This window comes from Hylobates moloch, unplaced genomic scaffold, assembly GCF_009828535.3.
Source record: "Hylobates moloch isolate HMO894 unplaced genomic scaffold, HMol_V3 SCAFFOLD_20, whole genome shotgun sequence".
In the NCBI taxonomy this organism is placed as follows: Eukaryota; Metazoa; Chordata; class Mammalia; order Primates; family Hylobatidae; genus Hylobates; species Hylobates moloch.
Window position 1 is genome coordinate 33,999,581 of NW_026652295.1, and position 60,958 is coordinate 34,060,538.

A 60,958-nucleotide genomic window follows, 5' to 3' on the forward strand; every position below is an offset into this window, starting at 1 on the left:
ATCTTTTAAACTTAGGTTTTTTTGTTTTGTTTGACAGTATCTTGCTCTGTTGCCCAGGCTGGAGTGCAGTGGTGCGATCTTGGCTCACTGCAACCTCTGCCTCCAGAAGAAGCAGTTCTTCTGCCCCAGCCTCCCGAGTAGCTGGGACTACAGGCGCGTGCCAGCACGCCCAGCTAATTTTTGTATTTTTAGCAGAGATAGAGTTTCACCATATTGGCCGGGCTGGTCTGGAACTCCTGATCCACCCACCTCGTGATCCACCCACCTTGGCCTCCCAAAGTGCTGGGATTACAGGCATGAGCCACTGCACCCAGCCTGTCTTTTAAACTTTGACTCTAGTTTTTCTCTCTCACGTAGTGTCTATATTCCACAAAGAAATAGTTGTCTTTTTTTTTCTGCCTCACATCCCAAGTGTCTCTGTGTTGACAAACGGCCCTGCAAAATTATGCATAGGGAGGAGTAGAGACGTGATGGGTGGTGGGCTAGATGCTGCCATGACTTGCCACACCAAGCCTCAGGTCATGTAGGATCTGGGTTTGTGCCTCAGCAGAATTACAGATGGTTACATTGCATCATGGGCCTTTGGAGCTCTGGGGAATAGTGTTAAATCTATTTTAAGAAAAGCTGGGTGCTTGCAGGAGAGCATTGGTTCTGCTTAAACTCCTGGGGCTCGAAAACAAAAGATCCTCATCCCCCGTCTTTCCCCTTTGGCTCTGTGAATACTGTTTGGAGTCTGTAAAGTGATTCCTTCTGTTTCAGGTTTCATCTCTGGGAAGCCTTCTGTGTCCACAGCAGCTCTTGCTGATGTCAGCACACTTAGAGAGTTAATTCATTCAATAAATGCGCAACAAGCGCCTGCTCTGGGCTGGCGCTGTGCTGAGTCCTAGGACACAGAGGAAGGAAACACTACCTTCACCTTTTAGGAACTCACAGTTTGGTGAAAGGAACACAAGAGTTGGACAGATGACTGACCCCGAGAGTTCCAGGGGATTGCCGAGGGCAGCCATAGGGCTGCAAGACTAAGCACTGTACAGCATCCTGGAGTATTATTTTTACCTAAAAATTGGGAAAGAACTTTTTTCTTCTTTTGTGTGAAACAAGCATGAATCTATTCTAGAGTAGGTTCCAATATGAATTTTGAGTTGAAACAGATGACAGAGGCCAAAGAATAGTGCCTGTCATTTGATAGATACTCAATGAACACTTGAACAGTTCTCATCTCTCATGTTGTCCCTGTCTCCATCCACTGACTTTTTTTTTTTTTTTCCTTTTTTTTGAGATAGTGTCTCATACTGTTGCCCAGGCTGGAGTGCAGTGGCATGATCTCGGCTCACTGCAACCTCTGACTCCCGGGTTCAAGCGATTCTCCTGCCTCAGCCTCCCCAGTAGCTGGAACTACAAGCGCATGCCACCTACAAGCACATGCCACCATGCCCGTCTAAGTTTTGTAATTTTTTTAGTAGAGATGGAGTTTCACCATGTTGGCCATGCAGGTCTCGAACTCTTAACCTCAAGTGATCCACCCACTTCAGCCTCCCAAAATGCTATAATTACAGGTGTGAGTCACCACACCTGGCCAACATCCACTGACTCTTGCAGATACTGCGTGCCAGCCCCCATCTGTCCACTGCCATCTAGCCCCCAGCTCTGCCCAGTCTGCCTTGTGCTCCCTTCAGCCACTCTTAACTGCTTGCTCTCTCTCTGCTACCCAGGAAACCACTGTTGCTGCGATTGCCCCGGATATGCCAGAGGAACCTGATGTCCCTGCTGATGGCCGTTCAGCCATCGCTGCCGGAAAGTGGGCTCCTCTCTGTGCTGCAGATTGCCCAGCAGGACCTAGCCCCTGACCCCGATGCCTGGCTCCGTGCCCTGGGGGAATTGCTGCGAAGGGATCTGGGGGTGGGGACCTCCATGGAGGGAGCTTCTCCACTGTCTGAAAAATGCCAGAGACAGCTCCAAAGTCTGTGTAGGGGGCTGGGCCTGGGGGGCAGGAGGTTGAAATCCCCCCAGGCTCCAGACCCTGAAGAAGAGGAGAACAGGGACTCCCAGCAGCCTGGGAAACGCAGAAAGGACTCAGAGGAAGAGGCTGCCAGTCCTGAGGGGAAGAGGGTTCCCAAAAGATTCCGGTGTTGGGAAGAGGAAGAAGATCATGAGAAGGAGAGACCCGAACGTAAGTCACTGGAATCCCTGGCAGATGGAGGAAGTGCAACTCCTATTAAGGACCAGCCTGTCACGGGAGCTAAGACTGGCGAGGATGGTTCGAGTCTGGAGGATGCTAAAGGTCGAGCTGAGAGTTTGGAGTTGCCCAAAGCTATCCAGGTACTTTGGTAGGGAGACTGGGTTTAGAGTGATCTTTCACCAGTGGTGGCTTTATCCGTGGGGAAGGCTGCTTGGGACACTTTTTCCCAATGGACTTGACTGTAGTTCCTGGGGGAAGAAGGAGGAAGGTAGGGTTGAGGGAATGTGGCCTCCACTCCACAGACTCTTTTTTTTTTTTTGAGATGGAGTTTTGCTCTTGTTGCCCAGGCTGGAGTGCAATGGCACGATCTCAGCTCACCGCAACCTCTGCCTCCCGGGTTCAAGCGATTCTCCTGCCTCAGCTTCCCGAGTAGCTGGGATTATAGGCATGCGCCACCACGCCCAGCTAATTTTGTATTTTTAGTAGAGACAGAGTTTCTCCATGTTGGTCAGGCTGGTCTTGAACTCCCGACCTCAGGTCATCCGCCCGCCTTGGCCTCCCAAACTGTTGGGATAACAGGTGTGAGCCACCATGCCCAGCCACTCCACAGACTCAAGGAGGGGTAGGGAAGGGAGTTATTGGAGGTGGAAAATGTGTCCTAATGATCTATAATGTCTGGTTAAAGGGTGCCAGGCAAGGGAGAGACTCTGGAGCCACCCCTGCTACCCCATCATATGTGAGTGGGAAGAATCATGACAGCATCCAGTCTGCCCCTGCCTCCTAGTCTGAGGCCTGGGTCTATCCTCATTTGGGTTGGATGCAGAAGACAATTCTAGACAGCTGGGTTTCACATGGACCTTGTCTAGTTTGGGTTCTTAGGCACTTTTCATGATAGAGACTTCATGTTCTTGACTTTTTTCTTTTTTCCTCGAGACAGGGTCCCTCTCTTCTCCCCCAGGCTGGAGTGAAGGGGCATTAATATAACTCACTGCAGCCTTGACCTCCTGGGCTCAAGTGATCCTCCTGCCTCAGCCTCCCAAGTAGCTGGGATTACAGGCATGCACCATCATGCCTGGCTAATTTTTTTTATATTTATTTTTGTAGAGATGGGGTCTCAACTAGTTGTGCAGGCTAGTTTTGAACTCCTGGGCTCAAGTGATTCTCCTGCCTCAGCCTCCCAAAGTGCTGGTGTGAGCCACTGTGCCTGGCCTCTTGACTTTCTTGAATCATCTTTGCCTGCTAGCTCCCACTGACCTGGGGCCTTTTCAGTAGGGGGAGCTGGAACCGGGCTTGGGGTCATGCTGCCAGGGGAGGGACTTAGCAGTGACTGGGCTCTCCTCCACAGGACCAGCTTCCCAGGCTGCAGCAGCTGCTGAAGACCTTGGAGGAGGTGACTGGCCCCACAGTGCTCACCATAGCCTTTCTTCCACCTTCTACCCAGACCCCAACTATGCCCAGGGAAGGCCCAGTGCAGTGATATACATGCTGGTTGGGGGAGGGGGACTGGAGTAAAGGTCTGAGGACAGTCTCTGAAGGAGCTTTTCTTGAACCAAGTGTAGACTTACCATCTCACCCCAGGTAATTCCTCTTCTCTGGTAGCGCCTTCCAGGATCTCAGGCCACTCCTTCTGCCACCTGAAGGGGTGGCTTCAGTAACTTGTCACTGAGGGCTCTGCCAGCCCTAACATGAGATTTGTCTCCCCAGGGGTTAGAGGGGTTGGAGGATGCCCCACCAGTTGAGCTACAGCTTCTTCACGAATGTAGTCCCAGCCAGGTGAGTCCAGATAGACTGCCTGGCTCTGAGGTTACATTCTCTCTCCTTTATCTTTTTCTATTTGAGTTTATGGTTTTCTTACCTCATGTGGGAAATGTGGGAGGGGATTTTGTTGTTTTCTCTCTCAGTGATAGGGGTCACCCTGTGTAGTATCTTTTAGCCCTTGGTTCCTTCCCCTAGGGCAGCTCTCCCAGACTTTCTTTGCCCTGAAGTATCTTTGCCCTGCTCTGTCTGCTGTCCAGTTGCTTGAGACAGCCTAGCAGAGGCAGAGTGCATGTCCCGGTGTCCTCTCTCCCTCCCGTGCCCCACTCTGTAAGCAGATGGACTTGCTGTGTGCCCAGCTGCAGCTCCCCCAGCTCTCAGACCTTGGTCTCCTGCAGCTCTGCACCTGGCTGCTGGCCCTTTCACCTGATCTCAGCCTCAGCAATGCTACTGTGCTGACCAGAAGCCTCTTTCTTGGACGGGTAGGTGTATTGGAAGGTACTCAGAGTGACAAGGACAATGGGGAAGAGCAACTGGGCCCTCAGAAGGGTGGTACTTGAGAAAGGGGATTCTCAGCCTTGTAGACATCTGGGCTGTTTGGGCAGCCTGGGGCAAAGAAAGGATGCCGACCTAACTGGCAGGGCATGGACCCCCAGGCCATCTACCCACATGGCATCTAACTTTTTTTTTTTTTTTTTTTGAGACAGAGTCTCACTCTTGCTTAGGCTGGAGTGCAGCAGTGGTGCGATCTCCTGCCTTAGCCTTCTGAGTAGCCGGGATCACAGGTGCCTTCCACCATGCCTGGCTAATTTTTGTATTTTTATTTATTTATTTATTTATTTATTTAGAGACGGAGTCTCGCTCTGTCACTCAAGCTGGAGTGCAGTGGCGCAATCTTGGCTCACTGCAACCTCTGCCTCTGGGGTTCAAGCGATTCTCCTGCCTCAGCTTCCTGAGTAGCTGGGACTACAGGCACCCACCACCACACCTGGCTAATTTTTGTATTTTTAGTAGAGACTGGGTTTCGCCATGTTGCCCAGGCTGGTCTCAAACTCCTGCCCTCAAGTGATCCAGCTGCCTCAGTCTCCCAAAGTGCTGGGGTGGCGTAAGCCACCATGCCCAGCCGGCATCTAACTTCTCTTTGGGCACCAGAACCCTTCTAGAAGCTGATCAAGGGACTTTCAGGGATTTGGGAACTGAGCAAGAGAGGTATGTATCTTTTCCAGTGGGTGGGTCCATGTGAGTTCTAAATAAAAGAACTTGGTTTTTTTTCCTTTGTAACATGTGTCACCATCTGAAATGTGTGTTTGATAAATGCTGTTGAAATGAAGAAGAAAATAATTAATTTTTTCCTCCCTGTTGGCTGTAGGTCCTCTCCTTGACTTCCTCAGCCTCCCGCCTGCTTACAACTGCCCTGAACTCCTTCTGTGCCAAATATACCTACCCTGTCTGCAGCGCCCTCCTTGACCCTGTGCTCCAGGCCCCAGGCACAGGTGATTCTGGAACCAGCCCCAGGCCCAGTAGCTCTGCACTCAGTGTTCTCACCTGGCTGCTGGCCCTTTCACCTGATCTCAGCCTCAGCAATGCTACCGTGCTGACCAGAAGCCTCTTTCTTGGACCCTTCACCCCAGAGTGGCCCTGGCAGGAGTTGGGTATTCAGTGATTAAAGATGCCTGCTGCTTCCCTGACAATGCCCCTATAACAGGCTGGGCATTCTGTTACTGCCTCCCTGCTTTCTGCCGTCTTCTGCCATTTCCCCTCAGACTTCCCCTTCTGCTTTCCTCTACCCAGGTCCTGCTCAAACAGAGTTACTGTGTTGCCTTGTGAAGGCGGAGTCCCTGGAGCCAGATGCACAGGTTCTAATGCTGGGGTGAGTGTGCAGGCCTCCATGCTGTCCCCACTGCCACCTGTTCCCCCAGGCCAGAGTGACATCACATGTGTTGGACCCTGTAGGGAAGGCTCACCTTCTCTAGGAAGCCTTATGTGTATCATCTCACTCCATCCTCTTCCTCCTTTATGAGTCCTCCTTGCCTTTTATTCTCAGGATGCACTTTCTACTCCTAGTTATTTTTTAGGGGACCTTTGTGTCTCACTACCAAATACTTTGTTGTCAGCTCCTGGGGCTCTTGAGGTTGTGACCTTCCTGGCAGTTGTATGAGCTCTGCAACAGTGGCTGCTGGGGCTGGTGCCAGCATCAAGAGGGCTCTGACTACCCCTTTTTTTGAGGGGGGCGGGGACGGAGTCTCGCCCCATCACCCAGGCTGGAGTGCATTGGTGCAGTCTCGGCTCACTGCAACCTCTGCCTCCCGGGTTCACGCAATTCTCCTGTCTCAGCCTCCTGAGTAGTTGGGATTACAGGACCCGCCACCACGCCTGGCTAATTATGTATTTTTAGTAGAGACGGGATTTCACCATGTTGGCCAGGCTGGTCTCGAACTCCTGACCTCAGGTGATCCACCTGCCTCGGCCTCCCAAAGTGCTGTGATTACAGGTATGAGCCACTGTGCCCCACCCCTGACTACCCCTTTGTTGGCTGGGGATCTTGGTTGTCCCCAGGGCCTTGTCCTGCTGTGGGAATTGGAGCAGCAGATAGATACTCAGGCTTGGGTGGGATGCCAGACATTTTTCACTAGGGCCTCTGCTTTGCAGACAGATCTTGGAGCTGCCCTGGAAGGAGGAAACTTTCTTGGTGTTGCAGTCACTCCTAGAGCAGCAGGTGAGCAGGCTGCCCTGGGGAAGAGTGGACAAAGAAGTTCTGCAGTCCTTGGAAGCACATGGGGTTCTTGGGTTTCTGAGTCCTTCAGTGCATGGAGGGTCAAGCAGGACAGCTGCCCTACAGCAGCTGCCTGAGACAGTGGGAGAGCCCTGGGGCATGCAAAGCTGGTAGCAGAGAGCTGAGCACATGGTCACTTCAGCTCTACCTCTTAGCAGCTGGGGGGGCCTTGGGGGTGGGATTTTTCATGTGTGTGTTTAAATTTAATTTTATTTTTGAGTAGGTAATAGATTCATATGTTCGCAAATTTTTTTTTTTTTTTTTTTGAGATAAGAGTCTGGCTTTGTTGCCCAGGCCGAAGTGCAGTGGCACAATCTTGGCTCACTGCAACCTCTGCCTACTGGGTTCAAGCAATTCTTGTGCCTCAGCCACCCAAATAACTGGGATTACAGGCGTGCGCCACCACGCCAGCTAATTTTTGTATTTTTAGTAGAGACAGGGTTTCGCCATGACTTGAGGCCAGAGCTCCTGGGGCCTCAGCCACCCAAGTAACTGGGATTACAGGTGTGCGCCACCACATCAGCTAATTTTTGTATTTTTAGTAGAGACAGGGTTTCACCATGACTTGAGGCCAGAACTCCTGGGCTGAAGTAATCTGCCCTCCTTGACCTCCCAAAGGGCTGGGATTATAAGCGTGAGCCACCACGCCCAGCCCATATGTTCACAATTTTAAAAGCCCAAAAGGATACAGTGAAAAATATTACCCTTACTTCGCTAACCATCCAGATTTCCCTCCTTAGGGCTAACCAGTATTCCCAGTTTCAGGGGGACCCCCCCCCCCCCCGCAGAGATACCATCTATATGTGGAAACATGTCTACATTTACTTTCCCTCCTACTTTTTTGGAAATTGCAGCACACCAAACTCAGTGCCCTGTAGGTTGCTTTTTTTACTTCACAGTATATTTTGGTGATTTTTTTCATATCAGTACCTAAAATTCTGCCTCATTTGTTTATATCTTAGATAACTGACCTAACTTCTTTTTTTTTTTTTTTTTTTTTTTTTTTGAGACGAAGTCTCACTCTGTCGCCCAGGCTGGAGTGCAGTGGCACGATCTCGGCTCACTGCAAGCTCTGCCTCCCAGGTTCACGCCATTCTCCTGCCTCAGCCTCCCGAGTAGCTGGGACTACAGGCGCCTGCCACCACCTCCGGCTAATTTTTTGTATTTTTAGTAGAGATGGGGTTTCACCATGTTAGCCAGGATGGTCTCGATCTCCTGACCTTGTGATCCACCGGCCTCGGCCTTCCAAAGTGCTGGGATTACAGGCATGAGCCACCGTGCCCAGCCCTGACCTAACTTCTTTATGCCTGTAGTTTCCTCATCTACAAAAGGGGAGATATAATATTAATAGCAACTACCATATAAGACTGGAGTGAGGTTTAAATGAGATAATTGGTGTAAAGTAGAATGGTACCTGATTCACAGTGTTTATTAAATTATTATTATTATTATTATTATTATTATTTTTTTTTTTTTTTTTGAGATGGCGTCTCTATCACCCAGGCTGGAGTGCAGTGGCATAATGTCAGCTCACTGCAACCTCCACCTCCTGGGTTCAAGTGATTCTTCAGCCTCAGTCCCCTGAGTAGCTGGGATTACAGGCACGCACCACCGCGCCCAGCTAATTTTTGTATTTTTAGTAGAGATGGGATTTCACCATGTTGGCCAGGCTGGTCTCGAACTCCTGACCTCAGGCGATCTGCCCACCTCGGCCTCCCAAAGTGCTGGGATTACAGGCATGAGCCACCGCGCCTAGCCTAAATTATTATTATGAAGAGCCAGGTGATTAAGATGGCAGTGTCTCTTGGGCCCTGGCTCCTTTATATCTTTAACCACTGAACCAGATGAGGGATCCTTGGCTTCCCCTTGGTCCTAATCTGAGCCTTTGCAATGGTAGCCACCATTTTCTGAGACCTGTGTGTCTTATGTGCATTATCTCATTTAATCCTTTTCACAGTCTTCCGTTAGATATTCTGAGCCTCATTTTATAGATATGGAAATGGAGGGTTAGGTTGGTTAAGTGACCTGCCCAGGGTCACCTAGCTAGGAAGTGGTGGAGTTGGGAATTGAATCCAGGACTGGCTGAATGAAGAGCCCAAGCCTTTCTTGTGATTACTGCTCCATCTCCCAATGTGTGCAGGTGGAGATGACCCCTGAGAAGTTCAGTGTCTTAATGGAGAAGCTCTGTAAAAAGGGGCTGGCAGCCACCACCTCCATGGCCTATGCCAAGCTCATGCTGACAGTGATGACCAAGTATCAGGCTAACGTGAGTACTGATAGGGCCTTGGGGCTGGTCCTGCTGGCAGGGCTGCCCTGGGCCTGCCACAAGAGTGTATGAATATGTATGTCAGGGATAAAACCCTGAGTGCTGGCCAGGCACGGTGGCTCACGCCTGTAATCTCAGCACTTTGGGAGGCCGAGGCAGGCGGATTATGAGGTCAGGAGTTCAAGACCAGCCTGGCCAACATGGTAAAACCTCATCTCTACTAAAAATACAAAAATGAAGTGGTAGTGCACACATATAATCCTAGCTACAAGGGAGGCTGAGGCAGGAGAATTGCTTGAAGCTGGGAGGAGGAGGTTGCAGTGAGCCGAGATCGCGCTACTGCATTCTAGCCTGGGCAGCATAGTGAGACTCCCTCTCAAAAAAAAAATCAAAAACAAAAAACAAACCCTGAGTGCTAGCCAGAGAAACCACAAGTTCAAGTCCAGGACTGGGGAATGAGACTGCTTAGGAGTTCATTCATCCACCAACACTTCTTTAGGCCAGATGCTGTGTGGGGCACTGGGAAATCAACAGTGACCATAATGCAATCCCTGCCCTTGAGTTGACCCCGTCACCTAACCCCAGGCTAGTGAGAGGGGAGAAATAAACAGATAACAGATATTAGAAGTAAGATCTAGTAGGAGCCACGTGAGAGGTGTGCAAAGGGCATTTGGTGGCAAAAGAAGAGGAGGAGCAAGTGAGCTTTGTTTGTGGTTGGGAATTGGGATGGGCTTCCTGACTCTTTTTTTTTTTTTTTTTGAGTCGGAGTCTCGAACTGTCGCCCAGGCTGGAGTGCAATGGCATGATCTCGGCTCACTGCAACCTCTGCCTCCTAGGTTCAAGTGATTCTCCTGCCTCAGCCTCCCGAGTAGCTGGGATTGCCTACCACCACACCTGGCTAATTTTTTGTATTTTTAGTAGAGACAGGGTTTCACTATGTTGGCCAGGCTGGTCTTGAACTCCTGACCTCATGATCCGCCTGCCTCGGCCTCCAAAAGTGCTGGGATTACAGGCATGAGCTGTCGTGCCCAGACTTCCTGACTCTTAAAGGTGAATGGTAGTCAAGACCCAGAGATGAGAGGAAGGGCATTTCAGCAAAAAGATACAGTGTGAGCAGTGAGTGTCCGAGGGGATCTGCAAGTAGTTCATTGTGGCTGGAGCCTAAAAATGGATGGTGGTGGGGGATAAGATTAGAGAGCTAAAGTACTAAGAGCTAATATTTCTATAGTCCCTGCCATGTCTCAGTCATGATTCTTTTATGAAATTTAATTTTTCAAAAATAGAGACAGGGTCTTTTTTTTTTTTTTTTTTTTTTTGAGACGGAGTCTCACTCTGTTGCCCAGGCTAGAGTGCAGTGGCGCATCTCAGCTCACTGCAAGCTCTGCCTCCCAGGTTCATGCCATTGTCCTGCCTCAGCTTCCTGAGTAGCTGGGACTATAGGCGCCCGCCACCATGCCCAGCTAATTTTTTGTGTTTTTAGTAGAGATGGGGTTTCACTGTGTTAGCCAGGATGGTCTCGATCTCCTGACCTTGTGATCCGTCCACCTTGGCCTCCCAAAGTGCTGGGATTATAGGTGTGAGCCACTGTCCCCAGCTGAGACAGGGTCTTCTTATGTTGCCCAGGCTGGCCTCAAACTCCTAGGCTCAAGCGATCCTCCCATCTTGGCCTCCCAAAGTGCTGGGATTACAGGCTTGAGCCACCACACCCAGCCTCAGGCATGGCTCTAAGCCCTTTACATATATGAACTTGCTAGTTTATTCCATGTGTCATGTGTCAGCCCTATGAGAGATACTCTTTGTTTTTTTTTTTTGAGACGGAATGTCGCTCTGTCGCCCAGGCTGGAGTGCAGTGGCGTGATCTCGGTTCACTGCAAGCTCTGCCTCCTGGGTTCACACCGTTCTCTTGCCTCAGCCTCCCAAATAGCTGGGATTACAGGCGCCTGTCAGCAAGCCCGGCTAATTTTTTTTGTATTTTTAGTAGAGACGGGGTTTCACTGTGTTAGCCAGGATGGTCTCGATCTCCTGACCTCGTGATCCGCCCTCCTTGGCTTCCCAAAGTGCTGGGGTTACAGGCGTGAGCCACCGCGCCCGGCCTGAGAGATACTCTTATTATTCCGTTTCATAGATCAGAAAATTGAGACTCACACAGGTTAAAGTAACTTGCCCAACGTCACAACTGCCAGGACTAGTAGCATTTTTTTCTGTAGGTCATGGTGAGGAGCTGTATGTATGTATGTATGTATGTATGTATGTATGTATGTTTTGAGAGACAGAGTCTTGGTCTGTTGCCCAGGCTGGAGTGCAGTGGCGCGATCTTGGCTCATTGCAACCTCCGCCTCCTGGGTTCAAGTGATCCTCCTGCCTCAGCTTCCCAAGTAGCTGGGACTACAGGTGTGCGCCACCACGCCCAGCTAGTTTTTGTATTTTTTAGTAGAGATGGGGTTTCACAATATGTTGGCCAGGCTGGTCTCCAGCGCCTGACCTCACATGATCCACCTGCCTCGGCCTCCCAAAGTGCTGGGATTACAGGCATGAACCATGGTGCCCAGCCAGGAGCTTTATTTTTAACTTTATCTTGAAAGTCAGGTATTCTGGGCTATTGCCTTTGTACCCTTATGTGGGGGGTGTTACAGGCCCATTTGATGATTTGATGTAGACCCTCCCAGAAAGATGGAAGTGTGAACATGCTTCTGTTGCACAATTTCAGGGAGCTCCTGAATCCTCTGGAGATCTGGGCAGAAGGACCTCCAATGTGAGGCATCAGGAGTCTCAAGGGCCTTCAACCTGGGAGTAACTTGGTCAGATCTGTACTATTAAGAAGCATCTGGCTTCTGTGAGGAGTGGGATTGGAGGGTGAAGATACAGGGCCTGAGACCTGTCAGGAGGTTGTAGCAACAGGGCAGAAAGAGAAAGTGTGGCCCAAAAGGAAGGTAGCTGTCACAGTAGAGTATCTGCGAACCTCAGTTTTCTCCTCTGTAAAATGGGAGGGTCTTGAAGATTATATGCAGCCATGCATATATATGATGTATATGTATGTTTGTATATGGATTGATGCATATAAAGTGCTGCCACATAGTAAACACACAATGATTGTCAACTATTACTAGTGTGGCCGGCTTAGTAAGTTGTGCAGCTAGTATTTGGCTCCAGGTCTACCTCATTAACCATGGTGAAATAATGAGATTAGATTGCTCAGGAGTCTCCTCCTCTTTCCATCCTCCTGGCCTCCTCTCTCCTTCCTCAATAGAGCCCCTGGGGTAGTGGGGAGACGGGAGGGATCAGCTGCTGAAGTCCTGACATGATTTTTCCTTCTCCCCAGATCACTGAGACCCAGAGGCTGGGCCTAGCTATGGCCCTAGAACCTAACACCACCTTCCTGAGGAAGTCCCTGAAGGCCGCCTTGAAACACTTGGGCCCCTGACCATCCACCAAGGGACCACCCTCTTGGTGCTCCATCACCAGCTTCCTGAAGGGCATTTCTTTCTTCACCATCTTGTCTTGAGCACTAGCCTGAGGATAAAGGCTGAGCCTGGCCATCCCAGATTGCAACTGCCTCCCTGTTACAGGCTGCATAGGGCATATTGGCTTCCCAGCCAGCAGGGAGGCTCCTGGGCTAAGGGAGCTCAGCTATATTTTCTTTTTCATTTCTTTTGTTTTTGAGAGAAGGTTTTGCTCTGTCATCCAGGCTGGAGTGCAGTGGTGCGATCGATCATGGCTCACTGCAATCTCTGCCTCCCGGGCTTGATCCTCCGATGTCAGCCTCCCGAGTAGCTGGGACTACATGCACATGACACTATGCCCAGCTAATTTTTTTATTTTGTAGATAATAAGCTGGTCAGGGCTGGTCTTGAACTCCCGAGCTCAAGTGATCTTCCCGCCTTGGCACCCAAAGTGTTGAGATTTACTGGTGTGAGCCACCACACCAGGCCAGAGCTGTATTTAAAGGCTGCTGGCCCCAGGCACACTCCTCATCAATTCTCAGGCTGCAGGGACAGAAACTTTCTGATAGGGCTCAGTAGGATCAAGCCGACCCAGAGTGGACATGGGATGCTCCAGGAGGTCTGGGGTGCCAGTGGGCTCAGATGAAGCTCTTGTGCTCATGTATGTTATGACCTTATGTGTTTTTATTTCTGACTTGAATAATTTATCAATGGTGTTGAATAAAAGCAAGTTCAATAATGTCTTTTTTTTTTTTTTTTTTTTTGAGACAGAGTTTCACTCTGTCACCAGGCTGGAGTGCAGTGGCGCCACGGCTCAGCGCGACCTCGGCTCGCTGCAACCTCTGCCTCCCCAGTTCAAGCGATTCTCCTGCCTCGGCCTCCTGAGTAGCTGGGATTACAGGCACATGCCACTATGACCCGCTCATTTTTGTATTTTTAGTAGAGACAGGGCTGGTCTCAAACTCCTGACCTCAGGTGATCCGCCTGCCCCCCAAAGTGCTGGGATTACAGGCGTGAGCCACCACGCCTGGCCAATGTCTTATTAGAAGCAGTACCCTCCTTCCCATGAATTCTGGGTATTGAACCCATCCCCACCCCCTCCACCTCCCTGCTCAATGACAAGGAACATCTTTTTCATGGTGAGGGGAAGGGTGTAGGGTATCTTACTCACCTTCTGAGGGCCAAATAGTGGGTAATACCACCCACCCCGTCCTATAGGAGCTGCCCCCACCAAGCAGGGCGAATGGGCATCTTACAGGTGGGAGTGACTCAGTCTGGAGTTGGGGAAGGGTTTTGGGCAGATGAATCCGAGGAGAGATCTGAAGGCTCTTGGGGTTACTGTGGGCTAAGAGGATGAGACCCATTGGACAGAGGAAACAGCAGAGAAGACACCTTATGGGTGTGCAGTGCTGTGTGCCTGTTTTACATCTTTGTACTCCTGTAGCACCTGGCTAGACGCCTTATTCATTGTAGTCACACTTAAAACGTAGATGTTATCAAATTAACTATCAAGTGAAAGTTCACTTTAGGACCTTCCCAGCTTGTCCCCTCTGCAGGCGTTGAAAGGCCAGGAACAGAACTTTCCGGACACTTCCCTTACCACGAGTCCACCTTACAGCAAGGTCGCTGAGGGAGGGAGGTCGGGCCAGGCTTCCTTTTGAGAACATAAGCTGGTGCAGAGGGCGCGAGGGGAGAGGGGTTTGAGGGACAAGCATGCCGGAATCCACGCTGTCAGTGAACATCACTGGGCTGTACCAGTACGTGTGACTACCGAAGCTCGAGCCCCGAACCCAGCCGCTTCCCTAGGGGTCCAGCAGCAGCGGGCGCGAATCGGCACATTACCGGGGGACCGCGGGGCGCTCAGGACTGCGACAACTCCGTGGGTTCCCGCGCCGGCCTAGCGGTCCAGCGACGCCCCCCAGCGGCCAGAGAAGGCCGCGCTTCTCAGGGTTGGCCCACCCAACCTCTCTGGGGGTAGGACCGAGGAGCAAGGCATTATCGCGAGATCAGGGCCACTATTTGAGCGCATGCGCAAGACATACTAGTCTCTTTTCCGGTTAGCGCGGCGGCAGAAGCCATGAGGTGAGTGGGTCCTGAAAGCCCTATCCGCGTTCATCCGCGCCTCCGGGTGCCCCGCGAAGGGTTCGGATCCTGTAGGCCGAACTGCGGACCTTTGCGCTACCTTCGCCGCGGGGCATTTCTCAAGGCGGGTCGGCCTGCGGGTCGCCCTTCCTACCGGGTCCGATCACCGACAGCCTCCCTCTTCCACCGGGGCTTGGGTCTGGGTCTGGGCTCCCGTCGCTCTACTTGGTGTCCGGGTGTCCGGAATCTACGGGGGAGTCCGCCGTGGGCCGTCCGCCCTTCTCGAAGCCTAGAGCCTCGGAGGCTTCCAAGCAGTCCGAGCGTGTGCACTCCGCGGCCCTGAGCGCGCTGTCGCTTCTCTCCCGCAGCAGCAAAGTCTCTCGCGACACCCTGTACGAGGCGGTGCGGGAAGTCCTGCACGGGAACCAGCGCAAGCGCCGCAAGTGAGTGCCGACCCTGGGGCACGGAGCGGGTGGCGAGGGCCGGCGGGTGCTTAACCCCCGTCCTCTCTCGAAGGTTCCTGGAGACGGTGGAGTTGCAGATCAGCTTGAAGAACTATGACCCCCAGAAGGACAAGCGCTTCTCGGGTACCGTCAGGTTGGCACCGTTCTGATCCCACCCAGCCCTCAGTGCCCCCGTGCCTGCCCCTCCCCTGCAGGTTCCCTCTGAGCCGGAGGCGGGCACGTCGGTACTGATGTGCTAGGGTAGTTCAGACCCCCTGCTCCGGGCAGGCGCGGCTGGACGGACCCCCACCCTGGGTCTTAAAACATGAGGGGAGGCGTGGGGAGGCCTCGGCCGAGCCCGCCGGCCAGCCTGAGAAGCCAGGCTGGCTGCTGGTGAATGTGAACGCTCCGGGTAAGGCTCGGTGGCTGCTGCGGTCCCAGACCCTTCACCGGCCTTTGGGATCCAGGGCTAGGCATAACCTGTTGGTGCTGTCCTCCAAAACGCAGGCTTAAGTCCACTCCCCGCCCCAAGTTCTCTGTGTGTGTCCTGGGGGACCAGCAGCACTGTGACGAGGCTAAGGCCGTGGATATCCCCCACATGGACATCGAGGCGCTGAAAAAACTCAACAAGAATAAAAAACTGGTCAAGAAGCTGGGTGAGTCCGGCCGCTGTGGTTTTGCATGTGAGATGTGTGGCGGGGGCGGTAGAAAGGCTTTTCTGCCATTTGGATTTTTAAATGATGAGGGGGCTTGAATAGCAAAGAATCGGCGGTGGTTGCCTAGCTTGCCTGAGTGCTGTTTCAGCTTTGGGGTGGTTTGATGTTTGTATTGCTATGATGATGAGGGAGGCCAGCCATTGTAAGTTGACCAGCCAGGTGCTGGTGAACTATGATTTGGAAATCTTTACGCTGCGTTGTTTAGGCAGTGGCATTAGACTGCTTTTACAGGTAGGAAGCAGACATTCCCAGTTGTCACGTGTCGAGGGTCCACAGCTAAGAAATAGAAAGGCAGAATTCGAGCCCAGGCAGTCTTGACCGGAGCATCCGTTGTACAGCGGTTATGCCATGGATCATGGGTCAGCTTGGAGGTCACTTACATGATTGATTCAAGTGCGTTTCTGGCCTGCCACATTGAGGTGTGCCTTGGTGACCAGGTCCTAAGCAATGCCAATGGCTTCCTCTCTTTATCAGCCAAGAAGTATGATGCGTTTTTGGCCTCAGAGTCTCTGATCAAGCAGATTCCACGAATCCTCGGCCCAGGTCTAAATAAGGCAGGAAAGTTCCCTTCCCTGCTCACACACAACGAAAACATGGTGGCCAAAGTGGATGAGGTGAAGTCCACAATCAAGTTCCAAATGAAGAAGGTGAATGGGTCTGGCGGGTTGCTATGGGTGAAGGTGTTGGCAGGGTCTAAATCTTACCCAAGTCTCTATGCCAATAAGAGCACCCACCAGGATTGAAACTTTTGGAGTAACCCTGATCTTGGCCCAGGTCCAAGTACCTGCTCACCAGGCCACTAGGGGAGGAAGGACAGACCATCTGCCATTCCTCCACCAACCTGACTTGATCCTCTCTTCTCTCCCAGGTGTTATGTCTGGCTGTAGCTGTTGGTCACGTGAAGATGACAGACGATGAGCTTGTGTATAACATTCACCTGGCTGTCAACTTCTTGGTGTCATTGCTCAAGAAAAACTGGCAGAATGTCCGGGCCTTATATATCAAGAGCACCATGGGCAAGCCCCAGCGCCTATATTAAGGCACATTTGAATAAATTATATTACCAGTTCCCTCTGTTTGCCTGTGATTGAGGGTGGGGGGTGGTTTGTCAGCTGACAAGTGAGGGCCTTGGCACTGCTGATGGCTAGTTGTGTAGTTTGTCACCTTGATGATGGTTGGGTACTATAGGGAAGAGGATGTTTTTCTGCCATCAAAATTAGGCAGTCTTGGGTATGTGATAGGGTTGCTAATAGCATTGGTTTGGTTCATGTAAATTTAAAATAAGGATTTTAGTCAGTATTTCTGTGTTAACAAGACCACATGTGGAGTATCCTATGCTTTGGGTCAGTAATGAATAAATGTTAAGGAAAACAAGGCATAGCAAACCAGTACAAAAGTATAATTAATGGACCTTGTTTTTTTGTTGTTGTTTTTTTAATGGAGTCTGTAGCCCAGGCTGGAGTGCAATGGTGAGATCTCAATCTCTGGGTCCCAGTTCAAGCAATTCTGCCTCAGCCTCCCGAGTAGCTGGGATTACAGGCACGTGCCACCATGCCCAGCTAATTTTTGTATTTTCAGTAGAGATTGAGGTTTCACCATGTTGGCCAGGCTGGACTCCTAGCCTCGATCTGCCTGCCTTGGCCTCCCAAAGTGCTGGGATTACAGGTGTGAGTCACCGTCCCCAGCCAGATCCTGTTAATTTTTCTAGGGGAACCAACAGTATTCCAGGTCCTTGCCCCAGGCAGGCTAAGCCCCCTCCTTTTCTGAGGCATTTCCCTGTTGGCAGTTCTTGCCTCTAGCACCCAGTACTGCTTTAACCTTTGACTAAAATCAGCTTAGTTTGACTTTGGTAAATAGGGGACCCAGTTCATCCCTGCCTTTTTTTTTTTTTTTAATTGAGACAAGAATCTCGCTTTGTTGCCCAGGCTGGAGTGCAGTGGCCCCATCTAAGCTCACTGCAAGCTCCACTTCACGGGTTCACGTCATTCTCTTGCCTCCCAAGTAGCTGGGACTACAGGCGCCCACCACCACACCTGGCTAATTTTTTGTATTTTTTTTAGTAGAGATGGGGTTTCACTGTGTTAGTCAGGACGGTCTCAAGCTCCTGACCTTGTGATCTGCCCGCCTCAGCCTCCCAAAGTGTTGGGATTACAGTTGGGATTACAGGCATGAGCCGCCGTGCCCAGCCTCATCCCCGTTTCTTAATAGAAAAGGGTTATTTTAGATTTTTGTTTCCCTCTTGTCACCCAGGCTAGAGTGCAGTGGCGTGATCGCTGCTCACTGCAACTTCTGCCTCCTGAATTCTGCCTCATCCTCCCAAGTAGCTGGATTACAGGCACACGCCACCATGGCCAACTAATTTTTTTTTGTATTTTTAGTAGAGATGGTTTCACCATGTTGGCCAGGCTGGTCTTGAACTCCTGACCTCAAGTGATCCACACACCTCAGCCTCCCAAAGTGCTGGGCGTACAAGCACGAGCCACCATGACTGGCCGAGAAGGGTTATTTTGAGTCTTTGCTCCGTTGCCCAGGCTGGAGTATAGTGGCGTGATCTTGGCTCACTGCAAGCTCCGCTTCCTGGGTTCACGCCATTCTCCTGCCTCAGCCTCCCGACTACAAGCACCCGCCACTACGCCCAGCTAAATTTTTTGTATGTTTAGTAGAGACGGGGTTTCACTGTGTTAGCCAGGATGGTCTCCATTTCCTGACCTTGTGATCCGCCCGTCTCGGCCTCCCAAAGTGCTGGGATTACAGGCGTGAGCCACCACGCCCAGCTGAGAAGGGTTATTTTAAAGCATAAAAGCAGTGCTTAAAAATGCTGTATTTTGGCCGGGTGCAGTGGCTCATGCCTGTGATCCCAGCTACTTGGGAGGCTGAGGCAGAACTGTTTGAACCCGGGAGGTGGAGGTTGCAGTGACCCGAGATTGCGCCACTGCAGTCTAGACTGGGCGACAGCAAGAGTCCATCGGTGGTGTGGGGGGGGGGGGGGGGGGGGGGGGGCAGGGGAGATGCTGCATTTCTCAAAACAAGCTTTCCCTGTCCCTGAACTGAAGAATACAGGGTTTTCACTCTGAGCAGTTTTTGCATTTTTAGCTTTAAGTTACAGCACTTCCTTGGTAAGAAAGGTGTAAAACCTAATGAGGATGAGCAGTGAATCTTGGTTCTCAAGACAGGTCCAACCAGCTACTTGTTTAGGTTTTTTCTTTTCTTTGGGCTTTTCTGTATTTTCTAAACCTCCTGTGATCTTTGCAGTCAGAAGGAAAAGGGAAACTTTAGCTTAAAGCAAAAGCAATTATCTGAAGGCTCTTGTGTGCTAAACGCCCACAGATGTCCAGTGGAGCCTCCAGGAATTTCTGCCTCCTGGACCCCTCCTACCTATTGGGGCTCTGGGCACCCTCCCATCCATCCAGCAGGTGACAGTTTGGGGCTCCTAGTGGGATACCAGGCACACAACGTGGAGTCAGGCAGACCAGGTTGGAATCCTGATGTTGGCAGTGACTGGCTGTGAGAAGTACATTTAGCATGTCTCAAGTTCTCCCCATCTGTTAACTTGAAGGTTGGACTAGAATGACCTAGAAGACTAAATTCTAGAGGGTTGCCAGATTTAGCAAATAAAAATGCAGGATGTCCTTAGTATTGCATGGAACATACTTAAATCATATGTTTATCTGAAATTAAAATCTAACTGGGTCATTCCCATTCTGTTTAACCCTTTATTCTAGTCGTCTCATCTCTAGCCTGCCACCCTCAGAGCAAATACAGTTTCATCCTGTGACAAGTGAGTCCAATCAGTTCACCCATATTTAACTGCAGGAGAAAAAGCTAGAACAGCCTCTTTGGGAAAATGTTTGCTTAAAGCTTTTTTTTTTTTTTGAGACGGAGTTTAGCTCTGTTGCCCAGGCTGGAGTGCAGTGGTGCAATCTCGGCTCACTGCAACCTCCACCTCCTGGGTTCAAGCTATTTTCCTGCCTTAGCCTCCTGAGTAGTTGAGACTACAGACGTGTGCCACCACACCCACCTAATTTTTTGTATTTCTTTTTTACTAGAGACGGGGTTTCACCATGTTAGCCAGGATGGTCTCCATCTGACCTCGTGATCCACCCGCCTCAGCCTCTCAAAGTGCTGGGATTACAGGTGTGAGCCACTGTGCCCGGCCGCTGAAAGTCTTGAACTGTCTCTGCCCCAGCCCCCTAAGGACTGTGGTCTGTCCCTACTGAGGACAGGTGGCTCAGGACAGCAGGGCTTTCCAGGCAGACATGGGTAGGTCAGCAGCTGTCACCTGGGGAGAGCGCTTACCCTCCTTGAGTCACTTAGGGTCAGTTGCTAACCCCTAGGCTTTGGTCTGTGTTGTGCTGGCTTATCAGGGGGCCCTGGAGCTTCCATCTCAGTCAATGTGCGGCCTTGAGCAAATCACTTCCCTTAGGTGACCTCAGGCCAGCACATACAAGTGCTCAGCTGGAAGCAGGAGGGAGTGAGGGAAATGTTGAGTGTGGGTAGGCCTTGGGGCCCCCCAAGAGATGGCATTGCAGGGGTTGGGGGTGATGACACACCAGGACCTAGGAGGAGCCCTCACCTGAAGCTGTTCCAATCCAAAGGTCTGGCACACAAGTGGTTACATGACTGACCCACAAACAAATAACTTTAATTTTTTTTTTTTTTTTTTTTTTTTTTTGAGCAGGAGCTGGGCCTTGAGGGCCCCTGCTCCAACCCCAAGCTGCATTTATGATATAACCCATCACAGCTGGATTTTAAAAATACACAAAAAAATATATAATATACATTATAAAACCTAGGTGGGGTTTGGAGGTGGCCTGAGCGATATGCAAACAGTGAGGACCTTCAGGAAGCTCGGGCAGGGTCGGGATAAGGAAGGGAAGGGGCACAGTACTTCATATGAAACTCATAAATACCCACAGGTGGCTGCTGGACAGGCCCGGCTGGCTCTGGGGACCTGGGTGTTGAGAAGGGGCAGCAGGTGAAGGGTTAACCTTCAGTCCCAGAACTGGGTCTGGGAGCTGCTACTCTAGGCAGGTAGACTGAGGTGGGGAAGAACCTAAGGGAGCAGTGCCCACCAAGGGTTTGTCAGATCCAAGCCTCAGGCAAGAGAAAAACCAAAAGCGTTGTGCTAGTTCCTCCCTCTGGGCCTCTGGTCTGCCCAGAGGCTGGGACCTCCTTCCTCTACCTTGCCCTCAATCTGGAGGGTGCTGGGGGGTGCCCCATCTTCCTGGGGCCCCTGGCTGGCTTGTGGGCTAATGGGGTGCTAATGGGGTCTAGTAGCTGCTGTGCTCCCTTCTTCATGCCCAGTCTGAAACAGGTGCTCCCCTAACCCAGCTCCCCTCGATGAGGCTCCACTCCACACTGCAGAGCCTCTCCCCTACCCTGCGGCCAGCCCCTGCCCCAGGGAGGTAGTGTAAACCTGGGCTCTGGGGACAAGCAGCTCTGGATGAGAACTCCAGCTCTGCCCACCTCTCCTGTGGGTCCCTCAACTTCCTGGAGCCTGGGCACTTCATCTGAAACCCAGAGATCCATGCTTGCTGTGCAGAGTCTGAGGACCACACAAGCCATGCAACGAGTCTGGGCACCAGGCCTGTGACACAAAGGGGCAAGGAAGTGTGGGCCCCTCTGTCCTCAGTCCAACCACTACCGGACACTCTCCCAGGGCCTCTGCTCACTGACTCCCTTGGTCTCCATCCTGCCCTCACCTGCCCATCACGCTCCCCCAAGGGTGGGGGGGGGGGGCAGTGGCCACACATGCCGGAGGCTGAAGGTGTCCCCTATCCCCACCTCTCTGAGGTCACGCGAGGCTGGGCAGAGCAGGGTGATGGTGGGTCAGCGCCCCGGACAGGCTGCCCCACCACTGAGCCCTCCTCTCCTCTCTTCTCCCACAATTAAAGCGCAGAACAGTGGCAGGGAGTGTGTGTGCTGGGGTAGGTGGGGAGGCCTCCTGGGTCCTGGGCCTGAGGCCTGGCAGGTAGATGAATCCTCAATTCTGGACCCCCCCAGGGGTGCCAGGCAGGTGTGGAGAGGAGATGCTCACCCTGCATCCTTATGGAGGCGCAGAGGGCACCCTAGTCTTTGACGAGCTTGTAGACATGGTGCTGGGCCCCGTGCTCACTGGTGGAGACTTCGAAGACAAAAGCAATGACAAGCAGGGTCTCCTGGGAGTCCCGGCTTGTGACCACCTGCGGGGGAGCAGGTAAGAGATTCAGGAGGTCAGGGAGAAAAGGGCCATGGGGCAGGGGGCTGAACAGACCATTCTCCTTTCCGGATCTGTGCCTTTCATCCAAGCGATGTGTCTGGCTACCCAACTTGGAGGCCCTGGCCTGTGGGACTCCCCATGACCCCTGCTGCCCCCATACCTGCAGGATAGTGAAGTTCTCCAGCACGCTGTTCATCATGTACTTCTCAGGCAGGTGCTTCAGCTTGTGGATGAAATTGATCATGTACTCGCACATGGGCGAGCGGTGGATACGGTACACAAAGCGCCCGTTCTCCAGCCTGGCATATTCAGTCTGCAGAGAATATGGAGAAGGTGTCACTCAGCCTGCCTGCTCCCAGCCCCACCAAGCCACCCAGAGCCCCCACTCACCTCCACCTTCTCTACCACCTGTTTGCCAAAGGAGCACACCTTGGTGGAGACGCTGATGGTCATGCTATCAGCAGAGCTGTACTGAGAGCTGACCCCATAGAAGGCTCCCGGGCCCTCCTGGATGGTGCTGTTGAGGTCGGCCTGGCAATGGGGGTGGGGGGGTGTTAGGTGCTGGCAGAGACCAGAAATATTCCCGCCACACCACATCAGAGTCCTGCCCAAGGATCCATCTCTGGCACTCTGCCCACAAGCCATGAGGATGGAGCAGGGTCAGAGGTCAATGCAGTGGGCCTGGATGTTGCACCTCTGGGGTGGGGAAGGGGGCTTGGAGCAGAGAAGGCTAGGGGGACTCACCCAGAACTTGACAAGGAAGAAGGCATTAGGGGGCCCCTTCTCATAGAGCTCCTTCAGTCCTCCCTTTTTCTCGGGGAATTTGTCATAGATCTGGCGCACGTCTACTGCCTCCAGGGGTGGGTCTGAGAAGGCAGGGTTCGTCTGGCCGATGTGCACAAACAGGTGTTTGCTGTACTGTGGGGAGGGCCCAGACAGGGTCAGGAGAGTACTCAGGCTTGCAGGCCCGGAGGTGGGGAAGGGAGCACTGCACAGGTATAGAATTGCCTGAGGCTTCCTCAACAGGCCAGACCCCCAACCCCCAGATCCTGAGTTGCAGCCCGGGATCACCCGGCCGGCCTCTCCACAATTGTGCAAAGCCTCACCCTCACCCCCAAACACGTTACCGTGTCAGGGTCTCGCTGCACCTCCATGAAGGCTGAATACTCGAGGAGCCGCAGCCGGGAGGAGGCAATGGTACGGTCCTGCCACACAGGCACAGAGGCAGCAGCTGAGGGGAGCGGGGCCAGGGGCTCATAACCTGGGAGGGTGAGACAGATTTTCATCTGCATAGACGCACGCAGGTGCTTACTGACAAAGCTGCCCCCAGCTTGCAAAGGTGCCCCTTTTGGGAAGGAACATGTGTTGGATTTTGACTCCCCTACTAGGTGTCCTTGTACAGTGCATAACCTGCACAACCATATGTGGTGGCCCTAGTAGTATATATCAAAAACATTTCCTTGTGTGACTATTAATGTGTGTTTAAACAGAAAACACAGAGAAGTAAAAAAGGGAAAGAACAATTACCCAGAATCCTACCATCTAGAGAGAGAAAGCCTTGTTAAGATTTCGGTGCATTTCCTTATGAGGAGTTTTCTACCCACAGAGATGTGTGTAAATGTAGGTTTTGGTGGTGTGTGCTTGTAGCTGTGTACTGGCTATGGTTTTTTGTTTTTCTGAGATGGAGTTTCACTCTTGTTGCCCAGGCTGGAGTGCAATGGCACAATCTTGGCTCACTGCAACCTCCACCCCCTGGGTTTAAGTGATTATCCTGCCTCAGCCTCCCAAGTAGCTGGGACTACAGCCATGCGCCACCACGCCCAGCTAATTTTTGTATTTAGTAGAGACGGGGTTTCACCATGTTGGTCAGGCTGGTCTCGAACTCCTGACCTCAGGTGATCCACCTGCCTCAGCCTCCCAAAGTGCTGGGATTACAGGCATGAGCCACCACGCCCAGCTTGGCTATAGTTTTGTGCCAGAGATCTGGAAGCAACATTGTACAAGGTAAAGGGGCTATTCCTGGCCTGTCCCAATCTCCTATAGATGTCACAACCCCCTCCCTCCCAAAGCAAACACACACAGTTGGACCCCAGCTCTCCTGAGTGGAGGTGCAGCTGCCAAGGGACAGCACCTCGTGTGGGGAACTTACTGCTGAGCGACGGCGGCAGGGGCGGCTGGATGGGGTAGGCTGGCTGTGCAAAGGGCTTGATGCTGCAGACAGGAGCACAGCCTGGTGAGAGGGCTCCCTCTTCCCCACCTTCCACCTGGCCCAGCCCCTCTTCTAAGACCCCAGGAGCAAGCCACCCAGCCTTTCTGCTGAAGCCCAGAAACGCATGCTGAAAAGCTAACTCGCAAGCTTTTTGTTTTCTGCACATTTTAGCTTTTGTGAAATCCTGCTGCGTCTCCCAGCTGATCTGCCCATTTAGTGTAAGATTTCATTTCAACCTTCCCCACCCCCCACCCTGAAAAGCTGCTCCTTAAGCTGAGAGTCTTTTGATGAAAGTTGTTTTAGAGTTGAAGAACCAGCACACTTGACCACCTGACTTGTTAACTGAGAGACTGCCTCAGAAACTGAGTGGAAAGTAAACAAAGGGATGGAGATGACAAGTGGATGCATGCCAATGAGAGAATGCATAGGTGAACAGCCAGCGCATCAGCTGTCCTGTTGCCACTCTCCAGCTTTTTATTTATTTTATTTTTTTGAGACAGGGTCTCCCTTTGTTGCTCAGGCTGTAGTTGTAATGGTGCAATCAAGGCTCACTACAGCCTGGAACTCAGGAACTCCTGAGCTCAAGCAATCCTAGCCTGCCTTGGCCTCCCAAGTAGCTAGAACTACAGGCACGCACCACCACGCCCGGCTAATTTTTTTTTTTTTGGAGAGAGCAAGTCTTGCCCTGTTACCCAGGCTGATTCTGAACTCCTGGCCTCAAGCAATCCTCCCACCTCGGCCTCCCAAAGTGCTAGGATTGATTACAGGTGTGAGCCACCACCCAGCCTGCATCCCTCTATTTTTGAATTAAAACTTTGCTCAGCTGTTGCTGGAGCCCAAATGGGAGGGAAGCCCTGTGCGGCTGCCAGGAGGAAGAGGGCATGGGACGATGAGCCACAATACTCACTCCTGAGAGGGTCCAGGCTGCTGTCCCAGGAGAGGGGGGCTGCTCCAGAACTGCAGGGATGAGACAAGGCCCAGGGGCCCCTCAGCATCCATGAACCCCACTAAAGCTCATCCTTTACGGCACACCCCCACACCAGCCCACCTCCTGGGACCCATGTACCCGCGAGGAAGTGGAGAAGACGGCCTGGGGCAGAGGGGAGGGTGGGCTGAACTTGTTCTGCAGGACACTGGCAGAGACGATCTGGGCAGAGGACATGGACGCCATGCTCTGAAGGGCTTTGTCCTTGGAGACCTGGTCCTGGGGAGAGGGGGCTGCATGAAGCCAGGGCCAGGCTGGATGAGGCCAGGGCTTGCTTTAGGGCCTCTCCCATAACCCCGGCAGAGTCCAAAGCACTAGGATGGCAGGTGTTCCTGAAGATCCAGGCCTGGATTCCAGCCCCAGCTCTGCTGTGTGATCTTGGGAGAGTCCCTGCACCTTCCTGGTCTCAGTCCCCCAAGTGCCCATCACCACTGACCACAACCACAGTAAGAAATTATTTTATTTTATTCCAAAGGCCAATATATATCAAGATATTTCCTCTTACTGTATGTCATGTACTCTCCTATTTTCCTTTTTTTTTTTTTTGAGACGGAGTCTCACTCTGTTGCCCAGGCTGGAGTGCAGCGGCGCGATCTCGGCTCACTGCAAGCTCCGCCTCCCGGGTTCACGCCATTCTCCTGCCTCAGCCTCCCGAGTAGCTGGGACTACAGGTGCCTGCCACCACGCCCGGCTAATTTTTTTGGTATTTTTAGTAGAGACAGGGTTTCACTGTGTTAGCCAGGATGGTCTCGATCTCCTAACCTCATGATCCACCCACCTCGGCCTCCCAAAGTGCTGGGATTACAGGCGTGAGCCACCGCGCCTGTCTACTCTCCTATTTTCTATTCTGTTTCATCAGTGGTTCTCAAAGTATGGTCCCTGGACTAACACACCAGCATCACCTGGAAGCATGTTAGAAATGTACATTTTTATTTTTTATTTATTTATTTTTTTGAGATGGAGTTTCACTCGTTGCCCAGGCTGGAGTGCAATGGCACGATCCCAGCTCACTGCAACCTGCACCTCCCAGGTTCAAGCAGTTCTCCTGCCTCAGCCTCCCAAGTAGCTGGGATTACAGGCATGCGCCACACCACGTCCAGCTAATTTTGTATTTTTAGTAGAGACGGGGTTTCTCTATGTTGGTCAGGCTGGTCTTGAAATCCCAACCTCAGGTGATCCACCCGCCTCTGCCTCCCAAAGCGTTGGGATTACAGGCATGAGCCACTGTGCCTGGCTGATATTTTTATTTAAAAAAATTTTTTTATTTGTAGAGATGGGTTCTTGCTACATTGCCCAAGCTGGTCCCAAACTCCTGGGCTAGATGGATTATCCCACCTTGGCCTCCCAAAGTGCTGGGATTACGGGCGTGAGCCACTGTGCCCAACCAGAAATGTACATTTTCAGGCCCTTGCCCAGACCCACTGAATCAGAAACTCTGAGGTAAGGCCCAGAAATTTGGTGTAACAAGCCCTCCAGGTAATTCTGATGCACTCTAAGGTTTTTTGAGAACCACTGTATTTCGTTTTTATAGTTTTTTTTGAGACAGAGTCTTGCTTTGTCGCCCAGACTGGAGTGCAGTGGCGCAAGCTCGGCCCACTACAACCTCCACCTCCTGGGTTCAAGCAATTCTCTTGCCTCAGCCTCCGGGGTAGCTGGGATTACAGGCACTCGTCACCATGCACGGCTAATTTTTGTATTTTTAGTAGAGATGGGGTTTCACCATATTGGTCAGGCTGGTCTCGATCTCCTGACCTTGTGATCCACCCACCTCTGCCTCCCAAAGTGCTGGGATTACAGGCGTGAGCCACCACGCCCGGCCATTTCGTTTTTTTAAAATGAGGCTTGCACACCTATTAAGCTGGTTTCATAATCTGTCATTTGAAAATCCTGTATTAGGTGTTAAGACCCTTTCCCCACTCCCACTGGGGAGGGCTGTGCTACTTACCAGGTTCATGGCCTGTGAGGGAGAGAGGGAAGATGGGTTAGAGGACGCGCGCAGCACCAGGGCTGTGGGGGGAGGGACGTCTCTGCGCCTACCTCCACCCAGTGCCCATGGGTTTCAGCTTCCCAGGAGCCCAAGGAAGCTCAGCAGACCCTCCCCGTCCCCACAGAGGGAGTGCCTGCCAGCTGGGACAAGCCCTGGAAAGGGCAGAGTGAGGGAAAACAAGCTGGTGCCCTCTGGGTCTGTCCATATGTTCTGGAACTAGGCTCTGGGCATGGGGGCCTGGGGGTAAGAGGCCCCCTCCGCTGCACCGCTGTGGGCAGGGAGAAGAGCACACGGCCAGCGTGAGGCCCTGAGAAGGGCCTCAGTCATGAACCCCAGACTCTGAGATCCGCAGCTGCAGGACAGCCAGATCTGCAAGGAACTGCCATGCCCACCTCCATAGCCCTGCCGGCCAGTAGCCCCGGGGCCTCCTCCCTGCCCACGGAAGTCCCCATGCAGTTAGTAAGCAGCAGTCAGGAAGGAGAAAAAGAAAAACAGAGAAGAGGAGGGGTGGGCCTTAGTGGCCCCCAGATGGTCTCCCTCTCCCTCACTGACAGGGCCCTTGGGCTTCCTGCTGCCACTTGTGTTTCTTTCTGGACCCCCTCACAGCTTCTCAGCCCCTTGCCTGTCCCAGGCTGGAGCCACAAAGCAGCGACAGGCCTGCACCCAGGAGGGTGCTGGGCAGGCCAGGCCAGGTGGCAGGGGCCCCGTACCTTCAGCTTAGACTGAATCTCCCGAGATTTCCGCCTGGCTAGAACCTGCAAGTGGCTAGAGACCTGTAGAGAGAGAAAGAAAGAGAAAAAGAACAGAAAGAGCGGAAGGAGAGGCAGGAACAGAGCTTCAGCCAGAAAACAGGCACAGTGGGGCTGGAGAGCTGGCCAAGGAAAGGCCTGAGCTATGCAGAGACAGCGCCGTGGGTGAGGGGCCCAGGAGGGCTGAAGGCCCCCGCCAGACACCCAACATACCTTGATGCCAACCTGGTACTCCCGCACCTTCTTCCGAGCTAGAACCTGTATGTGGCTGGACACCTAGGGGCCGCCCCGCGCCCCGCCAGAGAGGAAAACACAGACAGTGAGGAGGCACAGCCATGGGGTGGCCGCGGGCAAGGAGCATCCCAGACCTCTCATCTCTAGCGAACTACATGTAAATGGGGGGAACTTTTTTCTTTTTGAAACAGGGTTTATGTTGCCCCGGCTGATCTCAAACTCCTGGGCTCAAGCGATCCTCCCACCACAGCCTCCCGAGTAGCTATGACTATAGGCATGTGCCATTGTGCCCGGTTCAGACACCTCTTGACACTGCCAATTCTGTTCTCTTCTTGGTCTTATCATGATCAAGAGCCACAGTGGCTTCCAGGGCCACCATGTACAGCTGCACAGGTTGTTCACTGGCCCAAAGGGCACCAGTGAGGGCTGAAATCCAGCCCAAGTTCTGCTGCCCAAGCTATGTGTCCTTGTACAAGGCTGTGCCTAACCCTGTCCTCCCCGCAAAAAGGGTGACTTTTTCTCACTGGTGTCCTCAGAGAAGACAACCTTTTTCTTATTGGCACCACAGGTGCCAGCAATGGCCATGGTGCTCCTGTTGGCCATTAGCTTATATATCAAGGCCACATCCTCTACCAGGGATCTCCCTGGTACCACTGCCTGAGTCCTCCTGTCAACCCCAACCACAGCACCAGCCTATGAAAAGAGGCCTGGCCCTCCTGCTTTGCTCCCATAACTTTTTCCCCCAATATACCTTCTTTCTGCTTGGGCTAATATATGCTAGTGTGTATATATGTACTCAGTAGGTGCTCTTAATTGCAATTCTTCTCTAGCCATCTCCTCCTTGCAGCCTCCGCAGGCAAACTTGAGCTAATCACTGTCTGGTTGTGTGTGCCCTGGGCTGTGTGTCCAGCTGACACAACAGACCCTTGACCTTGTCAAAGATCTGACCCAGAGGCACAGCGAACCCAAATGTCACTGTTTTCCCCAGGAAACACACAGATCCTTGATGCCACTTCACGCTTTCAGCATTGGCAACTGGCTTTCTTTGTGAGTTGTTTTTACTCCCACAAAGAAAGCTCGTTTTTCTCTTTAATCACAGCCTGACAGTGAGTATGTATGTGATGCCACCTGGTTAGGACCTGGGTGGGTGCTCCTCACACTGCCTCACTGAGCCCAGGAATCAGACTCCTGTCCAGCAAAATTACCGACCACTTCAGGCTGTGATAGTAACTGGCGTTTACTGAGCACAGATACTATCGTCCTCTGCATTTACACGTACCGACCCCTTGATCTTTACAGCAACACAAAAACACAGGTACTAATATCCCTGACTTACGGATAATAAAACTAAAGCCTGGAAAGGTTAAGCCATCACACAGCTGAGTGCTACAGCCAGGATTCAAACCCAGGCGGTCTGACTCCAGAGCCCACTCTGACTCCACTCACCACCAAGCTACGTTACCAGGACTCACTTGGACCCTTAGCTCAGAAGACTACCTCCAAATGGTTGACTCTGTAACAGCTGAAAGTCACACGGAGCTTCATTCTAACTTAATATTTAGCTCTTTTGTCCATATGGAGGCATTGTGCTTGCTACGAATTGCTGCATGTATGTATCTGTAAAAATCTAAAACTGCATTTCTTTGCCAAAAGTAATTTTTTTTTTTTTTTTTTTAGACAGAGTCTCGCTCTGTCACCCAGGCTAGAGTGCAGTGGCGTGATCTCGGCTCACTGCAACCTCTGCCTCCTGGGTTCAAGCGATTCTCCTGTCTTAGCCTCCCGAGTAGCTGGGATTACAGGTGCGCACCACCACGCCCAGCTAATTTTTGTATTTTTTAGTAGAGACAGGGTTTCACCATGTTGGCCAGGCTGGTCTCAAACTCCTAACCCAAGTGATCCACCCGCCTCGGCCTCCCAAAGTCCTAGGATTATAGGTCGAAAGTAAATTTTAAAAGGACCAAAAATAAAACCTTGTCAGTGGTTACTCTTTTTAACACATAAAGACATGCCTTGTCCTCACAACCAGAGGACAGATCCCCTTTCACTGGGATCTAAAAACCCAGAGTTCTAAGAAACAGTAAAGATAGGGGGCGTTTCATCCTCGTACCTTATGCCCTTACAATGAAGGCAGTGGTTTCTAAAATTCTGTGCTTGTCAACAGCTGGTTTGTAAAAGCTCTTTTCTAGGCAGCCCTCTCAGGATGCTAGGCAGAAGCAGGTGTGATGGTGGACCCTGAATTCAGGGGCTGGGATGTGCCCCACCTCTGCAATCCACTCTGGCCTCAGTTCAAAGTGACACAGCTTGGCTGGATGTGGTGGCTCGTGCCTGTAATCCTAGTACTTTGGGAGGCTGAGGCGGGAGGACTGCTTGAGGCCAAGAGTTCAAGAACAACATGGCCAACATAGTGAGACTCCATCTCTATATTAATTATAAAACTTAAAAAAAAAAAAAAACAGTGACCTAGTGACCCTTGGCCCCTTCCCACTCTGACTAACAGGTTCCTATGAACACCTCTTCCGGGTGGAGAAGGACCCGCTGAGAGTTCGCTTCTGAGCTCAGAACAGCTTTCTGTTTATAATAATGTCTGGAATAATAATAATAGCAGTAGCAAATTCTTCTGCAGTGCTTACGCTGTTCTAAGAGTCTTCACATGTTAACTAATTCAATGGCTAAGAATGCAAGGCTGGGAGGCCAACTACTGCCCACTCCCAGGTAGAACCAGTATTTGAACCCAAGGGCTCCAGGGAACAGGGCCCTGGCACATGCCTCCATGTGGTATCCCTGGTGCCTAGAACATAGCAGTAGGTCAATCATTAGCTAAGTGAATAAATTTGGTGCTGCATGAGCTAGACTTAGGGAGGGTGGTTCATAAATGCTTGAATGAATGAGGGATCGTTGCCGCCTCTACACTGGGTAGGGAGGCTCAGAACCTTCCTTTGAGAAAGATGGAACAGCCCAGACTTGTCATATGCACCATGGGGATCTGTGGGTCCAAATCCCACCGGGACAGGAGGCTGGGAGTGTGAGGGTAGCACTGGCCTCCATTCCTCCAGGTCCCACCTCCAGCCTGGCCTCTCTCCCATGCAGTGGGGCCATCACTCCCATCCCCTCCCCTTCAGGTTTCTGTCACCACACTGCCACCTTCCCTGGACCAGAAGCCACTAATTGTCTCTTACATCATCATTTTTCTCCATTCCCACCACCACTACCCTCATCCCAGGCCCTGGCACTGTTGATCTAGGCCTCTGCTTATGCACGCAATGGCCAGCCTCCCCGTCTCCAGCCAGCCCTCTCTAATCTATTGTCCTGGCTGCTTGAGGGCCTTCCTCAACAGCTGCCACCTGTCACTCCCTGCTCCATACCCTCCTGTAGCCCACCGCTGCCCCTTGGGGAACCTGTCCCCCGTGTCTCCTGCTGAGTGTCCCCTACCCCAGCAGTCCCCATCCTCCCTCCGCTACATCAGGCTGCCCACAGGCACGGCTCTTTCCTGCCTGGGGGGCTTGAGGAAGTTACTTAACTTCCCTATGCATCAGTTTCCTCATCGTAAAAAAGATAATTACTGTACCTATCTAATAAGGTTACTGAGAGGATTAAATAAATTAACTTAAAGGAAGCTCTGTATGGGTTTACCATGATTATTAGTTGTATATTCAACTTCCTCAGCCTGGGAGGAAGGGTCCTCTCCCTTTTCTCTGCCTGACTAACTCCCATTCCTTCTTAAAAATACATCCCGAGTGTCACCTCCTCCAGGGAGCCTTCCCAGCTCTCTCTCCCCACTCCCCTAGCCTTGTCTGGGTTGGCTGCTTGTCCCAGAGTGCCCTGCACCCACACTCTCTCAGCCCCGCCACCTTGCTCTGTACCCATCCATCTGACCATCAGGCTCCCTGGCTGGTGAGTGAGCCACTCAGGGCAGGGACCACATAGCAGCCACAGCAGCCCCATGGGCTTATCTGTGGTCCCTGAACCACAGGCCCTGGGCAGGGTAGTAGGTGGTCAGAGAGGACAGTGGGGCCATCTCTCCAAGAGAAGTGGGAAGGGTGAATGGAGCTGCTTGGGGGTGGGAGGGCGTAAAATTGAGGGGGTAAGGGAAGCGTGATGAGGCAAGGAGGGTGGCAGTCCAGGTCAGGGGCAGCCTCGAGAGGGTGGGCAGGGTAGGGGCAAGGGGTTGACCGGGGCAGCTGAGACAGAGTGTGTGGGTGGCGGGCCCAGCATAAACCATCTCTCTACCTGTTTTCTCGTCCGAGTCTTCCCCGTCCTCAGTTTAATATAGCGTGCAATCAACTCATTTCGGCCTAGATTGGGGTGAGAGAGAAAATGAGGAGTGGGCAAAGGGTGGAGCCAGAGGCTGGAGACCCCCACCCCACTGGGAAGCCACTCCACGACCCTCCCCAAAACACTGCTCTTCTGTTCCTCACTCTCTTCACCCCAAGCTGCACATGCAGGGCATGCAAAGGTGGCTGGGGAGTCACAGCTGCATCCTACCGCCTCTAGGACCTAGAGGGGCTGCTCTTCAGGGGAGGGGTGCGTGAGGGCTGCAGGGTAGGAGCAAGCTGGGCTGAGCAGCGCTAGGCACCCTGACAGGCTTCCTTGCAGACAGACTGGGTGGCTGTGGTACAGGTCAGCAGGACAGTAGCCAGGTAGGGCCTGTTCTGGCCAGGCACACCCATCCTCCCAGCCCCTAGCAGTGCTTCCTGCCTGTGTCACCAGCTCCAGTGCTCTTAGTGCATGGATTTGTGGGGGCGTGTGAATGAGCCTGCCCCAGGTGGATGTCCTGCCCTTGCTCTGTCTTTACCCTGGACAAGTCCCTTCCCTTCTCTGGTGAAAGACCAGGAAGGACAGGAAGGCAGCACTGACCGCCTCCAATGTGCCTCCTACACTGGCGGCCTGTGTCAAGATGTGTCACTGAGCATGTCGCCATGTCCTTGTGCCTGTCACCCCCATGTCACCAGTTCCCAGTGTCTCTCCACCCTGTGAGAGCCTTGTGAGCCTTGGGGTGCAGGGTCTGTTCTGCACCACAGACCCTCTGAGGGCCCAAAAGCTGCCAGTGTCCAGGGACTTGGGCCTGAAAGGGGGATGCCTGGGCCACACGGCTGAGCCCAAGTCAGCATGGTCAAGGTGTACACCTCTACCCCCAAATCCAGGCTCTCTGCCCTCCAACCCCATGGCCTCCCCAGAATGGCCAAATTCTCCAAATTCCATTCTGATGACTGAACCAGCCCCACTGCTCCTCCCTTCCCGCCAGCCCCTCTCCACCCCACTCTCTCCACCCTGTCTAAAAATACCCTGTGGGGCTCCCCAGCCTGGGAGGCAGCAGTGGGGGCAGACAGCACCCACCCTGTGGAAGGCACCCTGGACCATCTGCCTGCCCCCAAGGTGGGGCTCTGGGGCTGGGTGGGCGTGGCCAAGGGACACGGAGCAGACCTGATCCCTTCCCACAGGCGCGCCCTGGGAAGGGCTGGGCCTGCCTCGCTCAAGCCACGCGCTGCTGGGAGGAATAGGGGAGCTGGCCAGGAACCAGGCCCAGAAGGGTCGAGTTATCCCAAAAATGCAGCTCTGGGAGAGCCCTCTCAGGGCTGGACAAGAAGGGACACTCCCTTCTGGAAATGGGCAAGATGGCAAAGAGAAGGGCCAGCAAACACAAGGAGTGGGGAAGGGGACTGAGGAGGGAACGCGTCCCCACAGCCCCACGCAGGCCTTTGTCCCCGTGCGACCTCCCACAGCCCTCACTGGAGAGAACTGTATGGGCTGTGGGAGTCACGGGGCGACTGTCACTGGGCCTCCTTTCCACATCCTCCTCCGGGAAGGGACCCCGTTCCGGGCCTCGACCGGCGCAGACTGGGCTGACCCACTTTCTTGGGCCCACTGAGTCACCTCGAAACCTCCAGGCCGGTAGCGGGGAGGAGAGGAGGAGCAGGCGGGGGTGCCAAGGTGTGGGCTGCGCCCTGGTTAGGGGGCGAGCCCGGCTTGTTTATGAGGAGGAGCGCGGAGGAGGATCCAGACACACAGGCTTGCGCGCCCAGACTCGCCCGATCAGCGGCTGGCGGCCTCCGACGTCACCAAACCGGTTGGGTGAGAGGGCAGAGAGCAGGGGGAAGGGCCGCAGTCCCGCCCGCGCCCCCCCGCACGCACCGTACATCTTGCCCTCGTCTGACAGGATGATCTTCCGCCGGCCACAGGGCGGGTAAATGGCCAGGGCCTCCTGGAAGCTCTGCTCGATGTCCGGGCTCCACACGCCCTCCGCATCGTTGTCCAGCCCCTTGTCCAGGCCCTCGGGGCCATCCTCCCGGGCCTCCCCGGGGCTGCTGCTGGCGTTCCAGCTGTTGGACGCTATTGTGCTGGTTGCTCTGGGCTCTGGGCCTGAGCCCGCTGGGCGGCTGAGCCTGGGGGACAGACAGAGAGGAACTGGGACCAGGGTCCTCCTCAACTACAGCAATCTCCTATCCCACAGCCGCTGGCTCTGGAGCTCCGCCCCCAGCCCCAAGCCCACCCTAGGAGCAGGTGCTCCGGGTGGAATGGAGGTAACCAGAGGAACAACCACAGCTTGTTCAGAGCTGTGTGACCTGGGATGCACGCGCTACTTCACCTCTCTAGGCCTCAGTCCTGTAAAACGAGAAAAGGGTCTCCTTGAGGAGACCTCCTTGAGGTTGTGAGGGTTAAAATGTAAATGAGCTCATGACAAAGTACCGACCACATGCCCAGCTCATAACACTCAAGAAATAGGTAATCGGTAATAACAATGCCTCACACCAACACAGCACTTTTGCAGGGAAAAGCCATTTTCATATTCATTCAAACCTCACAAAACTAGGCTGGTGCAGTGGCTCATGCCTGTAATCCCAGCACTTTGGGAGGCCGAGGTGGTTGGATCATGAGGTCAGGTGTTCGAGACCAGACTGACCAACATGGTGAAACCCCATCTCTACTAAAAATACAAAAATTAGACGGGCGTGGTGGCACGCACCTGTAATCCCAGCTACTCGGGAGGCTGAAGCAGGAGAATCGCGTCAACCCAGGAGGCAGAGGTTGCAGTGAGCCGAGATCACGTCACTGCACTCCAGCCTAGGCGATAGAGCGAGACTCCTCAAAAAAAAAAAAAAAAAAAAAAAGAAAAAAAAGAAAAAAATTAGCAGGGCATGGCAGCACACTCCTGCAATCCTAGCTACTCAGGAGGCTGAGGCACGAAGATCACTTGAACTCCAGAGGCAGAGGTTGCAGTGAGTGGAGATAGCACCACTGCACTCCAGCCTGGGTGACAGAGCAGACCTTGTCTCAAAAAAAAAAAAAAAAACACACAAAAACAAACAAACAAACAACAACAACAAAAAACACTAAAGCAGGGAAGGTAGGGAATAAAGCCCATTATCCAGAGAGGAAAACTGAGGCTCACAAGGTCACGCAGCTGCCAAAGGCATGCTGAGGGGCACAGAGAGGAGGAGCAGAAGGGCAGGGCTGTGCTTCCTCAGCTCTCCCTGTCAGCTCCTCCTCCCCAGTGTCCAGATCCCCAATCAGGGACCCCCACCCCTCACTCTCGCCCCAGCATCAATGCAACCCTGCTAAGGACCCCTCAGGGGAGAAGGAGAGTCCCTGACCCAGAAGGGCATCATTTTACCTTCCCCAAATTAATAACTAACCAGAACTCTGCCAAGGGGCCTAACATAGGACAGGAACTGCCCCAGGAATTACAAAAAAGGAACTGGTGAGGGAGCAGCTGAGAAGGTGCTTGGCCAACAGCCTGGCTCAACCTCACCCACTCCTCTATCCCACTTCCTGTTCCCGCACCTCCAGGCCCCACAGCAGCCCGTAAACCACCCATATGCCCGCCCCTGCCCTGGCCCATCCTCCATGTGGGCCAGGGCTCTGTAAACTGTGAGTGCCCTGAAACTGCCAGGCTGAGTTATTCATTTGGACCACACCCCACCAGGCTCCCTATCACTCACAACCCCAAGATTCACCCCAAATCCCCTTCAGCCCCAGAACCCATATGTCCAATGTATTCAGGGTCCTGGAAATCTAAGAGCCCATGATGGCTAGATCCTGGGACTTAGCTCTGGGCAGCAGGGAAAGGGGAGGGGTGGAGAGGTGGGGGACCCCGTCAGAAGCCAGGGAGAGGAAGATGAATTCCAGGTCCTGCTGCTTGAGTCGGGGTGGACTCTCTCTGCAGAGCCACCTGTTTGCTTAGGGAGGCTTGAGGGGGTCACTAGTAGAATGAGGTGGGGAGGGCCTGGGGGGCCTGAATGTCAGCCAGTTATTCGGTTATTTTTTTTTCTTTTTAAATTTTTTTATTTGTTTTTTATTTTTTAGACAGAATCTTGCTCTGTCACCCAGGCTGGAGTGCAATGGCGCGATCTCCACTCACCGCAACCTCCACCTCCCGGGTTCAAGCGATTCTCCTGCCTCAGACTCCCATGCAGCCTCCCCCCTCAGCATGGTGGCATACACCTGTAGCTGGGATTACAGGCGCGTGCCACCATGCCCAGCTAATTTTTTGTATTTTTAGTAAAGACAGGGTTTCACCATGTTGGCCAGGCTGGTCTCAAACTTCTGACCTCGTGATCCACCAGCCTCGGCCTCCCAAAGTGCTAGGATTACAGGCGTGAGCCACCGTGCCCCGGCCCTTGGTTATTCTAAACTATTATTCAGTTAGTTATTCAGCTATTCAACTAGTTATTGTAATTATTCTAAACTATTGAGTTTAGACTTAATATTACTACTAATAACAGTACCTGTCATATGCCAGGCACTGTTCTGGGATTTCACACACATTGACTCATTTAATCCTCACAATAACCCTATGGGGCAGATACTATTATTATTCCTAGTTTATAGATGAGGAATCCAAGAAACAGAGAAGTTAAGCAACTTGCCTTAGGGCACACAACAAGTAAGTACTAGGGCTGGGTTCTGAACCCAGGTAAGCTGGCTTCGGTTTTATAACCAGGAAGGTTATAGGGAGGGTGCTGAGAGACCCCACCACCTGAGAAAGAAAGGAGGTTCAGCTGTCATAGCAACTGCCCTAAGTCTGCCCAGGAGGTCCCCCTCAGCCCAAGCAGCTGGAGCAACTTCAAGAACCCCGCACTGACGTAAAGCCCTTTCAGTTATGCCTCCAGAGCCACCAGGAATCTCTCTCCCGTGGCCAGTGGGCTGCCAGAAGGAGCTGTGCCTCTGACCCATCAGAGGGGCCAGATGCCCTCATTCCCAGCCTGTCCCTCACCCCAGGAAACTGGATCTAGAGCCCCAGCCCCTACTCCTCAACCAGAAGGGAATTCTTGGAATAGAAATGAGGGGTAAACAAAATAAATATAAATAAATAAATAAGGAAATGTCGGGGGTGGTGGCTCACGACTATAATCCCAGCACTCTGGGAAGCTCACTTGAGGCCAGGAGTTCAAGACCAGCCTGGGCAACATAGTGAAAACCTTGTCTCTATTTTTAAAAATTAAATTTAAATTAAAAAAACAAAAAGAAAAACAAAAGTGAGGGGACAGGGGTGTGCTAGCTGGGTGGGGGCACCTAGCGACCCCCCTGTTGAAGCAGTCGGGATGCAGGGCCTGTCCACAGGTATCAGTCTGACACTGCCACGGAGCTGTTAGAGGGGAGGGAGAAGAGGGGCTACAATGAGCTAAGACCCCTCTTAACCCCTTTCCTGAGGCCTCCCTCCAGCAGCAGCGGCCCAGGCAGCCCCAGACTTTTAAAACAACTTTCCTGCCTCCCCCAAGTCCCTGCCTGCCTCCCCTCAAGCAGGCTGTGGCCCCCCCTCCTTAGGGTGATGTCAGCCCCGCCCCGCCCCCCGCGGGAGCACTGTGGCCAAATATGGCGAACACAGCAGCAGGCTTGGGAGCTGGGACAGACTGGGGGGGTGGGGCAGGCGGCCCCTGGCTGGGACCGCTGGCAGCTGGTGAGGGGGAGGGGAGAGGGGACGGCCCAAAGGACGTGTCAAGGAGAGAATAGGACCACCGTCCCTCCCTTCCGCTGGCTCCTAGATGCATGTGAGACTCACTTTCTAGGAACGCTCCTAGGGGCAGAGGCACCAACACAGGGGCAAGTGGTACTCCCCACACACAGCCATGCACAGGAGCAAACTGTGCAGAGGGGCTGTGCGAGTGCTTGGGTAGACAACCACGTGAGAATGTGCACCCCCAAGCTGAGGCACACACATGGGCAGTCGTGGGCAGGCAGCTGCCCCGGGCTGGGGGCTGGACTGGGGTCTCAGTGGAAGGGAGTCTGCAGGAGGCATGAGCACTGGCTGCTCTGTTCTCCTAGAGACCAGCATGTGCCCGCCTTCTTCTCCCTAGATCCTCTAACCGCTGGGACCCAGGCCGGGCTGAGAGAGGAGGCTATGGCTCCCTGGACAGGTGCGGGCTGGGCTGGGGCAAATGTGGGACTCTGGCTTGGTGGAGGTGTGGGACATCTAGAGAAGGCTGACTGCGGGCGAGAGGGCAAGCCCTGGGCTGCTAGCTGACAATGCCCAGGTATCTAGAAGCTCTGCCTCGCTGCGCTGTGCCATAAAGAGGGGTAGGAGAGAGAGGAAACCCAAGTGAGGGTCAAGGGGAGGGAGACCAAGGCTGGGGTGGGGCCTGAGACAGACAGGAGGGGCAGGGGAGACAGGCTGGGGGAGAGTCTGGGGCAAAGAGAAGCTGAGGTGAACCCAGAGAGAAAACAGACCAGAGACAGGAGAGTCCCAGTGAGTGACAGACAGAAAGCCCAACCCAGCGGGGGACAGACCAGAACCCCGCAGAGTGAAGGGAGAGACCCCAGGAGAGATGTGGAGGCAGGGCGGGGGAGTACTGGACCCTCAGACCCACAGATTGACAGACAGAGCTGGTGGGGGGTGGAGGGAGAAGGGGTGAAGGAGGGCAGGGGAGGGGCACAGACAAGGCAACCAACAAAGACCTAGAAAGAGACACACAGCAGAGAGGGGTAGACCAGAAACTCAGATATGATAGGCATCGAGGGAGGGGCAGACCAGGAGGGGACAGGGAGAAAGAGAAAGACAGGGACAAGGACAGAGACCCAGAGGCCAAGGCAAAACAGAGGGAGGGAGTGACAAGGGAGGCCACTGCCAGGGGCTGGGGCTGGCCACCATCCAGGACACCCCCACTCCCGTCTCAGGGGCTCCCACCCTCCACCTCCTCTCAGAACCCCTCCCATCTGCCCCTGCAGAGGAGTCCTGTTGTACCTGTCCTGCAAACCCGCCAGCAGGCTGCAGACCCCCAGGGGACTCAGTCTGCCTTCACCCTCATCCTGATCAGCCACACCCGCTTCCCCTCTCCCAGGGCCCTCAGCCTTCCAGGCTCAGAAGGCCTCTGGGTGGAGGCAGGGATGGGGGCTAGGAGGCTGGGTGAGCAGGCTTTGGGGCCCTAGGGAAGATAAGGGGCACCTTGCTGCCCACCCCCACCCTGGGGCAAGACCTGCCGGAAGAACTGGCTGGACAGCTCCAGGTATCAGGCTGGAGCTGGGGCCGCTGCAGAGGCCCTGGTCCCCCACCCCCACAGGCCCTGCAGCCTCCAGACCACCCAGCCCTGTAGCTCCCTTTAGGGGCCCCAGAGCCACTGCCTCGGTAGGAGGCACAGAAAAAGCCAGTCTGGGTGGGTGAGCACCTCCTGTCTTACCCCTTCCCCTGCACCAGCCCTGCTGGAAGGATGAGCTGAGCTGTGACCTTCCAGGGTCTAGCAGCCAGCAGTCCACCCCTGCAGGGACCCCAGCCCCCAAAGCATTCTCACTTGGAGTGAGAACATCACTCAAAATGTGGGAAGATCAGTGAAATCAGCCGTTTCCTCCCAAATCTCTGCCCTCAAACCTGAGCTGGGCTGACCAGCCGGGGAGTTGAGGATGGGGACGGCAGCTGAGGAGGGCTAAGGGAGCCTCCCACCCCCTCTGCCTTTTCCTCTCTCCTCCCCTACCCGCCCCACAGCGGGCCAGCTGTTCTCCAGCTGCCAGAAGCTCCCACCCTAGAAGTAGCCATGCTCTGGGGCAGCAGAGCAAGTAGGGATGTATCTGTCTCCCCCACCTCCAGCCCAAGGACCCTGGAGGGACCCTGCCAAGCAGCCACACCCTGCCAGGCTGGGGAGGGATTCCCTCCTTCCTGGAACAGGGTCTCAATTTTTACAGGAGGAAGCAATTTGCAGAGCCCACTAGGAGGGAGGTGGGGGCCCCTCCACTCTCTCCCCACCCCCCACCCCGCTTATTAATGTGCTTCCAATTTGGGACTGGAGACTCTCTGCCCCTCCTCCCCACACTACTTGGGAAAGGGGCTTTCTCAGGGAGCAGACGGGGTTGGGATAGTCCCCCCAGGCCTCCTTCTGCAAAGCTCATCCATTGTCACGCTCCCTCTCCCTGAAGCAGTATAGGGGGTAGGAGGGTGGAGACTCAGCCCTCAAGTTCCCTGCAGAGACAAGGGCGCAGTTCCCAGACCTCCCTTCACCCCCTCCCTGGGACTGACTTAACTCCTCGTCTTGTCCTGGTCCCAGGGCGGGAATCTCAGGTATCCAGTGGGAGACAGGCTATGGGGGGTCACTGGGTTTCTCAGTTCTCAGTTACCATGCCAGACTCCTGGTACTCTGGGTCGCCTACTGGGCTCCCACCAGCCACTCAGTCAGTGCCCCCAGGAGAGTCACGGTGTCATCTAAGAACAAATAGGCTTCCTCTGCGCCCTTCCTCTCGCTCGCATACACAGTTGCGTCACAGCCACTGTCCTGCTCATTCACTGTTACCCGCATCTCTCTCCTGCTGGGTTTTTAAAAAAATCTTTACTGTGATAAAATACACATAACATCAAGTTTACCATTTTAGCCATTTTTAAGTGTACAATTGAGTGGCATTAATTACATTCCTTCTTTCTGTTTTTATCAGTGTCTTTCTCGTTGTCTTCCACATAGATGCCACAAGTGTCAGGGACCACAGGCCCCCAAATGCATCCCACAGAGCCTCCTACACGCCCTGCCTGGCACAGCCCTGGGGGTGTCACCCATACTACCAGAGAGTCCCAAACACACTCAGATAGTGACCACCCACCCACAGCACCAGCATCAGTCATGCCCCACAGTTTCTCTCACATACGGTGTCACTTTCTGGTGCTCAGTGTCACCCACACACCACATGCCATATTCATGCTTGGCACATGTGGGATGGGGCCCACCTTGCTGGTACACACATCATACTGACACAGAGTTGGTCATGTTGTTTTACTCGCACGTAGTGTCACATGTAGGTCACACACAGGCAAACCTGAGGCCATCTCACATGCTGCATCACAACATGCAGGTCACAAGTGGTCACACCACAGCGTAACACATCACACAGATCGCCACTCATCTGGCTTCTCACGCACACGCGCCCGTGCACTCACATACACACAGCATCATGCGAGCGCGGTGTCCTTCACACGCAGGTCACTTGAGCATCAGAGCCACACCCAGTGTCATCTCCAGGCACACACAGATGGTTAGGCAGCCGGCTTCCTTCATCAGCACATCCTGGGTGATGCCCTGACACACACAGAAGACCATCCCCCATGCAGGTTCTCAGGTACAGAGGCAGCGGCACACCTGGACACACGAAGAGTCACCCAGTATCTCTTATGGACATGTATATCTGTCACACACATGAATGTCACAAAGCCACAGTTTCTCTCCTGCATACACCCAGCCCTGCACAAGTTGCTCTGACCAGGGTTCTCTTCCACACACATCCAGTCCCACAGAAGACGAGTCTCACCCACATAGAATGTCCCACTCATGGCTTCTCTCACACACATCCAGCGTCACACACAGTTGCATTTTCATTTCCCTCTAACACTTCCTGCCCTTTCAGGCCTGGCAGGGAGCACAGGAAACAATCGGCACTCTAGGAAACCCCAAGGGCTGAGGCTTTAGGGATGTTTGGGGGGGGATGAACCTCTCTGGCCCTAACCTCAACCTCCTGTGGGTCGGGGAAGACAGGCAGAGCCCTCTCCCTGGCAGGGTTCTCCCTGGAGGGAAGTGGCCCCTTCTGCAGACAGCCCAGGGCTGGCACAACACCAAGAGGGGAGGGGAGGGAAGGCAGGGCAAGGCCACAGGGACAGTGCAGAGTGTGACCTGCTGATCTCTCCAGCTCTACCCAGAGGCAGATCCTCAGGGCCACCCCTGGGACCCCACAGCTTCTGCAGCCCCCATGTGGGAAGAAGAGGCTGTGACCTCCTAGCCCCTTCACAGAAAGCTGCAGTGTTTAGGCCCCTGGGTTCCTCTCCCCATCCTGAGCGGGGAGGTGGAGGAGGGCAGGACCTGCGATTTCCACACTGAGCCCTGGGACCCCCACAGGTGTTTGGGAGTGGGGCAGAGGGTAGAGCCACCCAAGTGGCCTCTGAACACCCTTTGTCCATCCAGCCCTAACAGAACCCACGACCACTTCAGAGGCAAGATCCCCCAATCCACCAAGCCCCCCGTCCCTTGACACCTGCTCCCCGCCACCTTTTCAGCCCTGTTCATCTGGCTGAGCTACTCCTCAGTCACCCCTTGGTTTGTCCTTGCCTTCTTCCTTGGGCCACTGGATCACCTACCCACCTCTCCAGACCCCACCAAGTTCAGGTTCCATCATGGGAGAAGGAAGGCAAACTGGGAGACAGACTCTGGGAGGAGCTCAGAGAAAAGGGACTGGAGAAGTCATTCATTCCAAGCAGGGAAACTGAGGACCAAAGGGGCCTGCCAAGATGGCACAACTGGTTAAAGGTCCAGAGGGGACCAGATCCCTATTTCTTGACCACCTCTGTTGAGATATCTCCTCCTTCGATATTGTTGAGAATATCAAATCCTCCCGGTTTTAACATTCCTTCAGTTGGCAGAAAGTGCCAGGGTCTACAAACCTTAGGGTGAGGATGGGAGCAGGGCTCAGGACCCATGTGATGCTCCTGTACACTTAATGTGCTGCTCTGTCCTGGCAACCACTGACCATTCTAATAAGCCATTCCCCAGCCCAGATGCGATCATTAGCATTAAAGACGGTTCCCTCCCTAGGGGGGGTAGGGGAAGGCCCAAGAGCTTGGGACTCATACTGGCTCCTACCCTCTCCCTGAGAAGGGGGCATCCAGGGCCCCTGAAGTTACCCTTACCGGACAGCCTTGTCCTGGAAGATCTGTGCACTCTCTGCCCACTGGGTGAGCAGGGACCCAGAAGACCACAGAACCACATCCTTTAGGGAGTGCCCCTAGGAGAGGGGTCTTGGCGGGAGGGGGGCTACAGAAGTCTAGAAGGGAGAGAACATAATTCCCCCCAAATCTCCAACTTTTGAGGAGAGCCTCCCCTCCTTGCCCCAGGTGGCCCCAGCACTGGGGTGGAACATGTGTACAGAGAACCAGGCCACAAGAGACTGGATACACAGAGCCGCTATGGGCACCAGCCCCTCTGAGCTGTGTCCAGCCCCTACCCCTATGCCCTGTTCTTCCGGACAACAAGTCCAGGCTTGACCTGGTTCTGCCCCTACCTGGAAAGGGGGAAGACACAGAAGAAGACAGCCCCTGAGAAGCTCGTCCCAAGGCCTCCTTCCCCCTGGCACTGAAAGAATCTCTCAGCCCTGGATCAGGGCCCCTCACCAGGAAAGTTGACAGAGTGGGGTCTCAATGACACTGCCTCAGGGCCCAGCTGGGCTGGAAAACAGATCCAGACCAGCGCCCCCAGCCCTCCCTCCCCTGGCAGGAATAAAAGGCATGACAGACAATGGTGGGGACTGGGGTAGGAAGCGGGGGACCAGCCACCCTCAAACCTTCTCAAGTCTAAACAAGGGCCCTGAGAAAGTGTGGGGAAGAAAAGGCCCCAAATCCAGACCCCTCCGAGCCAAGCTCACAGCGCTCAGGGCTGGAACTCTGAATCAGCACCTCGACGCAGGCGGCAGAAATGAAGGCAACGTGAGCCCCTCCCTGCCTCTCAGGGGACACACGGCCGGGGCGCGCGGCTTTGGTCCCAGACACCCTCCACGACCCAGCGCAGCCGCGGCACCGCGCGCAGAAACCGGCCTGGGCGCGGGGAGGCCGGGCCCGAGGCCTGCGTGGAGCTGAGGCCGGGCAGGCTCCGGGAGCGCGCGGGCCGGGAGTCCAAAGGGCGGCGGGGCCCGGGACTGGGCGCCCCGGATATGAGCTCCAGGGTGGCAGGCAGGCCCTCCACACTGTGCGGCCCCCGGATCCCCGCCCCGACCCCCGAAGCACGGACGGCGGGACAGGCGACGGCACGGGGGACACGGTCTCCCCGGCTTCCCCACCTTCCCAGACCAACTCGTCCCCGTCGCGGGGGGGTGGGGAGGGCGGGGGGCGGGGCTTCCCAGAGAGATTTTCCCCCTTCCCTCTAAACTTCCCGGCACCCCGATCCGGGGCTCCAGCTCCGGCTGGACAATAGCTCGGGGACCCAGTCCCCTTCGAGTGTCGCCCCCCCCCCCCAGCCAGCCCAGCCGACCAACCAAACCACCTCTCCCGAGCGGGGCCTCCTCCCAGGGTCCGCCCGGCTTACCTGGTCCGAGCTCGCGGGGGCGCTCCGGCCGGGCCGCTCCGCCGGGCCCGAGGGAGCCGCGAGGGGGGCCGGGGAAGGGGGGTCGTGGGGAGGGGGCTGGCCGGAATGTGCGGAATGAGCCGGGCTGGAGCGGGAGGCGCCGAGCGCGGAGGAGGGAGCGAGCGGGACGGAAAGTTTGTGTTGAGGAGCCGGGGCGGGGGTGGGGGCTGCGGGAAGGAGGGGGCGGGGCGCGCAGGGGGCGGTGCTGGTCAGGAGGGGCGGGGCCGTCCAGCAGCGCTCGGGCCTCCTACCCCGCGGCCTCGCGACCCGGCCACCCTGGCTGGCGCGCGCCTGGGCACCCCGCTCCTCGCCCGCCCCTGCGGAGCTGCCTTCCTCCCCCTGCGGGCCGGGCCTCGCCCAGCTCCCGGGCACCCGCCGGAATTTGGGGCTCCGGCCTGGGGCGGGGCCGAGGGCGGAGCCCCCGCCTCGGGGGCAGGGCTCCCGTCGGTGCCGGGGGCCGTGGGTGCCGCGTCACGAGGAGCCCGGCAGAGCCGGAGCTCACGGGCCCTGGGGCTCCCGGCCCCTCTACCCTAGTCTCGAGCCGCCGAGGCGGAGCGTACCCTCCAGCTCGCGGGCCTGCCCCCCACTCCCGGGGCCCCAGACCCGGCTCCGCCCTGGCGGCTGCGCCCGCCCTGCCGGGACCCGGTTTGTCTGGTTCTCCCCGCGTGGCTAGTTTCTCGAATTTCTTCTCCCTTTCTCCCTCTTCCCCGACCTCCGGGACCCTCCCTTTCGCCCCGGCTCCCCGGGCCCCCGCGGGGGGCGTCTCGACGCTGCGCGGCCGCCGAGTTTCGGTAGGACCCGCGACGGGCGCGGGGAGGGGACGCGGGAGCGCCCGGGGCCTGGGCGGGAGTGGGGCGGGGGTTGAGGCTTCCAGCCCGCGCCTCGGACGCCTCCTGCCGCCTCGTTCTCCGCACGCGCTGAGGAACCACCGCTCCGCTTGGCCAAGGACGCGGCTTTATTGGGGATGTGGGTGCCTGGCCCTCGTCCCCCATCACCTACCCTCTCCTCCTAGCCCGCCCCAGCTCCTCGGAGCCCTAGCGCAGTCCCGGGGAGAGGGGAGGTTAAAACAACACTGACTACTGCTCCCGGACAGGAAGTGACTGGGGCGCGGGGAGGAGGGGGGCACAGCGGCGCAGGCGAGCTCCAAGACCAGATGTGCGGCTCCAACTCCAGATGTTCTTCATCTCCGTCCTACCCGCCGTCCGGGATCCTCCTGCCTCGGTCTGTGCCAGGCTGGGGAGCGGACGGAGGTCACCGAGAGGCAGTGAGGGGTCAGCCCCGACACAGGAGCAGTTTTCCGCGGGGGCTTTGCTGGAGGGACCCTGCCAGCCACCACTGAATCCTTTCCCCCACGCTGACGGGCTCTGGGGGCGCTGAGGGGCTGCTGGGGTCACTCGCAGGCCAGCTTCCCGTCGAAACTGGAGAGGGCGATGGCGAAGGCCTGCAGGGCGCACAGCGGGTACCGGTAGTCTAGGGTGAAGGCGTCCTCTGCCACGCGGCCGAACTGCAGCACGATATAGTCGGCTATGGACACAAGACGGGGTGGGGGCGGCCCGAGACCTTCTTGGACCCCCATCCTGGCAGACAGTGCCCTCAACCTTGGGGGCAGTCTCTCCCTTGCCTTGGGGCTCCAACCCTCAGCCACCATCTCAGTTACTCAACACCCATCCCTTCTTCCTATCTCACTCCACACCAGCACCACGTGGCTTTGCAGTTACACTATAATCTCCTGGGGGCAGGGACCTTGCCTCGTCTGCTGCTGCCACAGGCCATGCCTAGAGCCCGCACCTGATTAACTATAGGACCCTGTCAAATTTATCCAAGCCCAGAATTCTTCCTTCCCAAATTCTCTGTTGTTTCTGGCCACATTCTTTCCTCCTATGCCCAGCCACGAAGTCCCACCTTAGACCCCAGCTCCACCCCTTAACTAGCCCCTGGTCCCCTTCCTCAGCCTCACTGGGCACCTCTCCCTTCAATGATCCAGGTTCCCAGCCCCAACCTCAGCACCTCCCCCAGCATCCATAGGGACAGGAAGTTGCTAAAAATACCCCCAAACTCAGGTGGACCAGGCTCCACCAGAAACGTGATCTGGAGAGCAGTCCCACAGCCACAGGACAGGTGGCACTGGGGGCACATCCCTAGGACAGAGTTGGGGCTCGCTCAATGTTGGTCCAATCCTGTGAACCCAGAGACCTGTGGGAGATACCCTTCCATCCCCAAACTTCCTCACCCTAGTGGGAAGGAAGCCTTTGCAACCAAGGCTTGTAACAGGGACACATTGTTTCCCTGACTCTTCCAGGGTAGTCCTTCGACCTCACTTGAGAGAAGACACAGAATAGGCACTCAAAAATGCTTAATATTCCCTGCCCCTAAAAGGCAACCATCTTGAAGAGGTTAAGAGCATGGCCACTGGAGATCCAGACTGTCAGCTCTACCTCCTGCTAGTGATATGACCGTGGGCAAGTTGCTTAACCTCTCTGTGCCTTAGTTTCCTGCCAAATAGGGATAATAATGGCACTCCTCACAGGATGTTGAAGGGATTTAATGATTCAGTATCTGTAAAATCCTGAGAACAGTGCCTGGCACATGGTAAGCACTGTGTAAGTTTTGTGAAATAAATTTCGAGGGCCAGTGTAACTTCCTGAAGTTGCTGAGAGACTCTGGGCAAAGGGCTGCCCTCTCTGAGCCTCAGCACCCTCTTTGAACAAGGAGGAGTTGGGCTGTCAGTGGTTTTCAGACTCTAGGAGCTCAACCCTCCCTTCAACACAATCTCATCCAGAATGTCCCGGTATCTAACCCGCTGCTCTGGCCAGTGCTGGAATGGGAACCTGGGGTGATGAGCCCCAAGACACCTGCTTAGAATATCTGAGGCTCCTGAGAGCACAGTGTCAGTGCCTATGGAGGAGAGAGTGACCTTGTGGGATGTCCCAGCTCTCGGGATAAAGGCTGGTGTGTGAGTGTGAGGGGGTGAGGGGAGCTTGAATGAGGGTCGGCGTCCTGGGGGTGGTGGAGAAGAGCCAGACCTGGGCCCTCAGGTACTCACGGTCATCAGCGTGGACAATCTGGAAGTTCTTGACTGAGGCCTGGGTGACCCGGCCTTGGAAGTTGAGGGTGTAGGAGCCGCTGTCATCGTTCCAGACAGGTGGCTTGTTGTGCAGTTCAATGAGGCTCTCCAGCGTCTTGTTCTGCCAGCGCACCAGCAGGCCATCACTAGCCTGGGGTGCCCCAGGGGAGTAGACAGGGAGAGGACAGTTAGAGGTGGCTGAGATGGCTCAGGACTGACCGGAGAAGGGGCCTGGGCATGTGTGCGCAGGGTTGTGGCCTGGACATCTTCATCCATTAGGGTATCTGAGAATAGGCTTGGCATCTGTGGCATCCTTGTGGACAGGGTTCACATCTGTGAGAATGGGGCTTTGTCTCTGGGATGTCAAAGCGGAGGGCTGGAAAATGGCAAGGGGCATCTGGCACATAGGCACTCCATGCCATTGGTACCCAGGCGGTCTCAGGAGACAGACACACGCCAGTACCTAATGACAGGATGAGCCAATCTTGGACCTGCAAAGGGCACACAGTTGAGCTGGGGAAATGGATAGGTAAATTGCAGTTAAGAGAAAGTGTACTTGGAGGAGAGTTTCTGAAAGGAAGCAGCGAGGTCTGTATAATGTGCCCTTAAGATCTTTCTTTCCTGAGTTTCCTTGTTGCCTGCTCACATTCATGGATTAGAGTGAGTCCACTCAAGATCACCTCCAAGAAGCCTTCCTGACCCCCCATCTGATTTAGATGTCTCAGCTCTGAGCTTCCATGACACCTTGCTCTTACCATGCCTCCCACTGCACTGTGATTGGCAGAAGAGAGACCCAAAACAGCACCAGGCATTTCTTACTGGGCCCAAACAAGGGCAGGAGATGCTGCCTCTGGGGGATTTGTGTGTTTACTCCAGGCATGGGAGGGGCAACTGTGGGGCCCACAGGCTGAGTGAACCCTCAAGACTGAGCCTCCCATGACTGGTGCCCTGCAGAGCAGCCTGGGCCATGACTTTCCAGCAGGGAAGGATGTGTGATCAGCTGATGGGGTATTATCTTTCATTGTAAATGAGTAAAATGACATCAGTCTCCTGTGAGGATGGGGCATGCGAGTCACCCAGAGTCTCTTAAATCCTGGACTCACTGGACCTGCAGTGCTAAAGCGCAGAGCACGGGACTGGCACATCTCTCCAGAACATCTCTCCATCTTAAACTCACACACACACACACGCAAAACAACCTTTGCTTTTTAAAATACAAGTCATGCCAAGCACAGTGGCTCACGCATATAATCCCAACACTTTGAGAGGCCAAGACGAGAGGATCACTTCAGGAATTTAAGACCAGCCTGGGCAACAAAGTGAGACCCTGGCTATACAAAAAACTAGCCAGGTATGGTGGCATGTGCCTAGGGTCTCAGCTACATGAGAGGCTGAGGCAGGAAGCAGCACTGTTTGAAGCCAGGAGGTCGAGGCTGCAGTAAGCTGTGATCATACCACTGTACTCTAGCCTGGGCTGGAGTGAGACCCAGAGTGAGACTCGGTCTCAAAAAAAAAGGCTGGGCACAGTGGCTCAGGCCTGTAATCCTTGCATGTTGGGAGGCTGAGGCAGGTGGGTCACTTGAGGTCAGGAGTTCAAGACCAGCCTGGCCATCATGGCGAAACCCTGTCTCTACTGAAAATACAAAAATTAGCTGGATGTGGTGGTATGCACCTGTAATCCCAGCTACTCGGGAGGCTGAGGCAGGAGAATCTCTTGAACCTGGGAAGTAGAGGTTGCAGTGAGCTGCGATCACGCCATTGCACTCCAGCCTGGGTTACAGAGCGAGACTCTGTCTCAAAACAAAAACAAAAACAAGTCATGTCACTCCTTTGCTCAAAACCCTGCTGTGGCTTCCCATTTCTCTCAGAGCAAAAATCAGTTTTACAGGCCCTGTCTACCCCTCACTTCTCTGACCTCCTCTCCCTCCAGCCACACTGGTCACCTGGTGGTTCCTCCAGCCCATCAGGCCCTCTCCTGCCACAGGACCTTTGCACTGGCTCTTCCCACTGCCCAGGTTCTCTTCCCCCAGATATCTGTAGGCTCACTCCCTCACCTCATCGAGGTCTGCTTTGACAACCATATTTAATATTGAGACTTACACACTTGTCATCTCCCTTCCCCGTTTGACTTTTTTCTTTTTAATTTTTTTTTTATTATTTATTTATTTATTTTGAGATGGAGTCTAGCTCTGTCACCCAGGCTGGAGTGCAGCGGCGTGATCTTGGCTCACTGCAACCTCCGCCTCCGGGGTTCAAGTGATTCTCCTGCCTCAGCCTCCTGAGTAGCTGGGATTACAGGCACCTGTCACCATGCCCAGTTAATTTTTGTATTTTTAGTAGAGACGGGATTTTACCATGTTGGCCAGGCTGGTCTCAAACTCCTGACCTCGTGATCTGCCTGGCTTGGCGTCCCAAAATGCTGGGGTCACAAGTGTGAGCCACCATGGCCAGCAACATTTTTTTATTTTTGAGACAGAGTCTTGCTCTGTTGCCCAGGCTGGAGTGCAGTGGCGCGATCTTGCCTCACTGCAACCTCTGCTTCCCGGGTTCAAGCAATACTCTCTGCGTCAGCCTCCTGAGTAAACAGGTGAGATTACAGGTGCCCGCTGCCACACCCAGCTAATTTTTGTATTTTTAGTAGAGACGGGGTTTAGCCATGTTGGCCAGGCTGGTCTCGAACTCCTGACCTCAAGTGATCCGCCCACCTTGGCCTCCCAAAGTGCTGGGGTTACAGGTGTGAGCCACTGCACCTGGTCTGACGTTTTTCACCACAGCACTTACCACCTTCCAGTATGCTCCATAATTTACTTATTTATCACGATTATTGTCTACTGTCACTCTCCTCCCACTAGAATGCCAGCTTCAGGGGGGCAGATCTTTTTTTTTTTTTTTTTTTGAGACGGAGTCTCGCTCTGTCGCCCAGGCTGGAGTGCAGTGGCGCCATCTCGGCTTATTGCAAGCTCTGTCTCCCAGGTTCACGCCATTCTCCTGCTTCAGGCTCCCGAGTAGCTGGGACTATAGGCGCTTGTACTTTTAGTAGAGACAGGGTTTCACCATGTTAGCCAGGATGGTCTCGATCTGCTGACCTCCTGATCTGCCCATCTCGGCCTCCCAAAGTGCTAGGATTACAGGCATGAGCCACCGCGCCCGGCCCAAGGGGGCAGATCTTTGTTTTGTCCACTGGTGTCTTCCAGGTGCCTAGGATAATACTTGGCACTCAATATGTGTGGTCAGTGAAGATATGAATGGATGTAATATATGAATTTGATGTAAGCTCCGAAAACAACCAAAAAGCCTATTATGGTTTTTCAGTGAATTCAATTACAAAAAGCCCAAGTCCATTCCCTAGGTGGCCAGAATGAATTTGTGTTGGAGGGTGATGAACGTGCTCAGGGAGTTGGCTATTTCCTAAGCTGAGCCCCGACTCCTGTTTCTCACATAGGGAGCCAGGCGCCAGGGAGGTGCGGGGCTCACATTTCGGGGCCGGATGGGGACCCTCTCGTTCTCCGCACTCATGCCAGGAATGATGACGGTCATGCGCCGGGGGCCACGGAAGCCCAGCACGTTGGTTTCCTGGGAAGGAAACAGATGCCTGTGAGGCCAGCCCCTGTAAGGGGAGCAGCCTGGCATGGGGGACAGGTGGAGTCCTCACATAGATCACAGCTGCCAGCTCCTGCCGAAGGCTTGCCACATTAGTGCTGTACCCACGCTGTGGGTTCTGCCCGTTGTCAAAGACCGTGAAGCGGTTCCCCAGGAGGTTGGACCTGCAAGCAGGGTAGAGCTTGGGGTGGGGCTGAGGGGATACTACATCCCTGCCCCAGGCCCCTTCCACACAGCCAAGTAGTTTAGAGAGCTTCCTACAAGGGTGGGGGTGTCTTAAGACTGAGCAATTCATGTCCCCTGCTCCAGGCTTCCCCCTATGCAGAGGTCTTTTAAATGCTGGCCCAACCCAGGGTATGGTGGCTCAAGCTTGTAATCCTAGCACGTTGGGAGTCAGAGGAGGGAGGATTGCTTGAGTCCAGGAGTTGGAAACCAGCCTGGGCAACATGACAGGCAACCCTGTCTCTACAAAAAACACCCGTCCCCTGCCCCCCACCCGCCAAATTATCTAGGCACGGTGGCATGTGCCTGTAGTCCCAGCTACTCAGGAGGCTAAGGTGGGAGGATCACTTGAGCCTGGGAGGTCGAGGCTGCAGTGAGCCATGGCCATGATCACATCACTGCACTCCAGCGTGGGCGACAGAGTAAGACCTGGTCTCCAAAACAAAAACAAAGGGCTGAATCTACAAGGAGACTAGGCAATGTTAAAATCCCAACTCCATCTCTTACTATTACTAGCTGTGAGATCTTAGGCAAGGTATTTAAACTTTCTGAGCCCCAACTTCCCCATCTATAAAATGGGCTGAGTAACAGCATTTCCCTCATTTGGACAATAAGAGGATTGAATGGGTTAACCTTTGGAAGTGACTTTTTTTTCTTTATTTTTCTGAGACAGAGTCTCACTCTGTCGCCCAGGCTGGAGTGCAGTGGCGTGATCTCTGCTCACTGCAAGCTCCGCCTCCTGGGTTCACACCATTCTTCTGCCTCAGCCTCCCGAGTAGCTGGGACTACAGGGCCTGCCACCACGCTGGGCTAATTTTTTTTGTATTTTTAGTAGAGACGGGGTTTCACTGTGTTAGCCAGAACGGTCTTGATCTGACCTTGTGATCCGCCCGCCTCGGCCTCCCAAAGTGCTGGGATTACAGGTGTGAGCCACTGCGCCTGGCCTGGAAGTGACTTAGAATTACATCTGACACATAAATAGGCCTTATAAAAGTTTTGTTAAATACATACATTTATTTATTCATTTATTTTTGAGACAGGGTCTTGGTCTGTCGCCCAGGCTGGAAGTGCAGTGGCATGATCCCAGCTCACTGCAACCTCCCCCTCTTGGGTTCAAGAGATTCTCCCACCTCAGCCTCCCAGGTAGCTGGGACTCCAGGTGCATGCCACCACACCTGGCTAATTTTTGTATTTTTAGTAGAGATGGGGTTTCACCATGTTGGCCAGGCTGAGCTCGGACTCCTGATCTCAGGTGATCCACCCACCTCGGCCTCCCAAAATGCTGGGATTACAGGCATGAGCCACTGTGCCCAGCCTAAATATATACATTTAAGAAATAAGGCCTGACTCATGCATCCCCTTCCTTCAGCTCTCAGATTTGTGGTGAGGATTAGATGAGATGTATGGGAAGACAGCAAAGGATAGTGCTCATTCACTTGATCAGTAAATACTTGTTGAGTAGCGAATATGTGTTCAGTGCTAGGAATTCAGCCCTAAACAAGGCAGGCACAGTGCCTGCCCTCGTGGAACTTATGCCCTGCTCCAAGTGAGGCCCTGGGCTGGCAGCAGTGTGGGCATCGCCTGGGTGCTCATTAAAAATGTAGACTCCCGGGCCCACCCCACACACTCAACCATTTTAACAAGCTCCCCAAATGTTCTATGTACATCAAAGTGAGAGGCCCTAGGCTAGGGGACGTTTCCAGGGTGCCCAATGTGGTGGGTGCTCTGCCGGGCACAGCAGGACAGAGATGACTGGCTATGGCCTTTTGCTGACCCAAGCCCCCCCAGCCCCAGGAAGCCCAGCCCCACCTCAGCTTCCCAATGAAATTCTCCCCTCCTCGGGACAGATTGGTAGGGTCGCTGGAGATGAGGTAATTGGCTGTCTTGCTCCGTTTTCGTTTCCTGCCAGCCAAGAGGAACACCTGGGGAAAAGGGGAGACAGGTGAGAGGGTCGGAAGGGATGGAGGTGAGCTGCGGGGAGAAAGCAGGCCCGTTTGTCCCGTGGCCCCCATCCCGGACCCCGCCACACTCCCTCCTCTGCTGCCTCTCCCCACCCACCTTCTTCTCCGTGTCCAGGTGCAGGAAGTAGGAGGGATACATGCCTCGATCCATGCCCTTCTTGTCCCGGGTCAGCCGGCAGCGCACCGTGCGGCCCTGGGGGGCAGGCCGGAGCACAAACTCCCGGGGTTCGTCCACCTCCACGGGGGGAGACAGGGCCCTCTCCTCCTTCTGGGTGGGGGCAGAGGGTACATCAGCCCCAGAGCACCAGCTGCCCCGCCCCCAGCAGGTCCCAGTGCTGAGACACGGGCAGCCCGGCAGGACAACTCACCGCTTTCTGTGTGCGGAGAGAACAGAGAGGCTGGCTAGAGCAGGGGCCGCATCCCTGGAGGCTGGGAAGCCACTACCCCTCATGCTCCCTGGCAGCCCGGCACGGCCAAGTTAGGAGGCTCTGGGGAGCTCTGTGATTTATTTTTATTCTGCTTAGCTTGTGGATAGGAGCACACACTCTGGAGCCACACTGTCTAGGTTCAAATCCTAGTTTCGCTACTAACTGTCTTAACTGTTAAGTTTCACCGCACTGTAACTCAGTTTTCTCATCTGAGAAGTAGGTATAGTAGGGGTGGATACCCGGGACAGACCTTACCTATGTATTTAACAAACGCTTGCATAAATTCTATCAGAGTGCCATAGTTTCAAGTACTTTCGAAATATTTACTCATTTCATCCTCTTATCATCCCACTGCGGTAGTCATCCCCATTGTATAGATGAAGAAGCTGAGGCTTAGAGAAGTTAAGTCACTTGCCCAAGTTCACATAACTAGTAAGAGGTGGGGCTGGGGCATGAGTTCTGTCAAGTCTCCTATGAGGTCCAGAGCCTTTAGAAAGACCTTTCCTCCTTTGCACACTGTCTCAGGCAGTGAAGTGGGGCTAACAGAATGGACTGCTGTGTTCTAAGCACTGTGGAAGTGTTAGCTGCCACTCTTATTGTTAGCATATAGTAAATAATGAATACCATAGTCAAGATGATATTCATTATCATAAGATGGCACCCAATGATCCTTGTCTCCTGGTATTTGTGCCTTTGTGTAATCTCCTCCCACTGCAAACCAGGGCTGGTCCCTGTGACCAGTAGAATATATGGGTTAGGTCATAAAAGATACTGTGGCTTCTATATGGCTCTCTGTCTCTTGGACTTTGGGAGAAGTTGGCTGCCATGCCATAAGAACACTCAAGCAAAAAAAACAAAAAAAGAACACTCAAGCAGCCTCCAGGAGAGGTCCCTGTAGGAAGGAATTGAGATCTCCAGCTAACATCCACCACAGTGAACTATTCTAGAAGTGGATCCTTCATTTCCAGTGAAGGCTTCAGAGTGACTGAAGCCCCAGCTGACATTTTGACTGCAACTTCCTCTGAGACCCTGAGCCGGAACTACTCTGCTAAGCCACTCCTAGATTTCTGGCTCTCAGAAATTGAGTAAGAAAGTAAATGTTGTTTTAAGATACTCAGTTTGGGGTGATTTGTTACATAGCAATGCATAGTTAATACATGAATGAATATGTAAGCTCACTTTGCTCATTGAGAAACTCCTAAGAACAATTTGGTGACATAAAGCCCTAGGGTGGCCTGGTGACCCCACAACAGCCCCTTCTGTTCTCACATACCTGGTGCCCTTTGTCCTCATGTTCTATCCCTCACAGGAAGGGAGCCAAGAGTCTACGCCCAACTTTTCCAACAGGGGCAAGCATGGACTGCCAGTCTGGGTGTGTGCATTTGAGGGTTCAATGCTATTTGGGAGCCACGAAGAATCCCTGATATGCTGTGGTTGGCCGTTTTTTAAAATTTATTTTTTATTTTTTTGAGACGGAGTCTCGTTCTTGTTGCCCAGGCTGGAATGCAGTGGCGTGATCTCGGCTCGCTGCAACCTCCACCTCCTGGGTTCAAGTGATTCTCCTGCCTCATCCCTCTAAGTAGCTGGGACTATAGGTGCGCATCACCATGCCCTGATAATTTTTGTATTTTTAGTAGAGATGGGGTTTCACCATCGAACTCCTGACTTCAAGTGACCCATCTGCCTCCTCCTCCCAAAGTGCTGGGATGACAGGTGTGAGCCACTTTGCCTGGCCATGGCCTTTTTTGTTGAGCACATGTTTGCAGTGTGTTTGAGGGAGGCTGATGTAGAGCAGTGAACCCTCAGCTCAGGGACAAGTGATCACCTGTTCTCTACTCTAGGATGTTCCAGAAGAAACTTGGGAAACAAAAGGCTACGTATGGAACACGATGTGGAGAAAGCCAGAACTTATTCAAACACTTCAGCAGCTGCGAATTTCAAGAGCCTACTGTACTGAAGGCTGTTCTGCAGTTACATTCCCCGCTGGGAGACAGTAAACTGGCCTTTCAGTTTGTATATCAACATCTGGTGATCTTGGTTAATGTAAATCAGTCCCCCTAGACCTGACCACTCCTGCACAAACTAATAAACCTACAAAGCTAAAATCCGGGCCCTGTCCTCGTGGTGATCTCCCCACTGGGGGAAACCTGTTCCTTGAAGACTTTTGTTACTTTCTCTCAGTTGGACCTCCCTCTCCTGCTTACTCCAGCTTTTGTGTGTTGGTGTCTGAGTCCTGTTTGGGAGCAGGGGCAATATTCAAAATATTTAACAACCTGTTCACCGTGGAGATGCCTACTGGTAAGCTTGGAGGAGAAACCGGGAGGCCCCTGATGGGCAGTGTTAACCCTTTCGTTGCTGGAGTGTTTAGTTGCTGGGAGGTTGGGAGGTCCTGGGTAAGGCGAGCGAAAGCGCCTGCTGAGCTCAGGGCAGTAGGGTGGAAACATTTTAACAACCGGAGGCAGTCCTCATGTGCCTCTGCCTGTGTGCTCCTCCTCCCCGGCACAGAAAACATGGTGGGGGCGTGGGGGCATCTCTGGCTGTCTGATGGTTACGCTCCAGAGGAGAGGCCTCAGAGAGCCCAGATGACATAAGGCCCTTGCATGGCCAGTCCTAGCCTGGTGACCCCACAAACGCCTCCTCTGTTTGCACAAACCTGGTTTCCTTTGTCCTTATATCCTGTCACAAGAGGGGGAGCCAAGGTTCTAACCTCAAGTGGCTCAAAGCCCCCACCCTCTAGGCTCCCAAGTCCAGGCCCCTGCCTCTGCTCCCTGAAGGGACCTCAGCCCCCTGCCCTTCTGGGCCCCAACCTTTTTGCCTTTTCCTTTGGCTTTGCCCTTTTGATTGCTGTTTTTTGTCACCGTAGCTGCCTCCTCCTCCTCTTCTTCCTCCTTCCTCCCGCCTTTGGGAGTGCCTGAGCATGGAGGGGGAAGCAAGGCTGTGAACTCCTCACCCTGGTTTGCAAAGTGCTTCCAACACCCATGTCTCACTTGGATGCTCCCCACAACCACAAGAGAGTCAACCCCATGTTATTATTAGAGCCCAGAAAGGCTAAGACACCTGCCTGAGACCACACAGCTAGACGTTGTCCAACTCTAGACCCCGCAAGTTGTCTGACTCTAGACCCTGCAAACTCCTTACCTAGCACTGTCCCGTGTGATGTAAGGACCCTCCAGCTCCCCGCCCCCAGGACCACCTCAAGATGTCACCACACCAGAAGCCCTTGCCATCCACCTTTCTTCTTCAGGGCTTTCTTGTCAGGACTGCCTTCCCCAACCAGAAACATGGCTGCTGGGCTCTTCCTCGCACTGGCTGGGCTCCCTGAGGGGTCCTTGTCGGCCTCCCCAGACCCTGCATGTGTGGATGTGAAAGCGTCACAACCCCCACCGCAGCTAGAGTCCCCTGTTCCTCCCTGGGCTGGGCTCACCTTTCTTCTTGGTCTTTCTCATCTTGGTCCCCTCCCCTGCTGGGGCTTCCTTATTCCTAACACGCAGAGGTTTCGGTGGGGGGTCAGGGCTTCCCAGGTCTCCTGGAAATGGAAGATGGGGGTCAGGCAAAGAAGGTGTCTACTGGGGCTGAAGGCTGCCTTCCAACCCTCTTGTCCTCCCTGTAGTCCCCAGGGAGGCTGAAAGCTTGACAGGGGCCCACAGACTGCCTTCTTTTTCTTTTCTTTTCTTTCTTTCTTTTTTTTTTTTTTTTTTGAGACAGTCTCGCTGTTGCCCAGGCTGGAATGCAGTGGCAGGATCTCAGCTCACTGCAACCTCCACCTCCCGGGTTCAAGTGATTCTTGTGCCTCAGCCGCCCAAGTAGCTGGGATTACAGGCGTGCGCCACCACCCCTGGCTAATTTTTGTATTGACTTCTGCTCATCTTGGTTTTTCTTTCCCTGAGGCTAAAAAAGCTGTGGACAAAGACCAGGAGCTTAACAAGCAGTTCCCGAATGAATGAACACCAGGCCTTCTAACCAAGCCTCTGAATCCTGCCTTTTGTCCCGTGTCCTCCAGGAAACCTTCTCTGGTCACCACTACAGAGTGTGCTATCCCTGCCTCAGAGGCCCAAGGTCCTAGCTCTAGGCCAGGCTGCTGGTCCCTATCAGGTAAGGTGCCTAGGCCAGGACGCCATCACAGGATTGATTCATTGATTTCTTTTTACTGTAATCAGTTTGATACTTTTATAAAAATGATAACAATTTCCATTGAGTTAAAACAAACACTAAACAAAAATCACAAAGAAAACTAGAATTCTCTGTCCTTCTCTGCCTCACAGAGCTCAAGGGGCAGGGGCAGTGGGGCCAGGGGTGGGGGCATATATTGGTCTATGTCCTTAAGGACCATCGTGGGGAGAAATCATCAGAGGAAAAACCCTCCGGTCACAGCACTGGGTTCATTTTGAGGCCTCAATCACTGTGTCTCAGTGAGACGCCAAGCCCTCCAAGGACAGGGCTGTTCTGCTTCCCTGTGAGCTCTCTCAGCACCCTCAGCACCCACCCCTTGGGCCCTGGGCCTTGGCCCTCCTCTCCTTCAGGTCTGCGGAGCTCTTCTCTCTCAGGGGCTTCTTGGGAGGCAGAAGGATTTTCTCTTTCTTTTCCTCTGCCTCCTCTTCCTCGTCATCCTCGTCCTCCTCTTCCTCCTCCTCCTCTGTAGGTAGAAACTCTTCATAATGGGGGTTTGAGCCGGGCCCTCCTTATCTGGGGAGCCCAGTCCCTCCAGACTGCTGGGAAGTGGTGCATGGGCACCAGGAGGGAGCCTGCCCTTCTGAAACAAGAACCGGAGACCTGGCACCTTCCCAGAAGAATGAGGGTGACTGGCAGCCTTCAGGGTCTGCAAGTCAGGGGAGTGGCTGGGGTTGTAGGAATCCCGTCCTGGGGAAATGCCCTCCCTCTCTCTTCCTGAGACCCTCCTCTCCTTACACGCTCCCCTTCCCTCTTGTTTCTCCTTCTCCTTGCATCCACTGTGCTTCTCCCTGACCTTGTCTGTTTCTGACCTTGAGTCAGACCCATCTGGGCTACTTCTGGCTCCTAACTGCTGTTTAAGGCAAAAACCCTTAATGGCTCTATGACTCAGTTTCTCCAACTGTACAATGGTGGTTGGGGGGAACAAAGCACCCTCTCATAGTTGGTGCTTAGCACAATATCTGGCTCAAAGACAAGGCCAGAAAAGTGGGGGCTGTTTGACTACAGTTGTTTTCTGCCTCTCTGGGGCGTTCCCGTCCAGCCAGCCCCTTCTCTCCTTAGCTCCACCGCCCCCTCACCCGCGTCCCTGGGGCCCTCTCTCACCGTCCTCCGCGTCTGGGGCACGGGCTACCAGAAAGGTTTCCCGGGGGTCGCGCTTCTTGGCCTCGGGGTCCCTGAGGAACCTGGCGTAGACCGTCTGCGGCGCCCGGGCCTGGGCTGGGTCTGGGGAAGGCTCCTCCCGCGGCCTCCCCCTCCGCCCAGCTGAGCCGAGATGCGGAGTTCAGACAGGGTCCCATCCGCGGGTCCGCGAGGCAGCGCCTCTACCCGCTACCCCCAAACCTGGGCGCGCCCCCTCGGGCTCCTCACCCTAGGGATCTCCCCTGCGCTGTTTCCACTCTCAACACTTCTCCCCGACTTCCATTCAGCTTCCCACCCCTTCTACACCAACCCCAACCCCAACCCCAATCCCTCCCCACTCATTACTCCCCGCCCCCTCCCACTCCCCCCCCCTTCCGTTCCAGGGCTCGGCGACACCCGCGCCGGCCCTCAAGCCCCTCCCTTCCGCAGCCCACACCCTGGGGGTCCACCCGGGCTCTGCACCCCGCCCACCTCCGGGCTTCCGGGGCTTGGATCCCGTGGGGCAGGGGGATTCGGGGGCCTCCGTCCTCTTCTTCCTTAGCCTCTGTGCCGGGGCGGGTCGCTGCGGAACGGGGGTCAAGAGGAGGGCGAGGAAGGAAAGGGGGGCTCTGAGGCCTGCCCATCCCCCTCTAATCCCTTGAGCCGCCAGAAATAACCGCAGATTATCCGGGGGAACTGCAGCCCCCTTCTTGGAGTGAGGCAGGATGACCCCTTCCATGCATCGTGGCCATATCCAATGCTCCAAAGTCCCAATTCCTTCCCTGGGAACCCCAAGCCCCCAAACAGCCCTTTCTCCCCCCCAAATCTCCAGACATGCAACCCCCAGACCCTGCTAAGGGGGACCTGTCCCACCCCTAGACCCCCTATCCTGCATGGGTTTACGCACAGTGGGGACATCTTTCTGCTTCCTTCCCAAGTGGGGTGGCATACCTGTTTGGGGCGCCGCGGGGCCTCCAGGCTCAGGCTTTCTTCTTCATGCCCACTGAGGGTAGCAAAGGGATCAGCCTGTCTCCCTTCCCCTTCCCTCCCCATTCCACGCAGCCCCTCCATCTAGGCCCCCCAGGGTTCAGGTACCACGAGATGGGGGCCTTCCAGACCTGTCAGAGGCCCACACCTCTCGGAGAGTTTCATTCTGCAGAGGCATGGTGCCTTTGCCTATCGCACCCCTTTCTCTGCAGGTATAGGAGCCTCCCTCCCGACTCCTGCTAATCCCGGCTCAACTTCACTCCCCCTCCCCCTGCTCAAGGAGTGGAGGCCTGGCCGCGCTGTGGGAGGTGCTACAGCCCACGACCCTCCCCTGCTAGGCCCAGGCCACTGGGGGAAGAATCTCAACTCCAGTTCTTCTCAGATCCCCAGCAGCCTGCAGGATGGCCACCAGCTCCACCTGCCCCCAGAAGCCCCCAGAAGCTTGGGGTGAGAGGGGCGGATTAGTCATTTGTCAATGGGATGTGGAAGAAAACATTAGACTGGATCTTGTATTTATCTTTATTTCTCACAAAAAATAAGAACTAGAGCCAGGGGCGGTAGTTTACGCCTGTAATCCCAGCACTTTGGAAGGCTGAGACAGGCGGATCATTTGAGGTCATGAGTTCGAGGCCAGCCTGGCCAGCACAGTGAAACCCAGTCTCTACTAAAAATTCAAAAATTAGCCGGGTGCGGTGGCTCACCCCTGTAATCCCAGCATTTTGGGAGGCCGAGGCAGACAGACCACAAGGTCAGGAGATTGAGACTATCCTGGCTAACACGGTGAAACCTCGTCTCTACTAAAAATGCAAAAATTAGCCGGGCGTGGTGGCAGGCACCTGCAGTCCCAGCTACTCAGGAGGCTGAGGCAGGAGAATGGCATGTACC

The 60,958-nt window shown here is 54.2% G+C and overlaps 4 protein-coding genes across 13 annotated transcripts in view; 2 read left to right on the plus strand and 2 right to left on the minus strand.

Moving 5' to 3' along the window:
- FANCE (FA complementation group E) overlaps positions 1-13,152 on the plus strand; it is a 14,854-nt gene extending 1,702 nt beyond the window's left edge. The window contains exons 1-10 of one of the 8 annotated variants that reach the window (XM_058432594.1): positions 569-1,556; positions 1,713-2,319; positions 3,525-3,569; positions 3,884-3,952; positions 4,273-4,416; positions 5,304-5,427; positions 5,726-5,804; positions 6,584-6,650; positions 8,848-8,973; positions 12,293-13,100. In XM_058432594.1, the coding sequence (XP_058288577.1) occupies positions 1,759-2,319; positions 3,525-3,569; positions 3,884-3,952; positions 4,273-4,416; positions 5,304-5,427; positions 5,726-5,804; positions 6,584-6,650; positions 8,848-8,973; positions 12,293-12,394 (1,317 nt within the window). In that variant the 5' untranslated portion in view covers positions 569-1,556; positions 1,713-1,758 and the 3' untranslated portion in view covers positions 12,395-13,100. Of the gene's footprint in view, positions 1-568; positions 1,557-1,712; positions 2,320-3,524; positions 3,570-3,883; positions 3,953-4,272; positions 4,417-5,303; positions 5,428-5,725; positions 5,805-6,583; positions 6,651-7,716; positions 7,982-8,847; positions 8,974-12,292 lie in introns of those variants that run through there. The other 7 variants (XM_032141522.2, XM_032141523.2, XM_032141525.2 and 4 more) reach the window with 7 other exon arrangements.
- A 1,277-nt stretch (positions 13,153-14,429) lies between these two features.
- RPL10A (ribosomal protein L10a) lies at positions 14,430-16,722 on the plus strand. 2 transcript variants are annotated; one of them, XM_032141527.2, is made up of 6 exons: positions 14,430-14,495; positions 14,864-14,938; positions 15,012-15,092; positions 15,446-15,594; positions 16,129-16,301; positions 16,523-16,722. In XM_032141527.2, the coding sequence occupies exons 1-6, from the start codon at positions 14,491-14,493 to the stop codon at positions 16,691-16,693; spliced, it is 654 nt and encodes a 217-aa protein (XP_031997418.1). In that variant the 5' UTR covers positions 14,430-14,490; the 3' UTR covers positions 16,694-16,722. The 2 variants fall into 2 exon arrangements, with proteins under 2 accessions (XP_031997418.1, XP_058288548.1); XM_058432565.1 differs by having other exon boundaries at positions 14,476-14,495; positions 14,867-14,938.
- A 4,817-nt stretch (positions 16,723-21,539) lies between these two features.
- Positions 21,540-45,517, minus strand: TEAD3 (TEA domain transcription factor 3). Its single transcript, XM_058432242.1, has 13 exons — positions 45,086-45,517; positions 44,487-44,692; positions 34,147-34,397; positions 32,245-32,309; positions 27,997-28,059; positions 25,129-25,266; positions 24,970-25,019; positions 24,003-24,064; positions 22,981-23,114; positions 22,598-22,771; positions 22,244-22,384; positions 22,014-22,166; positions 21,540-21,836 (listed from the first exon to the last, which is right to left on the minus strand). The coding sequence occupies exons 1-13, from the start codon at positions 45,515-45,517 to the stop codon at positions 21,723-21,725; spliced, it is 1,983 nt and encodes a 660-aa protein (XP_058288225.1). The 3' UTR covers positions 21,540-21,722.
- TULP1 (TUB like protein 1) lies at positions 45,463-60,287 on the minus strand. 2 transcript variants are annotated; one of them, XM_032141529.2, is made up of 15 exons: positions 60,205-60,287; positions 60,038-60,089; positions 59,579-59,669; positions 59,072-59,230; positions 58,284-58,433; positions 57,225-57,326; positions 57,032-57,148; positions 56,608-56,711; positions 53,741-53,746; positions 53,470-53,640; positions 53,221-53,333; positions 51,242-51,353; positions 51,064-51,162; positions 47,569-47,740; positions 45,463-46,049 (listed from the first exon to the last, which is right to left on the minus strand). In XM_032141529.2, the coding sequence occupies exons 1-15, from the start codon at positions 60,249-60,251 to the stop codon at positions 45,916-45,918; spliced, it is 1,629 nt and encodes a 542-aa protein (XP_031997420.1). In that variant the 5' UTR covers positions 60,252-60,287; the 3' UTR covers positions 45,463-45,915. The 2 variants fall into 2 exon arrangements, with proteins under 2 accessions (XP_031997420.1, XP_031997422.1); XM_032141531.2 differs by lacking the exon at positions 59,072-59,230.
- Between the last annotated feature and the right edge of the window lie 671 nt (positions 60,288-60,958).

Coding starts and splice junctions, on each gene's coding strand:
- RPL10A (XM_032141527.2), top strand. Junction 14,939..15,011: donor AACCAGCGCAAGCGCCGCAA/GTGAGTGCCGAC, acceptor CCTCTCTCGAAG/GTTCCTGGAGACGGTGGAGT. Junction 15,595..16,128: donor AAAACTGGTCAAGAAGCTGG/GTGAGTCCGGCC, acceptor TCTCTTTATCAG/CCAAGAAGTATGATGCGTTT.
- TULP1 (XM_032141529.2), bottom strand. CDS start 60,251: ATGCCTCTGCAGAATGAAACTCTCCGAGAGGTGTGGGCCTCTGACAG. Junction 59,670..60,037: donor CCCCGCGGCGCCCCAAACAG/GTATGCCACCCC, acceptor CCCGTTCCGCAG/CGACCCGCCCCGGCACAGAG. Junction 47,741..51,063: donor TCCCCATCCGGCCCCGAAAT/GTGAGCCCCGCA, acceptor GGGGCACCCCAG/GCTAGTGATGGCCTGCTGGT.
- TEAD3 (XM_058432242.1), bottom strand. CDS start 45,517: ATGGGGGACGAGGGCCAGGCACCCACATCCCCAATAAAGCCGCGTCCT. Junction 28,060..32,244: donor AGACTCGGACGAGAAAACAG/GTAGAGAGATGG, acceptor GGCGGCCCCTAG/GTGTCCAGCCACATACAGGT. Junction 25,020..25,128: donor TCTTCTCCACTTCCTCGCGG/GTACATGGGTCC, acceptor TCATCCCTGCAG/TTCTGGAGCAGCCCCCCTCT.